Source organism: Nannospalax galili, unplaced genomic scaffold (assembly GCF_000622305.1).
Source record: "Nannospalax galili isolate Female #2095 unplaced genomic scaffold, S.galili_v1.0 scaffold1941, whole genome shotgun sequence".
NCBI lineage: Eukaryota > Metazoa > Chordata > Mammalia > Rodentia > Spalacidae > Nannospalax > Nannospalax galili.
In genome coordinates, this window is record NW_008344179.1 from 626,765 (window position 1) to 697,460 (window position 70,696).

The 70,696-nt window shown below is 43.9% G+C and overlaps 3 protein-coding genes across 4 annotated transcripts in view; all 3 read left to right on the plus strand.

The window, feature by feature from the left end:
• The window catches only part of Ttl (tubulin tyrosine ligase), a 34,199-nt gene extending 18,920 nt beyond the window's left edge, over window positions 1–15,279 (plus strand). Inside the window, exons 5-7 of the mRNA XM_008840363.3 lie at window positions 452–721; window positions 8,634–8,777; window positions 11,939–15,279. Of these exons, the coding sequence (XP_008838585.1) occupies window positions 452–721; window positions 8,634–8,777; window positions 11,939–12,050 (526 nt within the window). The 3' untranslated portion in view covers window positions 12,051–15,279. The remainder of the gene's footprint in view (window positions 1–451; window positions 722–8,633; window positions 8,778–11,938) is intronic.
• A 5,091-nt stretch (window positions 15,280–20,370) lies between these two features.
• Window positions 20,371–58,955, plus strand: Polr1b (RNA polymerase I subunit B). Its single transcript, XM_008840365.3, has 15 exons — window positions 20,371–20,616; window positions 22,081–22,248; window positions 23,111–23,257; window positions 25,367–25,499; window positions 27,759–27,895; window positions 28,611–28,834; window positions 29,725–29,896; window positions 44,363–44,534; window positions 45,165–45,446; window positions 47,197–47,330; window positions 49,793–49,963; window positions 51,054–51,210; window positions 55,204–55,400; window positions 56,041–56,294; window positions 57,965–58,955. Exons 1-15 carry the CDS (start codon window positions 20,440–20,442, stop codon window positions 58,845–58,847), a joined length of 3,408 nt encoding a protein of 1,135 aa, XP_008838587.1. The 5' UTR covers window positions 20,371–20,439; the 3' UTR covers window positions 58,848–58,955.
• An 8,151-nt stretch (window positions 58,956–67,106) lies between these two features.
• Chchd5 (coiled-coil-helix-coiled-coil-helix domain containing 5) overlaps window positions 67,107–70,696 on the plus strand; it is a 3,909-nt gene continuing 319 nt past the window's right edge. Inside the window, exons 1-3 of one of the 2 annotated variants that reach the window (XM_017799941.2) lie at window positions 67,107–67,252; window positions 67,452–68,599; window positions 68,678–68,843. In XM_017799941.2, the coding sequence (XP_017655430.1) occupies window positions 68,571–68,599; window positions 68,678–68,843 (195 nt within the window). In that variant the 5' untranslated portion in view covers window positions 67,107–67,252; window positions 67,452–68,570. Of the gene's footprint in view, window positions 67,398–67,451; window positions 68,600–68,677; window positions 68,844–70,696 lie in introns of both variants that reach the window. The other variant, XM_008840366.3, reaches the window with a different exon arrangement.

The window sequence follows — 70,696 nt, forward strand, 5'->3', positions numbered from 1 at the left end:
TTTTAGAAATATTATTTTTATTTTTTATGTGTATGAGTATTATGCATGTATGCAGGTAGATGCACCTGTCTCATGCAGTGCCTGCAGAGGTCAAAGAGGGCGTCATTTCCCCTGGAACTGGAGTTAAAGATGGTTGTTAGCCACCATGTGGATGCTGGGAACCCCGGGTCCTCTGCAAAAGCAGCCAGTGCTCTTAACTGCTGAGCCATCTCTCCAGCCTCAATTATATATTTCTTAAAGGAATTCAAGTCCCTCATTATTTATGGTGAAATATTTTGTTTGCCTCATGATGGTGCTAATCCACTATTTTGGCTAACTTATTATTTGCCTTATATATCTTTAGAGTCTTCCCCTGTTTTCCTCCTTCTCCATTCCAACAAAAATTCTAGGTATAAGGATTATATGTAAGAAACTTGGGATGATCTGAATAAAACTGTTTGTTGAGTTGCAGAAGCTGGGTTCTGGTTGACCATCAGTATAACATCTACCTCTATAAAGAAGGTGTGCTTCGAACTGCTTCAGAACCATATCATGCTGATAATTTCCGAGACAAGACGTGCCATTTGACCAATCACTGCATTCAAAAGGAGTACTCAAAAAACTATGGGAAATATGAAGAAGGGAATGAAATGTTCTTTGAGGAGTTCAATCAGTACCTGACAAGTGCTTTGAACATTACCTTGGAAAGTAGTATCTTACTACAAATCAAACATATAATAAGGTAACTCAGTTGTAACTTGTTTTGTATATTTCTTCTTTTTTTAATTTAATTTAATTTAATTTTTGGTCTTTTTGAGACAGGGTCTTGCTGTAGCCCCAGCTGCCCTGAACTCACTATGTAGGTCAGGCTGCCCTCGAATTCACAAAGATCTGCCTGCCTCTCAAGTGCTGGGGTTACAGGCATGTGCCACCATGCCTGGCCCTTTCTAAAATATTTTATTTATTTTAATTTTATGTGTACAAGTGTATTGCTTGCATGTGTGTGAGTGCACCCCTGTCATACAGAGCCCGCAGAGGTCAGAAGAGAGCATTGGATTCTTCTGGAACTGGAGTTGCATAGAGACAGATGTTAGCCACCATGTGGGTACCCTTCACCACTGAGCCATCTCTCCAGGCCTGTATGTTTCTTCTTGAAATAACTTTGGTATTTATGCCTTTTAAGGAATTGTTACACTTCATTTGCCCAATTTATGGGCAAAAATTATTTATAATGTTTATTTTCATTTTAATATCTATAGGATCTGTAATGATGTCACTCTGTTCTAGTTATTAATAATTTCTATCTCATTTATATAGACAGATTGACTAAAGTATTATTTTTCTCATTCTTTTTTTTTTTTTTTGGTGTTTTTTGGTGTTTTTGAGACAGGGTCTCCCTGTAGCCCCAGCTGTCCTGGAATTCACTATGTAGAGCAGGCTGGCCTTGAACTCACAGAGATCTGCCTGTCTCTGCCTCCCGAGTGCTGGGATTAAAGGCATGCGCCACCATGCCCAGCTTATTTTTCTCATTCTTTTAAAACTCAACTTGTGGCTTTTAAAACATGTTTTCTGTGTCTTTGATTTTTTCTTTGTTTGTTATTTTTTCCCTTCTCTTTGTTTTTTTGTTTTTTTTTTCCTTTATTAGTTACTTACGGTAAGGGTTAAATAATTGATTTGAGAAATTTCCTTTTAAAAAGACAAACAACAATAACAATTCAATGCCTCAGTTTTCCTGCTGCATTGCACAAATTACATGGGGCTGAATTTTTACTTTGGGCATATCAAAATGGTTTTTTTATTTTAATTTTTTATTTTTATGTGTATGAGAGTTTTGCCTGCATGTATGTAAGTGCATCTGTGTTGTGTAATGCCCATGAAGGTCAGAGGAGGGTGTTAGATCTCCTGGAACTGGAATTACAGATGGTGTTAACCACCATGTGAGTGTTGGAAACCGAACCTGGGTCCTCTGTAAGAGCAGTCAGTGCTCTTAACCACTGAGCCATTTCTCCAGCCCCTAAAAATTAAAATCATTTAAACTCCCTAATGATTTCATCCTTGACTCACATGTAATATAAAATTTCTTGCTTAATACTCATACTTGTGGATTTCCCAGTAATTCCACTATGATCATAGTGGTGGTATATGGTTTCATTTTTGTTTTATTTATTCATTTTTATTTTTTACATGTGTAGGTATGTGTGGCGTGTGTATGTGTTCACATGTGTGTGAGCTCGTGTATGAGCAACGGTGTGTGCACATGCAGGCCAGAGGTTGATGTTGGGTGTCTTCCTCCATTGCTCTACACCTTATATATTGTAACAGGGTCTCTCAGTTGAACCCAGAGCTCACTGATTCAGCTAGTCTAGCTAGGCGCCAGAGAGCTCCATCTCTATCTCTTGAAGGCTGGGATTACAGGCAGGCTGCCATACCCACTCAGTACTTACATGGGCTGGAGATCCAAACTCTAGTCCTCAAGCATGCATGGCAAGCATTTTGCCCACTGAGCCATTTCCACAGTTTTCATTTTTAAAAGGTTTGTTAGATTTTGTTTTGACCCAGGATGTAGTCTTAGTGAGTAGGTGAAAGGACATGGAGCTGGTCAGAATGTCCTGTAGATGTTGATTAGGTCAAGGCAATAATGTCATTTTTGTCTTTAATATTCTTGATGAGTTTCTGCTCCACTTGTTCTGTTCAGCATTGAGGAAGAGCATTGAAATCTCCAAGAATAATCACAGATGCATCTATATCTCCTTTCAATTTGTTACCTTTTTTCTCTATGCAGTCTGAGGATCTGTTGCTAGGTGTATATACATTTAGGATTATTTTCTCTTAGGGAATTGACTGGGGTTTAAGAATGTATCTATTTTTAGTTTATGTGTATGAGTATATTACCTGCATGTAGGTAAGTGCACCTGTGTTTTGCAGTCACTGTCAGAAGAGGACAAAAGAGAACATTGGATCCCCTGGAACTGGAGTTATGAACAGTTGTGAGCCACCATGTGGGTGCTGGGAAATGAACCTGGGTCCTCTGCAAGAGCAACCAGTGCTCTTAACCTCTGAGCCATCTCTCCAGCTCTCGAATTGACTGTCAGTGTGCAGTTTGTCTTTGTCTCAGTAGCATTTTTTTAATTTTGTAGTTGATGTAATCTGATTTTAATATAGCCATTCCAGCTTTCCTTTGATAAATGGCTTTTTTTATTTTTAAAAATATTGTATTTATTATTTTTATTTTATGTGTATGAGTGTATCACCTGCATGTATGTGAGTGCACCCGTGTCGTGCAATGCTGTGGAGGTCAGAAGAGGGCTTCAGATTCCCCTGGAACTGGAGTTAAGGATGATTCATAGCTGCCATGTGAGTGCTGGGAATTGAACCCGGGTCCTCTGCAAGAGCAGTCTGTTCTCTTAACCGCTGAGCCATCTCTTCAGCCCTTTAATTTTTTTTTTTTTATGTGTATGAGTGTTGTGCTTGCGTGTATGTGAGTGTACCTGTGTCATGCAGTACCCACAGAAGCCAGAAAGGGCGTCGATCTCCTAATTATAAACTCTTGTGAGCCACCATGTAGGTGCTGGGAACCAAACCTGGGTCCTCTGCAAGAGCAGCCAGTGCTGTTAACCACTGAGCCATCTCTCCAGCCCTTTACAAGCTTCTTAGAATGAATATTTTCCCACTCCAAATAAAGTGCCCAAACCTTCAGGAACCTACCTCTGTGCTATTGTTGTCCTGTGTGCTGCATCTGCACACATTGACAGCTGTGCCTCGTGATTAGCTTTGCTATCAGTGGCTCTGTTTCCATATGTATGATAGATTATCTGGTTGGATATAAAGATACCTAAGACTAAAGTATATACACTTGGGGCTGGAGAGATGGCTCAGCGGTTAAGAACACTGATTATTCTTGCCAGAAGACCTAGGTTCGAATCCCAGCACCCACGTGGCAGCTAACAACTGTCCGTAACTCCAGTCCCAGAAGATCCGACAGCCTCTTCTGACCTCCGTGGGCACTGCACGACATGGGTGCACTTACCTACATGCAGGCAATACACTCATACACATAAAATAATAAATAAAATTTTTTTAAAAGGTTAAAGAAACTATATACACTCCCTGAGAAACTTACTTTAAAAATAAAAGGAGAAAAACGTTATTCACCATTTCTTTTTCTTATCCTTTAATTCTGAAATTTTTCTGAGTTTTTCTGGTATCATTTCTAGTCATATTTTTGCAGCATTTTAAGAGCAATTTTGCTGCTGATAAATTTTCTTAAGTGTTTCTGTCATCTGAGGATATTTATTTTACTGTTCCTGAAGGCTATTTTAATTAATTAATTAATTAGTTTAGAGACAGGGTCTCCCTGTAGCCCCAGCTGTCCTGGAACTCACTATGTAGACCAGGCTGGTCTTGATCTCACAGAGATTGGCCTGCCTCTGCTTCCCAAGTGCTGGGATTAAAGGTGTGTGCCACCACAGCAGGCTTGGTGCTTGTCCAACATGTACACTGCCCTGGACTTGGTCTCAGATATAAGAAAAAAAAGCTCACCTGTTCTTGGCATAGTTTTGTTTCTATTGTCTTTTTTTTTTTCTCTCTCTCTCTCGATACATTTCTTAATATGCCTGGAAATAGTTTTTTAATGGTAGTATTCATTTATCATGGATTACTAAATCTAGCTATTTTTAAAAATTAAATACAACATTCAAAAAATATACAGTTTAAAGCCAGGCATGTTGGCACACACCCTTAATACCAGTGCTCAGGAGGCAGAAGCAGGTAGGTGTCTGTGAGGTTGAGGCCAGCCTGGTTTATATAGCAAGTTCTAGGTCACCTGGGGAAACAAGGAAATCCTGTCTCAAATACCCAAAACAAACAAACAAAAAACTAAGAAGTATACAGTTTAGTGAATTTTTAAATTTTTACTTTTTTTTATTGTGCACGCCTGCACACACACACACACACACACACACACACACACGCATGCACACACGCGCACAGGTCACTGCATGCAAAGGTCCGAGGTCATCTTTGAGGAGTCAGGAGTCAGTTCTTTTCTACCATGTGGGTCCAAGGGATCAAACTCAGGTCATCGGTCTTGGAGGCAAGCATCTTTACCCTGCTAGCCATTTCATCAGTACAATTTAGCTAATTTTAAGTTATACATGTACAAGTGAAGATATAAAATATTTATAGCTGGCACACTCTTGTCATTTAGAGTTTAACCCTTGGTAGTTCACAACATCTAGGTTTTAGTCTGTAGATTTTATTTTTGTTCATCTTTTTCTTATTTCTTATATTTTAGACCTATAATTTGCCTAGAATTATCATATTTCAAGTCCCATGGTTTTTACAAGGATATCTTGTTGATCTAAGGCCCTCCTGGAACTGTGAGCCTTCTCTGTGAGCTGGGTGTCATTGGCCGGAGGCTATGTTCTGGGATCCCTGTTCTCTCCAGTATTTCTGCCACCCTGACACTGTGACTCTTTCCTTAATGTATTCTCACATAAAGTCTAGCAGAATAATTGAGTACTTGGACTCATGGGTTGTAGATGGTAAGAATGTCTGCACTGGGGGTATAAAATTCCCCCAGAAGGAATTCTGACTTTAAGCAAAGGTTTATCTGACTCTTCCTCTCCCTCTGCTGGTCACTCCATGCAGTGCAGGGGGTTCTGCCCCTTCCACACCAACAGTTCCCCAAGCCGGCCTCCCGCTAACTCCAACCAGTCAAAAAAAGATGTGGTGCCTGCAGCCTCCAGTGAAGAAGAATTCCTCACTATGGACTATTCATCTTGTGCTTCCAGCAGATGGAAACATTAATGCTCACTTTTGTCAGAACAATGTTGCTTGAATCTCTCTCTCTTCTCTCTCTCATCAAACTTCTAAACTTTTTTGATTATAATATTCTAAATTATTTTAATCAAAACATGCTTAAAGATACTCTCTCATAGAGGGAATGCTTAAAAATTTTAATACAGCACTTTTTTTCTTTTCCCCATTCCCGTCCCTGTTTCTGTTTTTTTTTTTTAATTTTTAATGTTTTATTTTTATTTTATGTGTGTGAGTGTTTTGCCTGCATGTGTGTAAGTGCACCCCTGCATGCAGTGCCCATGGACTCCAGAACAGAACATCGGAGCCCCTGGAACTGGGGCTACAGACAATTGTTAGCTGCTCTGTGGGTACTGAGAACCGAATCTGGGTCCTCTGCAAGAGCAGCCAGTGCTCTTAACCTCTGAGCCATCTCTCCACCTCTTGTTTGTTTTTTAAGATTTATTTTTGAAATATTTATATGTACATGTGTGTCTGTGAGTGTTGCCACGTTTGTGAAGGTGCCAGTGGAGGTCAGAAAAGAGCATCAAATTCCATGGAGCTGGAGTTACAGGTGGTTGTGAGCTGCCCAATGTGGGTGCTGGGAATTGAACTCAGGTCCTTTGGAAGAGCAGCAAGTGCTCTTAACTGCTGAGCCATTTCTCCAGTCCCTTGTTTATTTCTGAGATGAAATTTACGTACTCTAGAGTGTTCTCAAATTCAAGATCCTTCTACCTCCACCTCCTGAGTGCTGGGATTAGCCTGTGTCATTACATCTTGTATATTAGTGGGTATTGATAGTACAAAATGATAGATTTTATAGTGGCATTTTCGTGCAAATAACAGAATTTGGTTATAACTCAACCCTTGCCCATTATTCCCTCTTACAGTCCTCCGGAATTTTGTTTCGTTTTTTGAAACAAGGTCTCACTGTGTTGCCCCAGGTCAACTTGGACCACACTGTGTAGCCAGGCTGACCTCACACTCACTATCCTCTCGCTTGGCCTCCCCAGTGCTTGGTTTACAGGCATGTGCCCAGCTTCCCTCAGTTCTTTTTCGAAGTCACAAGCCAAAGCCTGCCTGTGAGGATGCGTCTGAGTCAGCTGGATTTCAGCTCCCTGAATCATGTTCCTTCTAGTGTATACCTCAGCCCCAGAACCAGCAGACACCATGAGACAAAGATGCTTCCCAGCATTCAGTTGAGGAAAAGCTCAGGAAAGAGCTTTATAAAACAGAAATGGCTTTGGTTTTCTGGGTGCTTCAGCTAGATGACAGTTACTATTCATAAGTAAGAGATTTGTGATTATTAGTATTAATGATGAATTAAAGACATGCTTATTTAGAAGAGTAACATTTCTCCTAGGTACTACTACTAGGTATCAGGAGTTATGTTGATATATCTTATGTAATTATCTCAGTGAACAGTCTCAAGGGAACGAACAGGTACCACTTTTAGCCCCAATGTTATAGATAAGGAAATTGAAGTTTGGCTTAGGGCTACAGAGCAAGATCCTGTCGTAAAATAACAACAAAAACAACCATGTCTGAGATTCTGGTACATTCTTAGATGGAATTGGGCAGGATCAGGGTGGTGTGGTCGTGGACCTGGCTTGTGTTTAGACATGTTTCTGAGACTCAATTTTAAACTTCTTTCTGTGTTATTGAAATATCCCTCTTTTGTTTTTGTTATTGAGACAGGGTCTCCCTGTCACTCCAGCTGACTCCTAGAACTATGTTGATCAGGCTGGCCTTGATCTCACAAAGATTTGCCTACCTCTGCTTCCAAGTGCTGGGATTAAAGGTGTGGGCTGACACACCGAGAAAAATCTTCCAATTTTTAAAAAAGATAATAGCACTACTGATAATTCTGTGATATGTTTCAATTTTGAATTTGAATAGGTGTTGCTCTTTTATGTTCCCTTGCAATAACTGGCAGGAGGGCAGAGCTGGTGAGAGAGAATACTGCTGACATTCTCCCTGCCATTTCTGATCTTTACAAGCTATTTTTCACAAGGCAAAAATACACAGAAGTGGTCTGGGGAGATGGCTCAGTAAAGTGCTTGAGTTTGATCCCTAGCACTCATGTTAAAAAGCTTGGCGTGGTACAAGCTGATACTTGTAATCCCAGCACTGAGGAGGTGGCTGCAGGCAAATCCCTAGCCTAACTCTTTCTTTTCTTTTTTCTGAGCCAAGGTCTCCTTGTGGTCTCCCAGCTGGCTTGTAGACCATATTGGCCTTGATCCCATAGAGATCTGCTTTCCTCTGCCTCCTGAGTGCTGGGTTTAAAGGCCTGCCCACCACACCTAGTGCTAGCCTAATTCTTATAAACAGCTGTGGTAGAATCTGGTGGAGATGGCAGTGACTAGACATCATCTACCTGTGGGGTCTGCGCCAGCAGCTTTGGTGGAAGAACAGGAAGGGTTGCCTGTGTTCCTAACAAGCTGTTTGATAAGTTGCCTTCTCTTGAGTAATCTGTTAGTGATAAATGTTTAAGAAGAGAATTAAGTTGATGGGACTGGAGAGATGACTCAGTGGTTAAGAGCACTAGCTGCTCTTGGAGACGACCTGGGTTTGAATTCCAGCACCCACATGGCAGCTAACAACCATCTATAACTCCAGTTTCAGGGGACCCGACACCCTCTTCTGACACTGTAGGACACAGGTGCACTTACATACATGCAGGCAATACACTCGTATACAAATAATAAAAATAATAAAGAAAAAAAATTTTAAAGAAGAGAATTAAGTTGAAACTGATTTTTATGCATGTTTGGTATAAAGTCTTCCAGACGTAGCCTGTGTGTGCCTTCAGTTTCCGCTGCCCCATTCTCAGGGCGCTCTCTCCCTTACCCCCACAGGAGCTGCCTCACGAGTGTGGAGCCGGCCATCAGCACCAGACACCTCCCTTACCAGAGCTTCCAGCTCTTTGGCTTCGACTTCATGGTGGATGAGGAGCTGAAGGTCTGGCTCATTGAGGTCAACGGCGCCCCTGCTTGTGCTCAGTAAGCCTGTACTTTCTTGTGTTAAACAATGAGAAGTTGGTTGCCACTTTGGGTAGTGTGACTGTCACATTCAAGCATAGACCCTTTGGTTTTGTCAGGAAGGAGGTTGCAGTAAAAGAAGTTCTTTGGAAGACCCTGGTTGGTATGGGGCTTAGCGGAGCCATTTCCCCATATGTTGATGAGGGTTTCAAACAAAACTAATGCAAAGCTGGGTGTGGTGGATCAACCTGTAATCCCAGCACTCTGGAGGCTAAGGTAGGAGGATCATTATGGGTTTGAGGCCAGCCTGGGTGACAGAGTGAGATTCTATCTCCAAATAACAACAATAAAAACCTGAACTAATAACTGTTAGAGAAATCTTGTGATGGTCATGTTCATGTGCAAGTTGAGTGAGCTGGATCCTGTAAGGTCTCCCCAGGAAAGGGCCACAATGGAGCCTGAGCTTGAGTGTGAGGCAATAGTACTCAGCTGTACCAGAGGCAGTGGGGAGAGCATTCAGATGGGCACGAGGACCTTGGTCTGTGCTGGGTTTTATGGAAGCTGATGCTCAGCTGAGGAGAACCTGCCCTTGGCAGGGATGTGGAGGGCTTATCTCCTTCCTGTTAAAGGTGTTGGTATGTAGAGAATGATGAAGGACAAGGGTAGTCAGATGATCTGGAACTTTGTGTGGAAGTCTTTGCTGTAAGGGTAAGCCTTATGGGTATAATCCTCCCATGATGTTTGCTTTTCCAAACATGCACTTCTGTCACATCAGGACCCTTCCCTGGTCCCATGCCTACCTCTTGGAGAAACTGAGGTGATTCTGTGGGTTATACATAGTAGGCCAGGCCTTTGCCACTGGCTTGAGGGTTGTGATAGATGCGATCCCCTTGCATTTGTCAGTCCCAGTAGCCAATGTGTGCCTATTCAGTAGAGCCTAACCTGCCAGGTACCACACCAGGCATGGATTCTGGGTACTGAGTGGCCTTGCCCTTGGGGAAAGACTGTGGGCAAGAGAAAAGACAAAATAAGTTTGGTTACAAACTGAGAAAGCTCTTTAACAGAGAAGAAAAGATGTTAAAGGGGACATAACTTAGCAAAAGGCCCCCTTGGAGGTGATGGCTGGAGCAGAGATCTAGAGGAGTGGTGGCATGGGAGGCTGAGGGTGGAGGCGTGCTCCAAAGCGACAGCTGTGTGTCCAGAGTTTCCTGCCCCGTCTGTCAAAGACCTACTCCTCCAGAGTGCCCCTCCCTCCCACTGTCTTCCCACCGTCCTCATTTTCCGTGCCAGCTTGCTCCCTCATGGCTGCATGACTCCCATCACCACATGCCTGCACACATGTTCCCAGCTGTTTACCAATTCTACTCCACTGAGTACCCCCCTCCTTGCCCTCTTCATGGTCCTCTAGATGGTGCCACCTACAGGAGCTGCCTTCTTTTCCTCCAGGAAACCTTTCTTAAAAAGTCCCTGGCTGAGCCCGGCAGCCTTTTCTGTCCTCCCCTCCCTGGCCCTATGGCAGGACTGGATGTGGCTGCCTTCCTTGTGCTGAGTCGTCCTCTGTGGTTTCAGGTCCCTGTGTACTGGGTGGGGATGACTAAGGGACTGTAGGCAAGCTGGATTTCCTCATCAAGGGTCTCAGGTCTTAGCTCTGGATGGCCTACAGCTCTCTGCTCCACTCTCTCTGTATGTGATCTCTTTACACTTCATGGCAAAGCTCACCAAATGCAGCTCTGGAGTTGTAGACCTGTGTCTGTATGGCCTTCCCCAGGATGTCTGTGGGTCTGATAGCACCTGCCCCGTTGCCTTCTTCTCTAGACTTACCCATGCCGGGGGGGGCTGGAGAGGTCACCGTTCCCCACCCTCAGTTCTGTCCACAGACTTCGTGGGCCCTGCCTCTGGCCTCCTCAGTCCTCTGTCCTTTGTACTCTTCCACTGCTGTTTGTGCAGACCACCTTCAGTCACTGGGGAAGTATTGCAAAGAGCCTCCTCACTGGAATCTGTGCTTCTGTGCTGCTCCCGGAAGTCCATCCTCCCCAGAGCAGAATGAGAAAACAGGAACCATACTCCTTCTGCCTGTGAGACTGTTGCCTCCCTTGCCTCTCAGCTCAAGGATATCACTTCCTGTGACTGCTCTTGCCTGCTTTTTTTAAAAGAGGCTTTCCCTGAATGACCTCTGATTTCCTTCACTACACTAGTTGCTATTAAATGAATAGTTTTTGTTTTATTTCTAGAATATACACACCATATATGTGAAGGTCAGAGGACAGCTTTGTGGAATCAGTTCTCTCCTTCAACCTTTACATTGATCCTGGTGATCAAACTTAGGTCATCAGGCCAAGATACTAGCTCTATTGCTGAAGCAAGTGATGCCCTGGAGCCCATTGCCCTGAATTCTGCCCTGTTGGTACAGGCCGCTCTTCCCTCCACACTGCCCCTTTTCTCACGTCCAACATGCCCACATAGACGAACCCCTTTCTCTTCCCCCTCCCCCACCTTCTGTCTTTTGCTGCTCTCCTTCCTGTTTTTCTAAGGCCATTCATTCTTTGTCTGACTGCTCTCTATTTCCTGAGTCCCAGCTTATCTGTCAATCCCATGGTGTCTTCACCAGTGTCTTCTCCACCAAAGAAGTGGTTTTTCCCTGAGTGGTGCCCACCCTTCCATGTACACCCTCATAGACAGGCAAGATGGTGCTTATGTCTTCCCTGTCAGTCAGACCAGAAATTAATTTTGCTCACAGTAAGGCCATTCTTAAATACTTAAATAGTTCCTTTAAATGTTTTATCTGTGTGCAGTGCCTCCTGTATTTATTTCTACAGAGGAGATTTTTTATTTTATTTTATTTTATGTGTATGAGTGTATTGCCTGCATGTGTGTAAGTGTACCCATGTTGTACAGTGCCCATGGAGGTCAGAAGAGGGTGTCAGATCCCATAGAACTAGAGTCGCAGGTGATTGTTAGCTACCATGTGGGTGCTGGGATTCGTAAGAGCAGCCAGTGATCTTAACCGTTGAGCCATCTCTCCAGCCCCCTACCGAGGAGATTTTTATAAGGGTATTCACATGATGGAATTTCCAGGGAAGATCTTGGTTGAACACCCCCCCCCCAAAAAAAAATAAACTTTAGAATTTTTCGCCTGTACTTTGATGAATACCCTTAGTGACATATTTAAAAACGCATTTCAGGAAGCTCTATGCAGAACTGTGCCAGGGCATCGTGGACATAGCCATATCCAGTGTCTTCCCACCCCCAGATGTGGAGCAGGTGCCACAGCCGGCTGCATTCATCAAGCTGTGACAGACCGGAAGGCACAGAGCTGCCTTGGGAAATGGACAGTGTCCTGCTTCAGAGGAACGTGAAGTGACTGGACTGCTCCTTATTGGGTCATGACAGGGAACAGAATGCAGGGAGAGAACGCGAGAAAAGGAGGCAACTGCCAGAGAGCAGGTGGCAGTGTCAGCAGTGCTGTGGAGACCTCAGGAAACTGAAGACAGTCCCTCAGAGGAGAGAGCCGAACATTCTTCTAAGGGGATACAACCGGGGATTTGGGTACAGTGTGATCTCATCCTTTGAACATTCTGACTCAGGTGGCCCTGGGAGCAGAGCCCCTCCTCCAGAGGATGGCAGCCCAGGGACCTCTGAGTGTTGTCTCCACCTGCTGCAGCCTTAGTGCCTTAGCTCTGCCTGATGCAGCCCCACTGTTCGGGACACGGATGGGACCTTAGAGCGTTCTGGAGGTTGCCGTGTGTTCCCTGTGCATCACCTCTGAGACACTGCCCCACTAAACTGGACAAACTTGTACCACAGCCTCTGGTTTCATGCTGTGAGCTAGCCCCTCAGTGAAGGCTTGCTTACCACCTTCCTGATGGCCTGTGGGTGAGCACCTGCCAAGGGTCCTGTGGATTGAGCACCAAACAGCATATGCTGTTCTCTGCATGTTCTAGAAACAAAAGCAGCAGGTCTGACGAATCCATAAGCATCAAATAAGCATGTGAGAGAAAAAAAAAAAATCATGGTATCTTACTTTACTTAATGGGTTGGGTGGGTAGGTGTCTCTGAAATATCTGTTATCTGAAATGTCTCTGAAATGATTCTCAATTATCTTTGGTTTAATCAGAATTCTAAATGCAATTTTGCAAGTTCTCTTTTCCTTTACTTTTTCCCTCTTTTGAGCCTTTGTAAAAGTCCTCTCTGGGAGTTAGGAAAGGTAGAATGCCGCTCCCCATCCTCCTTAGCTGAAAGCTGTGGCCAGACACGGGTGGCTCTCCCCATTTCTGACCTCCTTGTGCTCCAAGGACTTTCTGCAGGAGCTGGAGGACCAGGTTCCATTCCAGGACAGATTTTGTCTGCTTTTGCCTGTAGGTGACAAGAGAGGTGCCCTTTGAATGAGGCTGAGTGACAAAAACGTGGCTTTAAGTTCTGCACAGCTTCTGAGAGTCAACAAAAGTGTTTCACGAGATGTGCTTTCCATGTCATGGACCCACTCATTTTGTAGGCGTCTCAGGAGACGTCTTCATTAGCAGTGGGAAGGTGTCACTGTGTTCCGTGTGAGCTGAGTAAACAGGCTTTTCTTCCAGAGTAGCCCAGAAATCACAACAGACAACAAAAGCTACACTTCATCCCAGAGTGTAGCATGTTTTTTCCTGGTATCCATGTGTGTGCTGCTTTATTTGTATTTATCTGGTATGTTCTACAGTCAAGTGAGACTTTTACAAAAGAGAAAGAAAAGCATTTCTTCCTCAGATAGGATGAGATGTGGGAGCTTATGGTGGGAAACAGAATGACGAGATTGGTTATTAGCACATGCAGCAGTGGGTGACAGAATGTGAAGGTGTACATTGAGGTTAGGTGAAGAAAGCCCCAACTGATGGGAATTTGGAATTATAGGATAAAAGGCCTATGTTTATCTAGAATATGGATCACAAAGTTTGCACCCAGAGCAAAATAAAGCAGTCAGTGGTAAGTCCTTGAGGCCCAGCACAGCTGAGGGGTTGGTGTTTGGAAACTTCTGAAAAGGCAGTGAGATCCATCACATCTTGGGAACATGCACACCCATTTAGAAAGTGGAGGGTGCTGGGTTCTTGGCTATTTTGGGTGGTCTGGTGACTGGGAAAGCGTGGAGGACCCAACTCATAGGGACTTCAGGAGTTTCTGCTGTTACAGCGACTAAGAATTCAGTTATTAGTAAGTCTGTGAATCCTGACAGATTTTGTAAGAAACCTGAATGAAATCATACTGTCTATGTAAGGGAAGTAAGGTATTAAACAAGGTAAAGGGTTGAACTCATTCCTTACATGGCTTCAACTATTTTATGTATTTACTTCCCACCAGGTAGGATTGGCTCTGGACTGTTCCATACTGTTCCATGGTGTCCTTGGCACAGATGGTCGTGTCTGGCTCTCTAGTCAGTTTTCATAGTTAGTCTGTGTAAAGTGCTGCCAGTTGCTGGGGGAGGAGGCGCTATTTGTTTGGAGATGTTGATTTCACTCGTGGCTCTGTCCTTTAATTGCCGTGTCAGACGAGCCGAGTAACCTCCCTGTGCCTTAGTTTCTTATCTCATGGAGGAGAAGTTGCCTGACCCAGGGACTACCTCAAGGACTTTTCGCGAGAACAGGAGAGAGGAGTAAGACTCAAGGGCCTTTAGCACCAAGGTTCTCATGCCAACTATATGCTATAATCGCCTGTGAAATAAAAAAGTTCATGCCCCCTTCTACCTGTAGCTAATTTAGTCAGAACCTCAGGCAGTAATATGTCTTATGCCTTGAGCCATTACTTGGGAAAGCAAGACAAATGAATTATTACCTTGGAAGAACCATTTAAGGCTTTAAATACTCTTTGGAAGGAAGCAATTCTTTAAGAACAACTAAATGTTGACATATAAGCATAGTACAAGAGTCGGAGCAGGTTCTCTGTTTCTCCTCACAACATCTGGAAAATCAAGCATGCTTTCATTTACATAAGCAGTTTATAGTCTTGATAGCAATTGCAAACACAAGTTTATAGATCTAATATAATATCTATATATATATTAGAGTTATTAATTATGGGAGAAAAGCCCCTTTCCTCACACTTCATTCCTATGGCAATTATAAAGTCCATTTGCCAAGAATATTTAAGTGCCTCGGTGTTTGTAAGATACAGTGGAGGGGATGCTGGTGCACGAAGCACTGACGGCATGTTTTGCTAGCTTCTCAGGGTGATGCTCACATGTGTGGGGCACCTGAAAGCACGAAAAATGGGCTGGGATCCACAGAACTAACCAGTGTCAGTGAAGTTACCAAGTATTTTCATGAACAGTTTTTGTGTTGACGGGTGGATTCAGCCCTGTTGTGGGTGTAGCAGACAAAGATGAGGTGCCAAAGTGTGTTGCATGTAGCATGTTGATACTGTCATGAGAATTCAGTGGTATTATGCCTCTGATCACGGACATAGAATCTGTACCTAAGAGGAAATGATTTCTAAAACAAGGTGATTTTATGAATGTCTAAAATGCCTGGAGCATTAAAGTAATGATATTTCAAGTGTTTTTCCGCTCGGTGTCTCTGTCGTCTTACTGTGGGTGTTGACTCTCCTTGGCCATCACTGGTTATTTTAATCTATGATACCACCTAGAGGCAGGCAGACTTTTCCTTTAAGCAGCAAGACAATAAATTGTTTTTCCCTCAACTCTTAAAATGTATGAAAACTATTACAAGCACACATACAACACAAAACAAGCCAGATCTGACCACAGTTTGCAGATCCTAGGATGTTATTCATTACAGAAGGCAACAGATTGTCCTGCAAACATTGAAACAATGTCAGCTGCCAAAATCTGGTCCATCCCTTCTCCCTTGTGCACTGTCTGAATCATGGTGCAAATGGTCGAGTGAGACCCATGATTGTGAAGGAGACTTATGTGTGCTGCCAATATAGGGCAGTGTTGAAAAGAGCTTCTGAAATGAAGAAGCAGACATGGTCACAGGCTGGGAGGTACTTAGCAGCTTGAGAGTGGGAAGGTTCGATGGCATTAGAGGACTTGACTTACAGGCTAGGACCATTTGCTATCAGTAGCTTTCTCTTAAAGAACTTGAGGTCCATGGTGGACATGGTAGTACACAACTATAATCCCAGCACTGAAGGCAGAGGCGGGATCACTGCAAGTTTGAGGCCAGCTTAATCGACATAGTTTTAGGCCAGTCAGAGCTATGTAGTGAGACTCTTAAAAAAACAAAATATGGGGCTGGAGAGATGGCTCAGCAGTTAAGAGCACTGACTGCTCTTGTAGAGAGCATCTGGGTTTGGTTCTAGCACCCACATGGTGGTCTGTAGGTCTAGTTCTAGGGGATCCGACACCCTCTTCTGACTTCCATGGGTATACTTACATACCTGCAAGCAAAATACTCATACACATAAAATAAGAAAAATAAATTTTAAAAACCATGAAAAACAAAATAAAAACCCTGAAGTTCTCTCATGGCCCCTAGACTGAATTTCCCTAGAGGCTGGAGAAATGAGCCTCCATCTTCTGGGATGCCTAATGGCACAACTTTAAGATGGTTGTAAACAAAACCATTTTTTTAAAAAAGAATTCCTGAGAAGACATTGTGTTCTCTGGGAATAGCAGAGTAAGAAACTCTGAAAACCGAATAGTTGTCCTCTGACCTCCACATGCTCCACACTAGTGCCTGTACACACACACACACACACACACACACACACACACACACACACAGTAAATAAGTTTTTAAATGCCTTCAAGGCCAGCCTGGGGTACATAGTGATAACCTGTCTCCAAAGAAGGAAGGAGAAGAGAGAAACAGTGAAGGAATAAGGGGTGAATCTAGAGTGTTTAGTTTCCAAAGTTGTTCCATTATGTTAAGAAATCTAAATTTTGGGGGCTAGAGAATCGCTCAGCAGTTAAGAGCACTGGCTGCTCTTCCAGAGAACGGGTTTGGTTCCCAGCACCCACATGGTAGCTAGCAACCATCTGTAACTCCAGTTCTTTATTTAAAATTTTTTTGGGGGGTCTTTTTGAAATAGGGTGTCTGTAGCCCCAGCTGGCCTGGAACTCACTGTATAGACCAGGCTGGCCTTGAACCTACAGAGATCCACCTGCCTCTGCCTCCCAAGTACTGAGACTAAAGGTGTGTGCCACGACACCCAGCTAAAAAAATTTTATTTTTTATATGTATTAGTGTATTTGCCTGCATGTAAGTGAACCTATGTCGTGCAATGCCCATGGAGGTCAGAAGGCATTGGATTCACCTGGCACTGGAGTTACAGATGGTTGTTAGCCACCATGTGGGTGCTGGGAATTGAACCCAGGTCCTCTGCAAAGATAAAAAGGTAGGAGGGAGGCTGGAAAGATGGCTCAGCAGTTAAGAGCACTGAGTGTTCTTTCTGAGGACTTGGGTTCAGTTCCCAGCACCCATGTGGTGGCTAACAACTGTCAGTAACTTCAGTTCCAGGCAATCTGGTGCCCTCTTCTGGCCTCTGTGGACATTGCATGTGTGGGTGCACTTACATGCATGCAGGCAAACACTCATGTATCTAAAATAAAAAGCCAAAAAATTTTTAAAAAGACATGGCACATAAATGGGGAAAAGGGTACAAAACAGTAGCATGCATCATGCAGTCTGATGAAAGGGAAAAAAGTGTTTCAGAGACCTGTCAGATACGATCAAGCATGTCAGCATACACATATAGAAGTCTATGAAGAGAGAAACAAGGCACACAACACCAAGAGCAAAAAGGCAGATAAATCCTACTTTTAGAGTTATTTCATTGAATGTGAATCGATCAAACTCTCAAATCAAAAGGCAAAGATTGGCAAAATGAATTATAAAGAAAAACAAGACCTAACTATGCAGTATTATAAGACACATTTTATATTAAAAGCACAAATAAGTTGATAATATAAAATGTAAAAAGGGCCAGGCGTGGTGGCACACGCCTTTAGTCCCAGCACTTGGGAGGCAGAGGCAGGTCGATCTCTGTGAGTTCAAGGCCAACCTGGTCTACATAGTGATTTCCAGGCCAGCTGGGGCTACAGGGAGGCCCTGTCTCAAAAAGAGCAAAAATAAATTAAAATGTAAAAGGGAGCTGGAGAGCTGGCACAGCTGTTAAAGCCTTATAACCAAAAAGACAAAAATGTAAAAAGGTAGACCATATAGGCAGTAGCTCAAATATAGCTGGAGTGGCTGTACTAATATTAGACAAAACAGATTTAGCAAAAAAAAGAAAAAAAAAAAGGTTGCTACAAAGACATTTTATCACTGTGAAAAGATCAGCTCCTCAGGAAGATAGAACAGTGATAAACATACGATCCTGGCAAGGCAGCCCAAAATACATGAAACAAAAACCTGGCAGAATTGAGTGAAGAAATAGTCAATTCAACAATAATATTGGAACCTTTGATTCTCCACTTACAGTAGTGGATGGAACAGCAGTACAGTAGATCAAGGAAATAGAAAACATTGAAAACCAACAAATGTCTACCGTACGCTTCACCCACAGCAGCATACACATTCTTCAAAGTATACATGGAACATTCTCTGCTATAGGTCATATGCCAGGTTATCAGACAAGCCTCAGTAAGTGTAAGGAGGTCAAAATACATGTGTTCTCTGATCACAAAGGAATAAAGTTGGAAACCAATACCAAGTGTGTTAATTCTTATATCAATAAAGAGGTACTAGGGCTAACATGATGGCTTAGCCAGTAAAAACACTTTCTGTGCACACTTCATGGCCTGAGTTTGATCCATGGAACCCATAAAAGGCCAGGTGAGATGACTTGAATCTGTAATTCCAGATGGGAGGTAGAGACAGGAGAATTACCTGGAAGCTCATGGGTAAGGTAACCTGGAGTATGAAGAGTGACAGAAACAAAAAGAGACCCTTCCCCCACCGGGTGGAAGGTGAGAACTGACTTCCCAAAGTGTCCTTTGACCTCACATACACCATGGTAAATGCATGCCCTCAACCAAACACATCACATACATAAATCAATAAATGTTATGAAAAATTTCAGAAGTGTTTTAAAGGTAGCCTAGATGTGGTGGTATATGCCTGTAATCCTAGAATTTGGGAGGATGAAACATGATGAGCCATGTCTCCTAAAAAAAGAGAAGTACACTAAAGGTTCTTGACAGAGCAGTTAGACAAAGGAAGAAAGGACATCCAGATTGGAGGTTCTAAAAGAACTTCCAGCTAAGCCGGGCATGGTGACACATGCCTTTAATCCCAGCACTCGGGGACGCAGAGGCAGGCGATCTCTGTGAGTTTGAGGCTAGCCTGGTGTACATAGCAAGTTCCAGGCCAGTTGGAGCTAGGAGACACTGTCTCAAAAAGAAAAAACAACCCACAAAACTTCCAGCTAGTTTGTATGATGATGGAAAGATTATTACAATAACTGTCTGCCTTCCAGGAGTCCTTGAACAGGAGGGAGGGAGGGAAGGAAAGCTTTTTTGCTCAGAAGGAGTAGAGATACAATATGTCAAAGGAAGGCGGTAGAACCTAAGTTACAGCTGCACCTGCCTTGTTGGGAGTTGGTGATTTCAAGAAGAAGATACAGAAGATAAAGTCTTTAAAAGTGTTGCTGTGAACAAAAACTGCCAGCTGAGCTAGGAAAAGGTGAAGTTGGTGGGAGTGGGGGATTCCCGAGGGGCGGGATTAGCTATCTTAATTTTGGTGCTGGTTTCATGGGTATACAAGGTTCAAAACTTATTGCACAAACTTTAAATGTGTTTAGTGGATTATATGCCAGTTATACCACAGTAGAGGTGTGAATGCACAATGGAGCTGAAAGACAGCAGGAGGCAATGATTCACACACTTAATCGATATTATTAAGGCTGTAAATTCACATGGAGCTCCCTCCCCGATTTGAGACCATCCAACCATTTACCACTCTCACAAACAACAAAAATTGTGCAGACAGACAGGGCACACACTTTTAATTCCAGTACTCTGGAGGCAGGCAGGCGGATATTTATGAGTTCGAGGCCAGCCTGGTCTACATAGTGAGTTCCAGGCCAGCCGGAGCTACATAGTGATTTCTATACAGAGCTGGTTTTGTTTGTTTTTGTTTTTGCGGGGGTCGTAGCATAGCCTTATTCCTGCTGGCAGTCCCAATGATGAGCTTTCATGCATTATGAGTTAGGTGGCTCAACGACATCTGCCTTTTCGTCGAAGCCAAGATTTGGGTCGAGTGTCTCCTAGAGTCAGCAGCAGAATATGATCGAAGTGGAACCTTTGAAGGCAGCCCTTCTCTGCGGTCCTAATTAAGTGAATAAGGGCCATAGCGGTCGCACGCTAAAGCAGAGCGGGTTTCGGTGTGGTTTGCAGAATAAAAAGTAAGGCAGGGGAGAGGAGAAGGTCCCTCCTGCTCTGTCTGTACATTTTTTTAAAGGGGGTTGGTGTCTCAGTATGTAGCTCCGGCTGGCCTGGAACTCAGAAATATCCGCTTGCCTCAGCCTTGCGAGTGCTGGGATTAAAGACGTGCGCCACCACGCCCCTGTCTGCACACTTTTGATAGGCCCATTCACGCCATGGTTTTGGTTTCCCAACGACCTCATAAAACGAAAGAACCTGGGCGGGCGGAACAAGAGGAACTACATTTCCCAGCAGGCCGCGGTTGCTGAGGCTCCGGCCATTCCTGCCTGCGCGAGTGGACTCGGCTCCAGTCCGGGTGTGGGTAGACGCATGGATTCCGAGGGCCGGTGGCGGAACCTGCCCAGCGGGCCCAGCCTAAAGCACTTGACCGACCCCTCGTACGGGATTCCTTCGGAGCAGCAAAAGGCGGCGTTGCAGGACCTGACGCGGGCGCATGTGGACTCCTTCAACTATGCTGTGCGCGAGGGGCTGAGCCACGCGGTGCAGGTGAGCGCCTGGCCGCTTCCCGGCTTCCCGCAGCTCTGCGTCCGCTGCAACCCTAGCTGCAGCACAAGCGGAGAACCAGGTCCCGCCGGGTGTGGAGGGCCAGCAGTGGGAGAGGAGCGGGGTGAGGGAAGCACACGGCCCGAGAGAGGAAATGCGGAGCGGGGACCGCAGCTCCCGGTTCCACAGGTGCTGTGGTCGTTCATCTAGGGTGCTGGAGAGAAAGGTGGACTCGGGGCTTGGCGCCGTATACTTGTAGCATGGTTTAGGGAAAGATGTATGTATTTGTGATTTCTGGGTTTCTGTGTGATTACGAGCCGTAGTTTTATGCAGACAGTTTCAGGGTCTTGTGAGATGAGAGTGCGGAAATGGTCCCTTTGGGTGTTTATTTTCCCACCATTCACAACACACACACCGTATCACTTGAAGTCTTAAATTCGAAAACTACCTCAGAAGGTTTTGAAGTGATTCAGATAGACTGTCATGTGCAAGATTATCCTTCAGTTTCTCGCTCTTAGAGCATTAAAGAAAAAAAACAAAACAAAACACCCACTCCTTACCTGTTCTGAATTAGACCGGTCTTGAGGAAGACAGAGAGGAATCCGAGGGATCAGTCTCTCAGTGGCAGCAGAGTTCGGGAAACGACAATGGGGGAAGATGGGGCAAGGTCTCTTAGCATCCTTAGAGTCTTCAGGCACTAGGCTCTGGGAGTAAGAGCAAGGCAGCTCATGTGTTTGGGTGCTCCTCCTGTGTTTTAGTTGTTTAGGGGTAGCAGACACCTGAAAGCAGTCGATGCCAATGCTGCTCTGCCAAGAGGTTGTATAGTCTGCCGATTCAGGAGCACAGGAGGGGCATGGCTAATCCAGGTGTTTCAGAAGCTCAGCATTAGATAAGGTCAAGGGAAGAGGACAGTACATTCCCTTACAGACAGGTGGTGCAGAGAGAGCCACATTTGTGATGGACAGTACTCTGGTTTTGTTGGGTGAGATTGGGGGGTGGGGCGCAGAGAGAGACAGAGAGACTGAGACTGCTGGAGAGCTTTGATTGTCAGTCTGATACTCTCAAATGTGGGAGCCATTTAGAATTCTTTCAATTGCCAGGCTGAAGTCAGGAAGTAAAAAAAGGTGAAGAATCAGGACATTTCCTTTTCTTGCCCTACAGTTCCTTTTATCTTGCTGTGCTGAGGAAGAAGACACATGGCTCAGGTTCAGAGAACAGCTCTTTTGTATACCTAGAGTCTGCTGCAGAGTGTGACACAGTGCACCATCAAAAAAGTTCTTAGTGAATACATTATAATTCTGAGTAGTTGGTAAAGTTAGGAGTTAGATGTAGCTTTAGCTGTTCTTTTTAGGTGCATCACATCGGCATTGTAGGCATGAGTGAGTGTAGAACTCATGAGATTTGGAAGTTTAGAGAAAAAGTGCCTTGGAAATGCAAGTTAATTTAACAACGTGAATTGTATTTCAGGCCATACCTCCTTTTGAGTTTGCTTTCAAAGATGAGCGTATCTCTCTTACCATCGTGGATGCTGTCATTAGTCCACCCTCGGTGCCCAAAGGGACCATCTGCAAAGAGCTCAACATTTATCCAGCAGAGTGCAGGGGCCGAAGGAGCACCTACCGTGGGAAGTTGACGGTGAGTATTAGTGACAGCATGTGGCTCTCACTGTACAATTTTGAGAATGGAGTTGGTCCCTCATCAGGTTATATGAAAGGTCTGTTTTCTTAGTTTTGCCATCCAAGAGGTTACATCTCTGAATCTAAAACATGAAATCATTTCATTATGGTTCTTGTTATAGTTAGTGTTGGCTGACAACATGACACAAACCCTAGTCATTTGGGAAGACGGAACCTCAATTGAGGAATTATCTTCATCAGATTGGCCTGTGTCCTTGTTTGTGAGGCATTTTCTTGGTTGCTGATTGATATAGGACGACACAGTGCACTGTGGGTAGTGCTTTCCCTAGGTAGGGCCTGGCTATATAAGAAAGCTGAGCAAGCCAGTAAGTAGAGTCTGTCCTCTGTGGTTTGTGCCTTTAGCTCCTGCCGTGGCTTCCCTCAATGACATACTATAACCTGTAAGGTGAAATAAACCCTTTCCTCCCTCAACTTGCTTTTGGTCATGTTTTTTTGTTTTTTTATTTTAATTTTATTAATATTCTATTATTTTTATTTTATGTGTATGAGTGTATTGCCTGCATGTATGTGAGTGCACCTGTGTTGCACAGTGCCACAGAGGTCAGAAGAGGGCTTCAGATTCCCCTGGAACTGGAGTAAAGGACAGTTCATAGCCTCCTTGTGGGTGCTGGGCATTGAACCCGGGTCCTCTGCAAGAGCAGTCAGTGCTCTTAACAGCTGAGCCATCTCTCCAGCCCCCTTGGTCGTGTTTATGTATCATAGTAACAGAAAGCAAACTAGGTCTTCCTCATTCTTTTAAAATACTCCTTTGTTCTGGCAGGTCCAGGTATTTTAACTTTTTTTCTTTTGTTTTCATATAGGCTGATATTAGCTGGGCAGTGAATGGAATCTCAAAAGGAGTCATTAAACAGTCTCTTGGCTATGTTCCCATCATGGTAAAGTCCAAGCTTTGCAACTTATACACTCTTCCTCCGCAGGCCCTCATTGAGCACCATGAGGAGGCAGAGGTAAGCACAGGGGTCCGGGCTGTGGGGCAGTTGTGATGGCCAGGATTGGGAGTGAGGCTTCAGGAAGCTTGCCAGTGAGAGCCAGTTTTCTGTGTCTGCTTCAATCCTGGACAGGTAAAATGGGGCTTTAAAACTGTATATGATGCTTCATGACACTCAGCTTGAAGCAGAATGAGAAGCAGCTATTCATTAGAGAATATTATTGTTTTGGAGTACTAGTAGGTTTTTCCCTGATAACCTTTTTCTTCTCCCCTTTTAACCTTCCTCTCTCTCTCCCTCCTTCCCCTTTCCTCCTCCTGCCATCTGGGACTGAACTCGGGGCCTTGCACATGTGAAGCCTAACTCTGCCATCAACCTACACTTTTAACCCTAATTTTCTTCTTTCCCACTTTTTTTTTTAAACAGAGGGTCTCCCTAGGTCTTATTTACTTTTTAAAAAAATATATTTTATTATTTTTATTTTATGTTTATTAGCATATTGCCTGCGTGTATGTGAGTGCACCCGTGTTGTGCAATGCCTCGGAGGTCAGAAGAGGGCTTTGGATTCCCTTGGAACTGGAGTTAAGGATGGTCTGTAGCTGCCATGTGGGTGCTGGGAATCGAACCTGGGTCCAATGCAAGAGCAGTCAGTGCTCTTAACTGCTGAGCCATCTCTCCAGCCCCTCTCACTTCTTTTTTTATTAAACCTTTCTTTTTTGTTTTTGAGAGAGTCTCTCACTATGTAGCCCTTGCAAGCCTGGAACTCACTGTGTAGACCAGGCTGTAGATCTACCTCCTGAATGCCTCTCTGCCTCCTGAATGCTGGGATTAAAGGCATGCACCACCATGACCAACGGTTTCTTTAATATGTGCATATCAGGACAGTTCATGGGAGTTGATTCTCTTCTTCCACCATGTAGACCGCAGGGATTGAACTCAGGTCTTCAAGCTTGGCAGCAAGCACTTTATCTACTGAGCCATCTTGCCAGCCCTAATTTTCTGAATTATACATATCCAGAGACATACTTCAAGAATTTTAAAAAGCTGCCTTAATCCACAAAAGTATTGTCAGAAATGCCTGTTTTATTCACAATGAAATTCTGCTAGCTTACTGAATGGTCCATATTCCTTCCCCATCATTCCTTTCAGCTGTGTTAGGTGGCTCTGGAATGTTGAAGTAATGAAGTAATGAAGATGTGCAGGCTCTGTTTGTTTTTAGCACATCCAGCAGGATGTGTCTGTTTCATAGCAGGCAGTTAGTAAATACTCTTTGTTATTGAACATGTTTTCTTGTGTGTAGCTAATAGAGATTTCTAGTTTGTAAAGCTTTCATATAGCAAACATTTTAAAAAAATTTATTTTATGCTGGGTGTGGTGGCGCACACCTTTAATCCCAGCACTTGGGAGGCAGAGGGAGGTGGATCTCTGTGAGTTCAAGGCCAGCCTGATCTACATAGTGGGTTCCAGGTCAGCTGGGGCTATAGCAAGACCCTGTCTCAAAAAGACCAAAAAAAAAAAAAAAAAAGTATATGTATGAGTGCTTTACCTGCATATATGTAAGAGCACCTGTGTTGTGCAATGCCCATGGAGGCCAAAAGAGGGCATTGCATCCCTTGGCACTGGAGTTAAGGATGGTTATTAGCCGCCATATGGGTGCTACTAACTGAACTCAGGTCCTCTGGAAGAGCAGCCAGTGCTCCCAACCACTAAGCCATCTCTCTAGCCCTGAGTCAATTTTTGTTTTTTTTAAACTTACTTGGGGAACCCATGTGGAAGCAAAACAGCTGCAATTTTTTAACTTTAGTCTTTTCTTTGGAGTAAGTTTTTTGTTGGCATTATCGTTTTCTTTAAATGCTACTTGAAAATTGAAATCATTTGGGACAGAAAGACAAGTTTGATTGAGCCTGTCTGGTTGGGAGGGATTTCCCTGTTTTCCTTCCATACTTTAGCCCCTGTCCCTAGGAGCCCACTAATAGGTTTGATAAGACTTGGTTCACACGTCTGTCAGGTCATCCCTTTGCCTGTGTGCACCTCTTCTGTGGAGTCTGCATGTCATTGGCTAGAAATTGACTCATGTTTCTTTAGTCGTATTCTTTTGTTTAACAGAAACAAAATCTGTCTCTTTGGTAGGAAATGGGAGGTTATTTTATAATCAATGGCATAGAAAAAGTCATCCGAATGTTGATTATGCCTCGAAGAAATTTCCCCATTGCAATGGTAAGACCAAAATGGAAAAGCAGAGGGCCTGGCTATACGCAATTTGGTAAGTTTTCATGACCATTGGAATGTTGTTTAGACAACTTGAAAACATTTTTTTAGAGAGTTTAATATTTTTCTTTTACATAATTTTTGCTTGTTTTTCTATATTTCTATGTTAAGATTCATGGTGGAGGTGGGGAGAGGTATTGATTAAAGAGTACAGACTCTCAGTTACAGGATAAAAACAGGGGTTGGGGAGATGGCTTGTGGGTAAAGTGCTTTCTACGTAATGAGGAATTCAGTTGGGATCCTGGGTATGGCAGTGCCCTTCTGTAACCTTAGCACAGGGGAGGGAAGATATGCAGATTCCAGGGGCTTACTGGCCGGTCAAGTTAGCCAAAATGGTGAGTTCTAGGTTCAGTGAGAGACCTTGTCTGAAACAGTTAAGATGGAAAAGCAGTTGAGGAAGACATCCAGATGTTCTCTGGCCTTCACGTACACATGAATGGACGAGTGTACCTGTACATACGTACATAAAAATAAATATAGTTTGGTGCTAATGTACAACATGGCTATAGTTAAATGATACTGTATTAATTATTTGACATTTGATAATAGAGTGAATTTTTTTTAAGTGTCTTGACCCCATATGCATACACATAATACATGGTAACTAACTATGCATGGTAATTGTTTTTTTTTTTTAATCAGTTTGGTTGTGGTTATTGTTATACAATATATAAATGTTTCTCAACTAATAGGGTTCTGTCCTAATCTATAATAAATTGAAAATATTATGCATCACATGTGTACAAGTGCACTTAGAGCTGGTGTGGTGGTACACACCTTTAACTCTAGCACTAGGTGGGTCTTTGAGTTCTATGGCAGTCTGGTCTACATAGCAAGTTCTAGGCCAGCCAGGGTTATATAGTGAGACTGTCTCAAAAAACAAGAAAACAAAACAAAGCAAAAAAAAAAGTGCACTTAGAGGCAGAGAATAGTTTAGTGGTGGAGTGCTAGTCTAACATGCACAAGTCCCTGGATTCAATGCCTACCACCACACATGTATAAATGCACTGAATATATTAACCCGCAAACATTGTAGCTTGCTTACCTAAACATGCTAAGAATACTTTTTAATACATTAGCATACAGTTTGGCAAAGTCATCTAAAACAAAGCCTGTTTTATAATCAAGTGTGGATTATCTCATATGCTCACACAGATTGGCTTTTTGTACTTACGATGAGCTTTGAAAACACAATATCTAAAAACATTGGCATCCTAGGACACTGTAGATTATCAGTTGTTTTCCTTTTTGATCTCCTGGTTGCCTAGGAGCTGTAGCTCACTATTTCTGTTCAACATCCCGAGAAAATACAAAGCATTGCTAGCCTAGGAAAAGATCACAGTTCAAAAGGCCAAAAAGAATTTCTATGGAATGGATATGGCTTTTGTAACATGGTGAAGAAAAAAATCACAGGTCCATCATGGTTAAGTTGGGACCATCTGTATATGTATATCAAATTATTTCACTATTGTCTTTATTAATTTTAAAAACTTAAAACATATCTAAAAAGCGATTTCATAGTGAAAAGCCTTTGTATATCTTCAATCTGAAAGACTGAAATACTACATGTATTTATGTTTTTGTTTATGAAGGTGAAGGCTGGCTTGACTTAGCACATGTGTTCAAAGGCCTCAGAGGCCTTGCTGCCTTGACACACCCTCAAGGGACTGGCCTTTGATCTAACGCTGTCTCTGACAGTGCCTGGCTTCATAGGACTGCACATAAGACATTCTATACCAATCTCTATGTTTAAATAATGTATCATTATGATTGAAATAGAAGTTGGCCTTTAATTGTCGTAATAGAGAAAACACCCAGAAAACAGCATCTCAGAAGTTGAAATGTGTAGTCATTGATTCTTTTGCATCATTGATGTGGTGTCTGTAAAAAACCTGGTCTGAGTTCTGCTGTTCTCCTTTGGGATGTTTGATGAAACCATCATCTCTTGACCAGATCCACAGGGTGGTGGGGATAGGAAGTGCTGGGGGATCCTGCTTTGCAGGGTGACTGTAGCATCAAGTACTATAGGACCTGGGCCCCAGCTGATGAAAAACTTGGAAGTTTGGTTAAATGTATGGTTTCAGTTACTTTACATTGCACCCAGAAGGCATTCATCAAGGTCTTCAACATTTTTTATTGCTGGCCTTGGCTAATCTTAATGATTTGGCTTTGTGTCTAGTAGAATAAAATAATTCAGAAGAAAGATAATGATTGGAGCAGTTAGCTTATGATTTCTCACTATTTGTTTCAATAGGAGTTTCAGTGCACTGCGTGAGGGAAGAACATTCTGCCGTCAACATGAACCTTCACTATCTGGAAAATGGCACAGTTATGTTGAATTTTATTTACCAAAAAGAACTATTTTTCCTCCCCTTGGGATTTGCACTTAAGGTAAGATGTCATGACTATCTTCTGTTAATGAATAGAATCATTGAAGGCTGTGTCCTGCACATGTGGGATGGTTTCTCTTTGTTAAGTACATATGCATTCCTGTAACCCAAGCTTTCTAGGAGTCTGAGGCTGGAGGGTTGCAAGTTCAAGGCTGGCTTAGGGCAACATACCTAGACCCTGCCCCTCTAAAAAATAAAGCACATGCTGTACCAGTTACCTACTGCTCCGCAACAAATCCCCAAAATCAGTAGCCTGAAATCAGTAAAACATCTCTCAGTTTCTGTGGATGAAGAATTGGGGAGTGCCTTGATTAGGAGTGACTTGTGGGTTGCAGAAGGTCACAGTGGGGTGCTAGGAGGTGCTATTAGGCTGGTGAAATGGCTCAGTAAGTAAAAGCATTTCTCTACAAGTCTGGCTTGAGTTTGACCCCCAGAATCCATGGTAGAAGGAAAGAACTCACTCCTGAAAGTTGTCCTTTGACCTCCACACATTTGTGTACATGCACACAAAGTAATAAATAAAAAAGTGAAAAAAATTGAGGTGCTGCATCACTGGGCAGACTTGACCGGCCTGGAGGGTCTACTTCCAAGGTGGCTGTCCCACTGGCTGACCATTGGTGGGAGGTCTTGGTTTTCTCTGCTGTCTCCTAGAGAGTTAGCCGAGAGCATGATATAGAAGGAATAAAGTCCAAGCTTTTTTTCTTCTTCTGTTCCAGGCACTTGTCAGCTTTTCCGATTATCAGATTTTCCAAGAGCTCATCAAAGGAAAAGAGGACGACTCTTTCTTTAGGAACTCTGTTTCTCAGATGTTAAGGATTGTAGTGGAAGAGGGTTGTTCCACACAGAAGCAAGTCCTTAACTATCTAGGTGAATGCTTCAGAGTCAAGCTCAGTCTTCCCGACTGGTACCCTAATGAACAAGCTGCTGAGTTCCTGTTTAAGTATGTGCGCTGGGCCTGTGTTTGTGGGCGGTGAGGGAGGCTGTCAGTGGTCCTTTGCAAAGATGGCAGTTTGTGATGTTAAATGAGTCTAGGTAGGATTCTGTGCCTGGCCGCTAGGGCTTTGCTTCTGGCTGTCCCTACCTTTTCTCTTATAGTTTCTTTACACTTCATTGGACTTCTTTTTTTTCTGAAATAATTTCAAATTTTCAACATGTCTAAATAAGACATTGGACACTTGCAGTCACTAATGTTCACACTTTATTATTTACTTTGCTTACCTTGACTGTAGGTGGCATGCTCTTTCTGTGTTAGCTGAAAGTTGCAGGCAGTGTGCGGCTTTATTTCTCTGTAGCTGTGGCTTTGTCTTTTACAACTGTATAGTTTTTAAAGGAGCTTGGATTCAAACCATCAAGACACATGCTGAGCACTTGAGATGTGGCCAGTGCAGTCTTAATTTTGTTTCATTTTAATTAGATTGAAATAGCCACACTTGGTTACTTGCTGCTGTATTGGCTAGCACGGCTCCAGACTTGGTGAGAGTACTCTACAAATATTGCCACTGAAATTGAAAAGCAATTTTGGGAGTAAGGAAGTTTTTTAAAAATTATGTGTATATGTGTGTGGGTATGTTCCATGTGAGTGCAGGTGCCCATGAAAGCCAGAGGTGTCAGATCCCTCAAGAACTGGAGTTACAGGTGTTGTGAGCCACTAACATGGTTGTTGGGGATTGAGCTTGGGTCCTCTGGAAGAGCAGCATGCACTCTTAACCACTGAGCCATCTCTTTAGCCTGGAGTAAGGAATTTTAGTAAACATGAAATAGGGATCTTGATCACTAGGACATTGCATAGGATAGAGATTGCTTTAAGGTGTTTTGTTTTGTGTTTTATAGTCAGTGCATCTGTATCCACTTGAAATCCAACACTGAAAAATTTTACCTGCTTTGTCTCATGACGCGAAAGCTCTTCGCTTTAGCCAGAGGAGAGTGCATGGAGGACAACCCTGATAGCTTAGTGAATCAAGAAGTCCTCACACCCGGTCACTTCTTCCTGATGTTTCTGAAGGTGAGTGCATGCTGGTGAAGTTATTTTCTGCATGTTTGTAATTTCTAGCTCTGGCATTTTATATCCTCTGGTTTTTTTTTGTTTGTTTGTTTTTTTTGTTTTGGCAGAGTCTTACTCTGTAGCCCTGGCTGATCTTGCTGTTGTAGACCAGGCATGCTTGGAATTACAGAGATCCACCTACCTATGCCTCCTGAGTGCTGGGACTAAAGGTCTTCACCGCCAAGCCTAGCAGTCTCTCTTTTTGTTTAGCCATAAGGGACTTAAAACACCTAGCTTACATGCTGGTGCAGTCCTTTAATCCCAGCACATGGAGGGCAAAAGCAGGCAAATCTGTGAGTTCCAAGTCAACCTACTCTACATAGTGAGTGGCAGGCCAGTCAGGGCTACATAGTGAGGCCCTGTCTAAAGAAAACAAAAAACAAAAAATCAAAATAAATAAAAACTGAGTCTGGCTTATGTGCTTAATATAATTACCTTTTTTGAACCCATTTTCCTACAAATGTCATAACTTCATTTTTTTAGATTTATTTATTTATTTGAAAAAAATTTTGGCCAGGCATGGTAGTACATGCCTTTAATCCCAGCACTCAGGAGGCAGAGGCAGGCCAATCTCTGTGAGTTCAAGGCCAGGCTGGTTATCTACATAGTGCGTTTCAGGTCAGCTGGGGCTACTGGGAGACCCTGTCTCAAAAAGACCAAAAAAAAAAACCAAGCAAACAAAAATTTTAATTATGTGTATGCATATGTGTCTTCTGTTCAATGTTTTTATATAGTCTAAAGGCAACATCAAATCTTGGTTATACCGATCAAGTATAGTCTACATTTCTTTATATAGTTACTCTTCAATGTTCAGTGTTAACGAAGCAATACCACCATGCCCCACTCAACAAGAGGTTTTATGTATTGATCAGATGACAAAAATGTTATGACCAGAGACTGTTGGGATTGAGTCTGTGTGTTTCCTTGGAAGCAGTGGTTTGGTGTTTGCTAACTCAGTGTTTACTGTGTGGGGTACATAGGTACTGTGATGACTGAAATTTGACTGTGTATTTGTGTGTGTGTAATTATAGTAAGAGAGAGCTGGCATGGCACAAATAGGATTTCATAGGAAAGAAGAGTTGATTTTTACTGAAAAGAATAATTTTTTGATTCTGTCTGTTCTGTCCATAAAATTAGATTAGAAACTTTCAGCAGGCTGGGATTTCCCTAGTAAACACTGAAGTCAGGTAACAGAAGCTTGCTGATGGTGGTGACCTTCAGTTCTAACAGGGGGCCCACCCTGTTAGAAACCGTCTTCTGAAGCCAGCGGCTGCTAAGGTCGCCTGTGTCAGCAACCAGACAAAGAACTTGGTCATTTTTCAGGGGATCTCTTACGTAGGAGAATCTCTTTTTACCCGCTGTATTTAAGTTTCTAAACCTCTGAATTTGAGGCTCAGAAACAGTCTTTAGAAGATACGCTGCAGTGACGTAAGATGGATCTCAGACTTCAGTCACCTCTGAGAGTATTGGCAGAGATTGGGGTGTGCTGTGGGAGCATGTGATTGGCTCAGGGTTCTGCTTCACAAGGGGAGGGGGGTCATGGCTAGCTGCCCTTTCTGCACCTCATCTCTCTGCTGTGGCCATTTCGGCTCACCTCAGATTACCACAGCTTTGGGCGCTCGCACCTCTTACCAGAAAGGCTGGTGAACCCCACAGGCAGCTACCAGAAGGCTTTGCTTACTTCAGCTGCTTGTACTATGTGTGCAGGCCGTCCCTATAGCTCTCCACCTCAGAAAATGCTACAACAACCACCAAAAAGAGTTGGCAGCAAAACCTGACCTGAGCTACAGGAGACTGTATCTAACCTGTATTCTACTCAGCATGACTATTTGGGTATTTTACTAGCAGTATATTGATTACAAGGCAGGCAGTGCCTCAGTGCTAGGTACTGTGGGTATTAGGCAATGCATAGCTCATGCACCTGTTTACTTTCTGAGGTCAGTAAAGTGTTTTTAGTTTTTAAAACTTTTTGTGTATGTCTGCGCATGTGTATGTCACAAGTGTGAGTACCTGCAGAGACCAGGAGAGGGTGTCAGATATTCTGAAACAGGAGTTACAGGCAGATGTAACCTGCCCTGTATGGGTGCTGGGAACCAAACTTTGGTCTTTTGGAGGGCAGAAAGTGCTCTTAACTGCTGAACTATCTCTCCACCCAGTAAAATTATTTATTGTTTGATTTTTTGAGACAGAGTCTCACTATATAGTCTTGGCTGGCCTGGAATTCACAGAGATCTGCCTACCTCTGGGATTAAAGGTGTGTGCCACCATGCCTGGCCCCAATAAAATTCATGTTTTATTTTTAATTTTTATCTGTATGAGTGTATTGCCCGCATGTATGTAAGTGCACCTGTGTCATGCAATGCCCTCGGAGGTCAGGAGAGCATTGACTCCCCTGGAACTGGAGTTAAGGATGGTTGTTAGCCACCATGTGGGTGCTGGGAATTGAACCCCAGTCCTCTGCAAGAGTAGCCAGTGTGCTCTTAACCACAGAGTTACCTCCCCAGCCCCCTAGGACAATTCTTAATGCTGAAATACATTTGGCTGAAGGTTTTCCAGCAGTCCTCATGCAGCACTTCTGGACTAGGACTACTAGTGCAGCTTGACTTACCATACAAAGTGCCAGTTTATAGTATGACTGATAAATGCTAGCTTCTTAGCAAATAAATGAGAACAAGGCCCTGGTGGTTAAGGTGATGGATGTGCTGATTGCTCAGAGGCGATCATTACACAGTTTGTATACGTTTGGATATCACCTGTTTTCCACAAATTTATCCAGTTATTATATATTTTTAATATTTAACAAAAGACAATAGACAAGCTCTAAAAGAGGGGAGTTAAGTTACTTATTCCTCCAGCCTCCTCCTGCCTCAGCTGCAGAACTTTTGCCCCTGTCTCTGTTCTTTTTTTTTGTCTTTTTAACACAGGGTCTCCCTGTAGCCCCAGCTGGCCTGAAAATCACTATGTAGACTAGGCTAGGCTGGCCTCAAACTCACAGAAATCCCCCTGCCTCTGCCTCCCAAGTGCCACCATGCCCGGCCCCTGTCTCTGTTCTTAGCTCTGGCTTTCTTTCCTCTTCTGCCTGTTTTCCACTGTTTTATGTTTCACATTTTAAAGAAGCATTAAACTTTACAAGTTTATCGATTGTTCTGGTTTTTGGATGTGATTTGCAGGCTTGGAGCTCTTCCTGGTTGTTTTTATTCTTGAGAGAGTGAGAATTGCTGCTTAGGTCTCAAAGTCCTATAGTTGTTTGCTTCTGGATTGAAGTGGTCCCAATTGCTTCAATGGTCCCAAATTAAGGCCAAAGCAAATATGTTTGATTCCTTCCATTAATTAGTGTGGGTAATCTAAGAGTGGTTCTGTTTGCCCTCCACCCCCATACACTGAAGAGTTTTGGTTGTCACAACTGACTTGTGTTAGATTGAAAGGTGTCAGGGGTCAGCGCTGAGAAACAGAAGCAAAGAGGATTCTGGCAAAACAAGAGTTTAATTAGGTTTGGCAGGGGGTGTGAGGAAGAACCAGAAGCCTAAGGGCTGCAGAGGGGTAGCTTATAAAGGGAAAGAAAGGGGGAAAAGGGAGTGTTTTTCTGCTGTTTGGGACTGTTTTGGGGGCTGTTTGCTCAATGGAGGGCATGGGGTCTGTACCTGGTGAAGCATATTGGGGAAAACAGCTACTGTAAAATATGTTTTTCTACAATTACAGAGTTCCAAGGAATTAACTGCAGCCAAGGGCTTGGGAAACCTGTTTGTCAGCCTGTGGGGCATGCTCTGGTGATCACAGTACATTGGTCATTAATTTCCCAGGGGCTGCTTTTGTTAACAGGTGGCTGGGAGTTGGTTGACTCAGCTTCTCTGAGGAGCCTCATGGTTTCTGGGTCTGGGGTCGCCTAGATCTGAGCCTATCATTCCAGCCTTTTATTCGTATAGGATTGGGGACAGCGTTTCTCATCTGGCTCCTTCTTGCTGGGTAAGGTTTGTTTGACAACAAAAAGGGAAGGGGGTTTGATGAGGCCGGATCTGGAAGGGCTTCTCTCAGGTTGTCATTTCCTGGTATCAGTTGGTGTTAGAGCATTCTCCCTCCATCATGCTTGGCAGTTTTTTATATGTGGCTGGGGGAAGAGTAAGCAAAAGTTGGTTAAAGCTGGTGTGAGTTAATTGGTGGATACGATCCTGAAGGCAGCGGATGAGGCATGGGGCCACTGTCAAAATGAGGCCAATAGTGACTTAGGGGTCCTATTAAAGGATAGAGCGAGCCATGGGAGCACTCCCTAAAAAACTCCCCATGATGACTGCTGCTGGTCTCGGGTATATCTTTGGGAAAGATCTTGTGACACCTTGTGGAGGCATTGGAGATTGTATTCTATTTTACCCAACTGATTGACATCATAGCGTATTCCTCTCCCAAGAAAAGGCAAGTTCCTCCATTTTCTGCAGTTAGGAGGTCAAGTGCCCTTCTATTTTGGAGGGCAACTTCTGCCAGGGAGGAGAGTTGTTGTAGAGTCTGAATAGATTGGGCAGTGGCCTCAATAGCTGAGGAGAGTTGGTCACTCAGTCTCTGATCTCCTGGGAAAGTTGTTGGGTTGCTATGAGGGTTTTTCCGAGGCTCCCAGCAATGAGACCTGCTTAGGCCATGGCAGTAACCAGGCTAATTCCCACCAGAACTGCCAGGGTAGCTGATCTTCTCTCCTGTGGTCATAGTCCATCCAAGGAATTCGAGCCAATGTTTATACTAGGCAGAAGACTCTGGACTTCTCCTGAAGTGAAAAGAGTTAGTCTGAGCAACAGAGTGACTGGGGTGCATGGACCCCGGGTATGAGGGGACACACAAGTGTATACCCATGATGAGCAGAGGAAGAGTAGCCCTGGGGCTAAAGAGGTATTTTCCTGGATGGTTATATTTTGTAGTGAGGAATCGGGGAACTGTGTGATGTTGACAGCCCAGCATTCAGACTGGTTGAAGTAGGCTGGAATAGTGGGGTTGAGGGACACTGGGAAGAGGATTGATTTGTAACATTGTGTATTGGAAGGAGGAGAAGTGAACCCTGGAGTGGAGTGCACAAGAAGCAGGTGGAGGCATTAAGGTCAGAAAAATTCTTTAAGAGTGATAGGGAAAGAGAGAGAACGGTGTCCCATGAGAACCTGGTAGAAGTGTTTAAGTGGTGAAGCTGTTGTATTATTTGTTGTCTGGTGATGTTAAGGTTTTGTATTGCTTGTTGAATCTCAGAGCTTTGAATGGTTTTCTTAAATTTGAGTTGCATTCTGGTGGAGCAGCTAGCCCAGCCGTGATGTACTTCTGCTGCAACAGTTCTGTCTCCCAGCCAGTCAGCTGGGTTAGGGATGGTGAACTTCACCTGGGGGCCTTCATATCCTTTTTTTCCCACAAGGCTGAGCTGTATTGGTCTAATTCCTTCTATATGTGGCATCCTTCAAGAAGGTGCCCAGTGGTATCTGCAGTTCCAAGATGGGCATCCCTCCCATCCTCCTGGATCCTTGCAGTCCTGGTTAGTTTGGTCTTCTATAAAGCAAAGGAACCTTGGGTCACTGGGGTTTCCGGGGAGCGTTAAAAGAGGTCGATGGATGGGCAGTTAGGGGTTAAACATTGGGAGGCATTTAGGAGGTTAATTTCTTTATTCTTACCAATTTCCCAAACCTCAAAGGTGAACTTACAGGGAGGAGTTGAGCAGGGGGAGGCAAAAATAGTGAGCAGTGGTAGAAGAAGAGGAAGAAGGAGAAGAAGAATGCCCTTCGTTCTTCAATGGCAGTCAGGTAGGGGACTTTGGAGATTTTTAGTTTTAGGGGTCCTGTAAAAACTGCCTGGTACTTGCTACGTTCCTAAGCAGGCTTGAGCTTACAGAGGTGGATCCAGCCTGGTTGTCCTAGGAGTTTGGCTGCTCTTGGAGTAGACAGGATCACGAGGTGGGGTCCAGTCCAATGTGGCTGGAGGGTTCCTTTTAGTCCCTTGTGTTGATCAGTAGACCGGAGGTAGGTGTAGTCTCCTGACTGACAGGGACGGAGGGTCTGGTCTTTGGATGCCTGTGGGATAATCCGGTCAGCATGCTCCCTGAGGAGTTTCCATAGAAGAGTGAAAGCAGGTATGTAGTCATGGAGGGGAGAGGATTGTTGGAGTGGCAGATTGCTCAGGAGGAAAGGCCTGCCATAGGTAAGCTCAAAAGTACTTAAAAAAGAAGGAGCTCGTGGGATGGCTCATAACCTGGTTAGAGCTGGGGGAAGGAGAGTGACCCATGATTGATGTAATTCCAAGGAGAGTTTAGTAAGGTGATCCTTGAGAAGTGAATTAGCTCGTTCCACCTTGCCTGATGACTGGGGATGGTAGGGAATGTGTAGTTTCCAGGTTACTCCCAGGGAATGAGACACTGTCTGTGTTACTTTAGAGATGAAGGCCAGGCTATTGTCTGATTGGAGGGTAAGGGGGAGGCCAAAGCTGGGCAGGATGTTTTGGATTAGACAGTTAGCTACTATATCTGCTGTTTCCCTTGTAGTGGGAAAAGCCTCTGTCCATCCTGAGAAGGTATCTACCAAGACTAGTAGGTATCTGAACTCTTTGCAGGCTGGCATATGAGTAAAGTCTAGTTACCAGTCAACACTGGGGAGGGCTCCTCTATGTTGGTGGGGTTTAAAGCAGGGAAGTGGGCAGCCCCCACCCTGAGGGGAAACAGCAGCACAGATGGGACAGGAGCAGGTGAATTCTGTGAGAAGGGGAAGGAGTTTAGGGTGAAAATGAGGGGTTCAAGAAATTTATAAAGTGGGCGAGCCCCAATATGAAAGATGTTATGTAGATGGGTCAGGATGGACGAGACCTAGTCTTCTGGTAGTCAGTACCTGTCCCCAAGAATCATCCATCCTCTGCGGTTGAGGTTGCCCCCTTATCTGAAAGAGATTTATGTTTTTGAGGGGTGTAGGAAGGCACAAACCCTGATGGAGCTAAGAAAGACAGGTTAGCAGCATGATATTGGCGTTTGCTGGCCTCCCTAGTTGCTTGGTCAGCTAGGTCATTGCCTCTGGCAGTAGGATCAGTGAGAGGTTGGTGCCCCCTACAATGGACTACAGCTACCTTGGCAGGAAGATAAAATGCTTCCAATAATTTAAGGATTAATGGACCATTAATAATGGGGGTCCCCTTTGTGGTAAGTAGACCTCTTTCTTTCCAGATAGATGCATGATGATGAAGTATATGGAAGACATGTTTAGAACCTGTGAAAATACTGATTTTTAGATTTTTGGCCAATGTTAAGGCTCTAGTGAATGCTATGAGTTCTGCCCTCTGTGAGGTGGTGCCAGGAGGTAGAGGTCCAGACTCAATAATGCCTTTGAGAGAAATGATAGCATATCCTGCCCTGTGGGATCCAGGTAGGAGCTGCCATCCACAAACCAGGTTAGATCTGAATCAGGTAGGGGCTGGAGAGAAACCAAGGGGTCCCGATAGGTGAGTTCCTGGAGGGTCTCTAGACATGAATGAGTGAGAGGTGTGGCAGAAGGGAGGAGCGAGGCAGGGTTAAGGGGAGGCCAGGAGTCTAAAGTAACTGAGGGATTTTCAAGAAAGGTGACATGAAAGAGTTGAAGCTTAGATGGAGTGAGTACTGAGAGAGGAGTGGGTGAGGAGGTTCTTAAGACAGTGGGGGAAAGAACAGAAATAGGCTGACCCAGGGTGAGTTTAAGAGCTTCTTGAGCTCAGAGGGCTGCAGCTGCCAGGGCGTGGGGACAAGGCTGCCATCCCTTGATGGTGGTATCTAGTTGTTTTGAGAGATAGGCCACAGGGGCAAAGGTGGGTCCCTTCATTTGTCTGAGGACCCCCAGAGCCAGTCCCTTATTTTCAGTGACATATAAGAGAAGTGGGGAATCCTAGGTTAGGGAGGGCTAAAGCCGGTGCCTCTAGGAGGGCCTTCCTGATGGCATGGAACACTGCTGTGACTGGTCCCAGGGACCCTATAGGTTCAGAAGGGTCTCCTTTTGATGCCTTGTAGAGGGGCTTTGCTAAGAGGGCAAAATTTGGGATCCAAGTTCGTAGATATCCTGCTATGCCCAAGAAGGATAAGATTTCTTCCTTAGTAGTGGGGGGTTTTAAGGATCGGAGGTGGTTTGTTCTATCTATAGTCAGGTGATGAGATGTGGGAGTAAGGAGAAAGCCTAGATATTTAACTTGTGGGAGAGAGAGTTGGGCCTTGGGGGGAGATACCCTGCACCCCTTATTACCTAGAAAGTTGAGAAGTTTGATGGTGTGCGCCTGAGATAGTGAAAGGGACAGAGAACAAAGGAGAAGGTCATCCACATATTGTAGGACTATAGAAGGGCTGAGGTCTAAGGTGGCCAGGTCACGGGCTAGGGCCTGTCCAAACAGGTGGGGGCTGTCCCGGAATCCCTGAGGTAAGACAGTCCAGGTCAGTTGGGAAGCTGTTCTGGAATTGGGGTCCTCCCAGGTGAATGCAAAGAGATCATAGGAGTCAGGGTGTAAAGGGAGAGAGAAAAAGGCGTCCTTCAGGTCCAGGACTGTACAATGAGTGGTGGAGGAGGGGATATGTGAGAGTAGGGTGTAGGGGTTAGGGAACACTGGGTGAATGGGGACTATGGCTACATTTATGAGCCAGAGGTCCTGAACTGAATGATAAGATCCGTCTGGTTTGAGGACAGGTAGGATGAGGGTATTGTAGGGGGAGTGGGTTGGTTTGAGGAGGTGAGCCTTGAGGAGTCTCTGGATGATAGGTTTGAGTCCTTGATGGTGTTTGAGGGAAATAAGATACTGAGTCCTACAACAATACATAGAGGAATCTTTGAGGGTGATGTGGATGGGAGTGTGATGAGAGGCCAGGCCTGGAGTTGAGGTGTCCCAAATTAACTTCAGTTGCTGGAAGTGGCCAGATTTTGTTCTGAGTGGAAGGAGCTATAGAGGAGAGAATGAAGACCAGGGAGGGAAGAAGAGAGAGAGAGAGAGAGAGAGAGAGAGAGAGAGAGAGAGAGAGAGAGAATCTCTGTCTCTCTGCTCTGAGTTAAGGGAGTTTTCCAAAATACACAAGATAAGGGTCCTGTTGTTTTAGGGAAATGAAGTCTTCCATCTACCCCCACCACAGAGATCTGTGAGGGAAAAACCCTACTGGAGTAGGAGGGGAGAACAGACCATGACGCCCCCATGTCTTTAATAAAGGAAATAGACTTACCAGCTACTGTAGCCATTACGCTGGGCTCCTCCATATTGATGGTTATAGATGAGGTAGGGGCTGAGGAACCAGGGCCCTATCAGTCTTCGGCTGCCAGGCCCAGAAGATCGGTGATGGACTCCTGCAAAGTGGATGGGGTCAGGGAGGAGACTGGCCTACCTTGACATGGCAAAGAAGGACAGTTGATCCTCCAGTGACCTCTCTGTCCACATTGAGGGCAGGGTCTTGGTGGTGGTCGTGGGTTGGGGCATTTTCTGGCCCAGTGTCCAGTCTGTCCACATCTGAAGCAGGGTCCTGGCGGCTGACGTTCTGTCGCAGTAGAGCCGGAGATTTTCTTCTTTGGAGGAGCCCTTAGAGCTCTGGCCAGCAGCTGGTATTTTTGTTTAGACAAGGCAAATTTGTCCTAGCTTGTTCCTCCTGGTTATTAAAGACTTTAAATGCCATTTCTAACAGATCTCCCTGGGGTTGTCTGGGCCCCTTTCTAGCCTTCTAAGTTTTCTTCTAATATCAGGTGCAGATTGTGAGATGAAATGATGGTTAAGGAAGTGGGCTAGTGATGCTTTTGTTTTATAACAAAAGCCTAGGATTACAGCTCCAGCCCATACTGGGGGGTTAAGCATAAACCTGCTATTTCTAGAATCTGGATCATATCTGGTGTACTGCCTCAGGGCCTCAGTAAGTCTAGCCAGAAACTATGCTGGGTTTTCAGAGGGGTTTTGGGTTACTTCCTTTAGCTTATCAAAATTGACAATCTTATGGGAGGTTTTTTCCTAATCCTGTAAGAAGACAAGCAATCATAAATTCACGAGCCTTTTTCCCATCTCTTCCATCCTGATAGTTCCATCCTGGGTCCTGGCTGGGGACAGCGAGTCCCAGCAGGAGAATCGCCATCAGTTACATGAAGTTCATTGGCGTACTTTTGGGCCACTGTCCAAACCCATTTTTCTCAGCAGAGGTCAGGGTAGATTGGAGGATGGCAAAGATGTAATGCCAGGTCAAGTCATAACTGAGGGTTAAATATTTGAATTCTTTAATGAAGCGGGCTGGGTCTGTAGAGAAGGATCCTAATCTTTTTTCTATTTGGGACATATCATTAAGAGAGAAAGGGACATGAACTCTGACAATTCCCTCCACCCCAGCTATCTCACAGAGATGGTAGAGACCCATGGGGTTAGGGGGTTGAGGTCGTGAGCGAGTGCAGTGAGAGATGGGGAGCGGTGAAGGAGGGGACAGAGGAGTTGACTTTTCATTAGTTGAAGGATGTGGGGAAGCTGCCTAGGCAACTGAAGAAGCAAGGTGTTCAGTAGAGTCCAGTAAGTGTTTCAGGAATGTCATATGAGGCGAATGAGGTGTGGGGGATGGAGTGGAGGGGGGTGCAGCAGGAAAGCAGGTTGCAGCATCCCCAGTGGTGGAGGCAGCAGCTGCAGTAGGAGAATTGGAGGGGTAGTGGGGAAGGGGAGCAGAGGAGGAAGGGGATGATGAAGAGGGTATTGGCTGTCGAGGGGGCCTGTTCATAGGCCAGGTCAGGATCAAAGGCAGATTGAGGAAGTAAGGAGGAGGAGGGGCAGAAGGGTTGCTGTCAGTAGGAGGGATCCTTGCCAAGAGGACCTGGTGTGTCTGACAGGGAGTACAGAGGGAGGGTCAGGCACGAAGAACAAAGAAAGCTTGGACATAGGGGAGTTTGGACCATTTGCTGGCATAGGGGAGTGCCAACATAGGGGAGTTTGGACGTTGGCAGAAGTTATTTAAATCTCTTTAAAATATTGAAATCTAAGGTTCCTGTCTCTGGCCAGACAGAACAATTGTCTAGCTTATACTGTGGCCAGGCGGTGGTGCAGAGACATTTGAGGCACTTAGGTCTGACAGTGTCCAGAAGATCTAAAGTTTTTAAAGAATTTAAGAGGCAAGGGGGGGGGGTGAGTCCAGTAGGTTTAGAATTGAGGTTTCCCATTTTAATTAAAGTGATGAGGAAGAGAATGAAAAGGACAGTGAGTGTGAGGAGATGAGAGATAAAGAGGGGAAAGGGGGAGGCTTATGGGCGTCTCCAGGGAAAGAGGAGGTTGGGAGTGAGGCTGACTAGGAAGACAAGTACCAGAAGGAGGAGAAAGACTGAGAGGATGAGAACAAGAGAGGAAAGAGGCATAAGAGAATAGGTGTGCCAAATTGTCATGCGAGACTGACATCCAGGGAGGTGTCCCTCTGTGGAGAGGGTCCTGAAAATGAGAGTGTCAAAAGGTCCCTAGAAACAGCATCCCGTGACTAGGGAGGGGAAAACGTGGGATCTCCTGACGTACCAGTACAATTTAATGAGGAACAGGAGATCCAGGGACTGTATGGCACAAAGAAGAAAGGGGGGGGGAGGCCAGGAGAGGGATTTGGGAGCATTGGACAGATGGGTCTATCCATCAGGTGGGCTTAGGCAGACACAGCAACCGTGCCGGACACTCAATGGTCACCAAGGCCCATGCTGCCCAGTAGCTGAAGTTCTGAGCCTGGGAATGACTGATGGTCATGATGAGGAGAGTGCCAAATGGTAGAGAGATGGAGGGTGGCAGCAGGATATGAGGCAGCAGAGAGAGAGAGAGGGAGAGGGAGAGGGAGAGAGGAGGGACAGGGAAGGGGAGTGAGTACCCAGTGGCTGAATCGGTGGTGAGTGCAGAGCTGGTATCTGGCGGAGTCCTCACCGCCAGACCCTAATAGAATCTAGTGACCCGAGTCACGGCACCATCTGTTAGCTTGAAAGGTGGCAGGGGTTGGGATCCCCATGAAACAGAAGCAAAGAGGACTCTGGCAAAGCAAGAGTTTAATTAGGTTTGGCGGGGCTGGTCCTCAACTCAGGTGTGAGGAAGAACCAGCAGCCTAAGGGCTGCAGAGAGGTAGCTTATAAAGGGAAAGAACGAGGAAAAGGGGAGTGTTTTTCTGCTGTTTGGGACTGTTTTGGGGGCTGCTTCCTCAATGGAGGGCGTGGGGTCTGTACCTGGTGAAGCATATTGGGGAATACAGCTACTGTAAAACATGTTTGTTTTTTTTTTTTACAATTACAAGAGTTCCAGGAATTAACTGCAGCTAAGGATTTGGGAAACCTGTTTGTCAGCCTGTGGGGCATGCTCTGGTGATCACAATACATTGGTCATTAATTTCCCAGGGGCTGCTTTTGTTAACAGGTGGCTGGGAGTTGGTTGACTCAGCTTCTCTGAGGAGCCTCATGGTTTCTGGGTCTGGGGTCACCTAGATCTGAGCCCTATCAACTTGCAGGGTTAGAGACCAGGAATGCTGCTATACATCCTGCAGAGGACAGAATAATCCCCTGTCCCCCAAAGAACTCTCTAACCATAACAGTCAGAGTGCTAAGAAACACTGATCTAGACTACTTTTTTTTAAAATTATTTATTTAATAACCACATACTTAGAAGAAGCATTTCGGTCACCTAGATCTGAGCCCTATCAACTTGCAGGGTTAGAGACCAGGAATGCTGCTATACATCCTGCAGAGGACAGAATAATCCCCTGTCCCCCAAAGAACTCTCTAACCATAACAGTCAGAGTGCTAAGAAACACTGATCTAGACTACTTTTTTTTAAAATTATTTATTTAATAACCACATACTTAGAAGAAGCATTTCATTACATCAGCACTGACATATTCAATAACAATTTTCTGAGCTAATATGCATCTCTTACAAAATTGGCTATACGTTTTTAGGTTTATGGTTGAATTATTACAGTTATACAATATTGTACTCAGTATAAACAGTATTTTAAACAAACATTCACAGTTTCATTTTCATTGACCATAAAAGATGCTAGCCCTGGATTATAATCTCAAATTTCTGAACAAGGTTTTCCAACCATGGTACTACTGACACTGGGGTCAAATCTTGTGTTCAGGGACTGTCTTGTGTAGTCCGTGGTGTTTGGCAACATGTCTGGCTTGTACACAGTAGATGCTAATTGGGCCAGTCTCCCAAATCATGACAATTACAGAAAGCTGCAGACATTGGCAAAGGTTTCCCTTGGGCACAAAATCATCCTTAGCTGAGAACTTCCTAGGAGGAAGAATGACATCTAGGAATTCCTTTATGCCTTGACTGAAATTTTTATAGGAATTTCTTTTTTTTTTATATTACTTTTTTTTTAATTAAAAGAAGCATTTCATTACAACAGCATTAACCTATTCAATAACATTTTTCTGAGCTAGGGTACATCTCTTTCAAAATTGGCTGTACATTTCTAGGTTTACAGATGAATTATTACGCTTATATAATCTTTTACTCATTATAAACTCTATAAGACATAAAATTAAATGAGGTTCCAACGTTTAAAAAAGATCTCCACTTCGTTGTCAAAACACACAGTTTCATACAGAAAAATTCATTCCAGGGCTCTTGACATTGAGACGTTTTCACATGCATTTCTAATCTCTATATACATGACTATCACTGGTCATAGTCACCCACCTTCTGAGCTCCTCGGCATCTGAGCATGAATACAAACTCGTCAGGTAGACAGCCTTCCTCTCCCACTAGAGCCTCCATACTCTGCTATCCCTGCCACTGTCCACTGTGCTGTCAGCACCCCCATCCATTCCCCCCTATAGACTACTTTTTAAAAAAATATATTTTATTATTTTTATTTTTTAATGTGTATGAGTGTATTGCCTATATGTATGTAAATGCACCCATCTCATGCAGTGCCTGTGGAGGTCAGAAGAGGGCTTCAGATCCCCTGGAACTGGAGTTACAGACGGTTGTTAGCCACCATGTGGGTGCTAGGAATCAAACCCAGGCCCTCTGCAAGAGCAGCCAGTGCTCTTAATCACTGAGCCATCTCTTCAGCCTCTAGACTGCTTTAAAAAACAATAGTTTATTTTATTTTTAATTGTGTATATGTGTCTGTGTCTATGTGTGGATATGTATGCATGAGTGTAGATACCCTCAGAGGCCAGAAAAGGGCATTGGATCCCCTGCAGCTGGAGTTTCATGGGTTATGGGAATTAATCTCCAGTCATCTGCAAGAGCACAATGTGCTCTTCATCACTGGGCCATCTCTCCAGCCCCCAATCTGAGTTCTTGTATCTGTCTTCAGAAATGCCTCACCTGCATTTGTATGCTGAAAAGCTACCTTTCAGACTTGTGCTATAGATGTGTCGCACATCACGTGTACAAACAGTGGGCTTTTATTTTGGATTATATAGATTATGTGGTAGGAAATACAAAATTTGAAATCTTTAAAGCATGTAACTTTAACATTTTCTTCTTTCAGGAAAAAATGGAAAATTGGCTAATGTCTATTAAAATAGCTTTAGATAAAAGGGCTCAGAAGACCAATGTGTCCATAAATAATGAAAATTTGATGAAGATTTTTAGTATGGGAACAGAGGTAACAAGGCCATTTGAATATCTTCTTGCTACTGGGAATCTGCGTTCGAAAACAGGTAAAATTAGGCCTTATTTTATTTATTTTTCAAATTATCTACATAATGTAAAAACATGCTGCCAGGGCTTTAAGAGCAAACTCACCTTCACTGATGTTAGATTTCATGTTAGGGTAAATTTTAACAAATTTCTGCCAACAAAGTGTCTTGTTTACTTAAATTCAGTTCCAGTGACCAAATTTCCTTGCTAAAGACCACTTAGTGTTGGAAGAAGTCGGTTTGAAGTCTGGAAAGGTTGTATATGTTTCCCTCCCTGAACCGGTTGCATTGAAATGAATCAGGAAACTTAAAAACAGGAATTGGGGTCCAGAAATCTGTTTTTCTAACAGAGACTGCTGATACAGATTCCTTTGTTAGCACTCCAGCAAGTACTTGTGTAATTTCCTAGCACTCTCACTTAGCAGAACTAACACAGTATATGCTAATGCATGCTACAATAACCCACTTTTTCTTTATTTTTTGGTAATACTGGGGATTAAACCCATGGTAGGCAAACTCTCTTAACACTGAGCTACATCTCCAGCCCTGAAGCTTTGTGATTTTTTTCAACACCTCAAAAGCAGATAGTTTTGGGGTTTTGTTGTTGTTTTAAGTTTGGCCTATTTTTGAGTGACGTTGTTTTGTTAAAAGGTCTCGGCTTCCTGCAAAATTCTGGCCTGTGTGTTGTGGCTGACAAGCTGAACTTCATTCGGTACCTCTCCCATTTCCGCTGTGTGCACAGAGGGGCTGACTTTGCCAAGATGAGGACTACCACAGTGCGCAGGCTGCTGCCGGAGTCCTGGGGCTTCCTCTGCCCTGTGCACACTCCAGACGGGGCACCGTGTGGGCTGCTGAACCACCTAACCGCCATTTGCGAAGTCGTCACACAGTTTGTGTATACAGCATCTATTCCAGCCTTGCTCTGCAGCCTGGGTATGAGCAACCAGCAGTCTTGCATTCTATCATGCATTCTTGGAAATGAACTTAATAAGAAATTAAGTGTTATCAGTGTTTTCTTCTTTCTGCAAAGTGAAAAGTGGGAAGATTTGAAATAGGCCAATAGCTGGTATCAAAGTACAGACCCAACTGTGACTTTCTGAGTTGCTCTCCTTACCTCTGATGTGAGCCTTTGCAGTTCTAAGTAGAAAACAATGTCGATTGGCAGGGATTCAGTTAAAAAGGAGCATGTCCATTATACCTAATGTCACCAGATAGATGACGTCTGCTCCTGGGAGTGTTGCAGCTGCTACTTTGGCCAGAAAGCTGGCTCAGGCTATTCTTCCAGGTCGGATACCTGAATGGAGTTTACCTTCAGGCATTCTACAGCCTTCTAGTCCTGGAATTCTCCAGTTTGATGTGAAAACCAGAGTGTGTTTTGGATAGTCTATGGGTGGGGTTTCCAGTGGATTAAGGTTTATAGTACAACTTCCAGTTCATAGAGTTCATATGGTGCATGCTTTGAGTCACGGGTCAGGAAATGACTGTGTAAAGTACTTACCCCAATTGGAGAATAACCATTGAGAAAAGAACTTTAGAGAAAGTAATCAGGAAATGGTCAAGAGTCAGACAGTATAATCAGTGTAATTTGTCCATTTGCTATCTGCAAGGAAAAGAATAATTTTGTTTTCTAACAGTGATTAAAAAATGTCAAAGTAAGCCTGGGCTACTCCCCACCCTGCCCCCCCCCCAAAAAAAGTCCAGAAGGAAGAAAGGACAAAAGGTAGAAGTAGAGAGGTACATCCTGCTGTAGAGGAGTTGGGAAGGGCTCTTTGCTGTGGCACTGGGGAGGAAGAATAGTAGAGGCAGAATTTGGATGGGCCAGTCTGGGTGACAGTTGAAACACTGAGTGGGTAACCTGTGACACTTAAGAAAACACTTGCTGTTTTCCCAAGGCACTTATGTGTGGAAATTCTTTTTCACTTAATTATAGTTGATTATGTCTTTTGTGGTCCTTGTGCTCTATTACACGTACTGCCAACGCTGAGCTAGCCCATATGAGCCATTGCTCCTAGGGGAGCTGTGAGGCTCAGTTATCATGAGTCTAACATTGAACACTCAGCCAACAGACTCCTAACTATAAGCCTCTCTAACTAACACACATTCTCTGTAAGGCCTGTCACAGCCTTACACTTAGGAACACTGGGCTGCATTACAGCATTATACTTGAAGGTCATTCCACATATCACCACCAACAAACAAAAATTCAAAGTATGTAGCATTGAGCAAACATTGAAAGCACACGTTTCCAGTGGGAGAGCTGAGATAGGAGGGCAGAGTGTATGCATCAAGCAACTCAACTTTTGCTGCATGACCTCAGAAGTGTCCATAGTATCAGTTTTGTGGCTACAAATAAAATGTAGCAAGCAGACGAAATTCCAAATGTGGAATCTGCAGATAATGAGGATCAATACTAATCAGATTTTGGGGGGAAAAAGTAATGCATTATGCAACTCAGGAATCAGAATGTGAAAAGGTACACTGTGCAAAGCCTCCCTTATGCTCTGTGCCCACCAGTCTAATCACAGGAAGGCAGTTACTAGTTTCTTATGTGTCCTTGGTGGTAATCGACACATATGCACGCGTGTCATTCAGATAGCCTAAACTGAAGGCGCAGTCATTGAGCCCACCATAGGACTTGCACATGTCGATGAAGTCTGATGGGTCCCTTTGCTTCCTTTGCCAGGGGTCACTCCTGTTGATGGAGCACCTCGTCGATCATACAGTGAGTGCTACCCTGTCCTACTGGATGGCGTCATGGTAGGCTGGGTGGATAAGGAGCTTGCTCCCAGCCTTGCAGATGGTCTCCGTCGTTTTAAGGTGATTTTGAATTTTTTGCAGCTTGTGTTACTTTATCTCTTGATGTTTGGTTTTCAGTCCTTTCCTAATTGATGAGGTATCCCAGGGCATTCTGGGGTGGTCAAGCAGTCAGGGTCAAAGCTAATTCCAGAAATGCCTGGACATTTCTCTGGTAGTAGCTTTGTCTTGTCCTGACCTTACTGGTTGGGTCAGTGACAGACACCTGATCCATATGCATTTGTTGGTAGTTTCATTGAGGCCCCTGTGTGCTTATCCAACCAGTTCCAGTTTGACTTCCTAGGGGAAGCACCAGTTAGGTGACTCCTCAGTTGAGGTTTTTGTGTAACTTCATTATAAGATTCTGAACCTGTTGTTGCTTTGTCCTGGGGAGGTGCTACCTTTAATCTCTTCGGTTATTCAGTGGGTCCTTACATTACTATTTTCCTCTAGGGATAATTTGTGGAGAGATAGTTGAAAGCTATGCAAAGGCCCCTTTCCCATCTAACTTTTACCCACTAACTGATAAATTTTTTGCTGAATTATTACTGATGCATTGGTGATTCTTTGCTGAGTTAATTATGACTGTAGTGGTTGCTAAATACAGATTCCTAATTCTAACACTGGTTCTGTTATTGCTTGCTAGCCTGGGAGAACACTTGTTTTTTCTGTATTTATTGTCCATGTATTTCGTTTCTTCTGTATTTCATTTGTTAAATCGACATAGACTTGTTTTATTTCATGAGTGTTCTGTTAGTTTCATTTATTTTGAAGCTCAGATAGTATCAGATTGGGTCAATGGGAACTTCTCTGGACTGGTCTTTGTGCAATTTTTTTTTTGTCTTGGTAAATATACATAACAAAATATATCACTTTAACCATTCTAAGTCCATGGTTCATATGTTAAGCTAGTGCTCTACTGTTGAGCTATATCCCTAGCTTTTTATTTTGAGACAGTCTCACTAAAGTAGCCAGGTTGATCTTGAACTCACTCTGTAGCCCACCTGGGCCTTGGATTTCCCATCCTTTTGCATCAGCTTCCCAAGTAGCTAGGAATATAGGCCTGTGCCCCCAGCTTGACCAAAATTCTTTTTTTCTTCTCTAATTTTTATTTGTACAAGTGTTTTGATGGCTAGTAGGCGTACTGATATGTGTATAGTGCCCGTGAAGGCTGGACGAGGACGACAGAGCTGCCATGTGGGTCCTCTGGAAGAACAGCAAGTGCTCTTAACCCTGAGCCGTCTTCTCCAGACCAAAATTTTTTTTTCTTTTTTTTTTGGTTTTTCAAGACAGGGTCTTCCTGTTGAACTTGATTTGGAGACCAGAATGGTCTTGATCTCACAGAGATCTGCCTGCCTCTGCCTCCTGGGTGCTGGGATTAAAGGTGTGCTTCACCATCCCTGCCTCTGACTGAAATTTTTTTGTTCTGGTAAGGAAATTCATCTTCCTAAACTTACTGCCTCTGTTTTGGTGAGCTCAATATTTTCCATTTCATTTTGGTTTCATGGATCGATGATATTTAAAAATGTGTTTCTGTACTTTCTTTTATCTATTCTTTTTTAGCATTTGGATTAAGATTTCAGTTTGGGGGCTGGAAAGATGGCTCAGTGGGTCTTCCTTCAGACCTGCTGACCTGAGTTTGATCCCTAGATTCTACAAGGTAGCAAGAGAGAACTCCCAAGAGTTGTCCTCTGTTTCACAAGTTCTGTGGCACATGTGTACACACACACACACACACACACACACACACACACACACAAGGATAGTAGATAAAATATTTTAAAAAAGTTTAATTTGGGCCAGATATGGTGGCTTATAACTTAAGAATCCAAGACAGGAGGATCATCGTGAGTAAGAATTCAGTTTGATCTTCATTCATTTTCTCCTTTTGGGGGAGTTTTTATGGTGTGTGTGTGTGTTACCCACATAACAGATTGCAAGTATATGACACAGCATTGTTAATTGAGGTTAAATAAATGTTGTACGTCTGATCTCAGAACTTTGTACCTTTTGACCAACATCTGCTAGTTCCCCTCTCCCCAGTGTCCTTTCATCTTTACTGATATTGTATTTAGCTGTGAATCCCCTTAAGTGTTTATGAGTTCTATAATCTTTTTAAAATTTCTCTTTAAAAATTTCCAAGTGGAAGGCTCTTTTTGTGTAATAGGTTTTAATGTAAAACCAGTAGTCCACATTTCAGATGTCAGAATAAGCTTGTTTCTTCTCCAGTCTCGTTACTGGCTGACTGATTGTGGGTCTGAGCCCTTAATGAAATGTAGAGCTTTTACCACTTCTGTGTGGGGTGAGTGGCCTCGTATGAGGGGATGAGACTGGGGTGGACTCCACGGCTGTGGAGTGGTGTTTATTGCTAGTATGATATAATTACTTGGATACTTTTCCTATTCTACCTGTCTCTTGGTGTCAGGGAGGTAAGGGTGGCATAAAACATATCATTTCATCTTCATCAACCTCTTTTGTTAACATAGGTGTTGAGAGAAAAAAGAATTCCTCCCTGGCTGGAGGTGGCTCTCATCCCCATGACAGGAAAACCAAGTCTGTACCCAGGCTTGTTCCTTTTTACCACTCCCTGCAGACTGGTACGGCCTGTGCAGAACCTGGAATTGGGCAGAGAAGAACTCATTGGAACCATGGAGCAGGTACTGACAGTGTGTGATGTGCGACTCTTTGTGCCTGTATAGAATACAGCTTTCAAAGGCATGGCTATTGCTTCGCAAAGCATTTTTAATTTTTTTCTAATTCTTTTTAAAATTAAAATTTTTATGCATATGAGTGTTATGCCTGCATGTACATGTGCACCTGTGTCATGCAATGCCAGAAGAGGGCATCAATCCCCTGGAACTGGAGTACTGATGGTTATTAGCTTCCATGTGGGTGCTAGGATTCAAACCTGGGTCTTCTGCAAGTGCTCCTAACCACTGAGCCATCTCTCCAGCCCCTTATTTTTGTTTTATGTGTATCAGTGTACTGCCTGCATACACATATGAATAGATATGTGAACCTATGTCCTGCAATGCCCAGGGATGTCAGAAGAGGGTGTCAAATTCTCCTGGAACTGGAGTTACAGATGGTTGTTAGCCACCATGCAGGTGCTGGGAGCTGAACCTGGGTCCTCTGCAAGAGCAGCCAGTGCTCTTAACTGCTGGGCCTTCTCTCCAGCCCCATCACCTACGTCTTTAATAATTGCCACTTTGTGCTACTATAAGAATTTATTTTTCAGTTGGGCATGGTGGCACACACCTTTAATTCCAGCACTCAGGAGGCAGAGGCAGGCAAATGGATCTCTGTGAGTTCAAGGCCAGCCTGGTCTATGTAGTAAGTTCCAAGACAGCTGGGGCTACAGAGAGACCCTGTCTCAAAAAGAAAAGAAAAAAAAGAGAATTTATTTTCCTTCCTCTTCCCCTTCACAATTGAACAAGGTAGATTTAGAATGAAATATGTAAAGGAAAAGCATTGGGGAGGTAGCTTGGTGGTAGAGCACTTGCCTAGTATGCACAGGCCTTGGGTTCTAACCCTGGCATCACCACAACAGCAGCAAAAAGAAAATGTAAGGCGAGTGATGATACTTCTACACAGGCGCTGCCCCATGCTTCCCCACAGATCCATTCAGCATTCATGATGTGGGTAGGGAAGGTGATCTTTGTAGACTTGAGGGCTAACCTCTGGGAAATAGTGAGGCAGTCATGGTTATTTTGTGCCCTGACCTTCTTTGTGCTTCCTGTCCTCCAGCTCTTCATGAACATTGCTATCTTTGAGGATGAAGTTTTTGCTGGAGTTTCCACACACCAGGAACTCTTCCCTCACAGCCTGCTGAGTGTGATTGCCAACTTCATCCCCTTCTCTGATCACAACCAGAGTCCAAGAAACATGTACCAGTGCCAGATGGGTAAGGTGGGTGGGTGGAGGTGGTGGTTGACTCATGTACGTGCCTGCATGCACAGACACACACACACACACACACACACACACACACACACACACACACACACACACACACAGAGTGCATGTGATTTAATTTGGAGTAATTTCAAACTCAAGAGTTTCAAGAATTCAAGAACTCTCTTCAGTCTGTCATGTATTCTGTTAACACTGTACTTTTTCATTCGAAGGTAAATTGCAGACATAATTCCCCGTTTCTCCTAAATACTTCAGTGTTTATCACCAACCACAAGGATCTTTGTAACCAGGGATGCTAATCAAAATCAATCTAGAAGTTTAACATTGACATTATTATCATTATATTTTGGTCTTTATCTAATTTGTGGGGAGGGGGCACCAAACACCCAGCCTAGGATCACATACTGTGTTCAGCTGTTGCATAGATTTGTTTTCTTTAATGCAGAACAGCCTTTATTTAGTGTGTTTTTTTTTTCCCTCGATATTATCATTTTCAAAGAAAAAGGTACTTTATGATGTAGACTGTCCATTGTTTTTCTGAGATCTTGTGGTTTGAGTTTTGAGTCCTCACGGCCACCCACATGATTGCCACTTCAGTGATCCTTGTTTCCATCTGAAATTTAGGCTTTTATCATTTGTAAATTCCCTTTTACCCCTAAACCTTTCCTGAGCTTGCGCTGGCCTGGAATTTGATTGTGCAGCATCTACCTCCTGCGTACTGGGATTCCAGCAATGCTCCACCATGCCTGAGCCTCAGCATGTTTATATTGCAGGTTGTCGACCAGATTCTCCTTTTTCATTTTTCTGAACATTCTATTTCAGCATCATTAAGGAAGTTGCACTTTCCACATAGTTCTGAGTGGACAGGTCTCTTGTTGCAGGACATTAAAGTTGCTGCACTGTCTCGTTTTGGTCTCTGTTATTTCTGATTAGAAGGCTGCAGTTATAAAGTGCTTCTCCCTGTGGGTAATGTGCTGTTTTCCCTGTCTTTAAGGCTTACTTTTAATTTTGGTTTTAGGAGAGTGGCTGCTGCGGAGATATGATTTCCTTTGTATTTATCCTAATTATGGTCTACTGGTCTTCATGAGAGAAAAAAAATTCGATCAACTTTGGAGCATTTTCCATTGCTTCAGAATTGTTGCTTCTGCCTCTACTTCTTCTCTGCCATGCATCATTTATGTCACACCTTTGACACTGTCTCAGAAGCTTTTTTTTTCTATGTATATATGTATATGCATGTTTATGTATTCATTTTGTGTGTATATGTGTGTCAGTGCGGTGTATTTGTGTATGGTATATGTACATGTGGATGTGTGTGGAGGCCAGAGGAGGACGTCTGGTGGCTGCTCTATCACGTTCCACCTTACTCCCTGAGACAGGGCCTCTCACTGAACCTGGAGCAGACCACTGGCAGGCAAGCCCAGGACCCTCCTGTCTCCACCCCCAGCAGTGCCACTTGTCCTTTTTTCTTGTTTCTTGGTTTTTTCTTGTCTTTTTTCCTCCATCCCTTCTTCATGAGTTCATTTTTTGATTGTTGTTTGTTGACTTCATTCCTACTGACATCTAATGAAGTTTTGTTTCAGGTAGTCTGTTTTGGTCTAGAACTTGCCTTTTTTAAAAAAAAAAAAATTTATTATTTTTATTTTTTCATGTGTACCCATATATGCCTGCATGTAGGTAAGTGCACCTGTGTCGTGCAATGCCCGAGGAGGACAGAAGAGGCTGTCGGATCCCCTGGAACTGGAGTTACAGACATTTGTTAGTGGCCATGTGGGTGCTGGGATTTGAACCTGGGTCTTCTGCAAGAACAGTCAGTGTTCTTAACCACTGCGCTCTCACTCCAGCCCCTAGAACTTGCCTTTTATTGTTGTTACCAGTTTAATTTTTTTTTTTTTTTCACTATGTGGCTGTGTCTGACTGGTCTAGAACTTACTGTAGCCTAGTCTGGCCTCGAACTCACAGAGATCCTCCATCTCTTATCTCCTGAATGCTGAGATTAAAGACTTGTGCCACCTTTTCTGAGTTTTTTTCTGTCTTCATTCATTGTGGGCATATTTTCCCGTATGTTTCAAGCTTTATCTAATGGGTGATGTAAGGAACCGTTGGCCAGTTGCAGAATTTGGGTCATCTCAGGGTTGCTCTCCCTTGTTTGGTTTTCCTTAAAAGCAGGTTATGCTTTGCTCTTTGTTTATATCTGCAGTCACGATTGTATGATAGATGTTATGAGGTTGTGCTTGAAAGTTATGGATCCTGTTAGGATTTTTCTGGAGATGATTGGTTGGTCTTCATTTTTAATTGGTAGTTAACTTAGCTGAACACAGCAGTTGACACACCTTTTAGTCTCTGGGCTGCTTGGCTCACTTCCATGAGTGCACAGCTCAGGCATCCACCAAAAACTTGGACTCAGTGTAAATGTAGACTTTAAGGCTCATCTTCTGTAATCCACTCATTACTTTGTCCTCTACTTTATAGAGGACTTTATTCATTTCCCTGTGATGCTCTTAAACTCTGTTCCTTGATTCTTCAAAACAGTAGGCTGTGGCTTTCTAAGTTGTAGCTTAGCATTGACTGACCATGAGGCAAAAAAAAAAGAAAAATGGAAAAAAAAGTTGGTCACTAAGGGTGGTTCCTTCTGTCCGAATATAAATTCCTCTCAGTTTCTGACTATTGGCAAATCTCCAGTCCTTTAGGTAGTAGGCATGTGCACACAATTGGGATGTTTTTTCTTTCCTTTCTGAATCTTAGAGTTAAGTGTTGAGGGTGGTCTTGTAGGAGGGCCCCTCTCCTCTAAAACCTTAGCTCCTTAGAGACCCACATTCCCCGTATTACTGCTTTACTCTACCGTTGTCCTGAACCTTAAAAACTTTTGTTGTCCTAACAAATGCCATGTGGGTGGTGGGATTCAAACCCTGGTCTTCTGCAAGAACAACCAGTGTTCTTAACTGCTGAGCCATCTCTCCAGCCCCTCTGTTATGTATTGTATTAGCTGTTGTCTCATTGCTGGGACAGAATACCTGACAGAAGCAGCTTAATGGTGGAAGGGTTTATTTTAGCCTACAGTACCCAGGGATACAGTTCACATGGGGAAAGGCAGGGTGGCAGGTGCAGGAGGCCTCTGTCATGTTATATCTGCATTCAGCAAGCAGAGACTGAGGAATGTTTGTATAGCTTGCTTTTTCTTTGCTATTCAGTCCAGGTCCCAAGCCCACATTTAGCTTGTTTCTTTCCATGTCAGTTAACCTGATCTAGATAGTCTCTCACAAACAGCCCAAATGGGGAGTCTATAGCCCATCAAGTTAACGATCCAGATTAATCCACACAATTTTCATTTGTGTATGTGTGTATTTTCTTTTAGTTTTAGAATAATTTTGTTCTGAAAAGATTCTGTGTACTGAGAATGATACAAAGAATAGTCTACTTCCCTGTACCCCTATATTCTATTACCCAGAATTTACAAATGCTGGCATTTTTGTTTGTGTGCCCCGGAGTGTCTTACAGATCCTTTGTATCCCTTGTAGTGTTTCCATCATGGACAGTCATAAATGATAGAACTGTTTGCTGTATGTTATACATATCTACATATAGCATCATTAATGTACTTCTGTACTTGTTCCTACCCAGCATTGTTTCTGAATCTGGGCATGTTGATCAGATACTTCATTCTTAAAGCTTGTATTAGTCTGTAGTAAGCATGGTCACCATGACTGTGTTATTCATTTCCCTGTGATGTATATTTGATTGTTTCCAGTTTTATATAGCACATTGATAATTGAGGATCAAAAACAAAATGCAGCCAGGTGTGGTAGCACACACTTTTACTCTCAGAAGAGGCAGAGGTAGGTGCATTTCTGAGTTCAAGGCCAGCCTGATCTACATACTGAGACCCTACCTAAAACAAAACAAAACAAATCCCCCGCTGCCCCGCCCCGCCCCCCCCCAAAAAAAACAACAACAAATTGCAGAGACTTTGTCTTTTCTGTAGGTAAGCAGACCATGGGCTTTCCGCTTCTCACTTATCAAGACCGATCAGATAATAAGCTCTATCGTCTTCAGACACCACAAAGTCCTCTAGTAAGACCATGCATGTATGATTACTATGACATGGACAACTATCCAATTGGGACAAATGCTATCGTTGCTGTGATTTCCTACACTGGCTATGATATGGAAGATGCCATGGTAAGTTTTTAGTTTCTAATCGTACTACTTTTTTTTTTTGGTCTTTTTGAGACAGGGTCTCCCTGTAGCCTGAGCTATCCTGGAACTCACTATGTAGACCAGGCTGGTCTTGAACTCACAGAGATCTGCCTGCCTCTGCCTCCCAAGTGCTGGGACTACAGGCGTGCGCCACCATGCCCAGATAATCGTACTACTTTTTAACTGTCTTATTTACTGTGAGATCACAGAAGGAATGTTTATTGCAACTTCAAGTGCCTAGTATTAGACTCATGTTTGTTCTATTAAATGGTTAATTCCTGGTCTAAGAAAAAAGAGGCAAACCTTGATATTCAATGTCTGAATATTCAGGTATGCAAGTATTGTCCACATTTGATTGCATAGGATGAGTAAATATTGGTGTGTGGTCTTGAATATTTACAGTTCATATTTATCTTTGATTGGGTTGTAAGTCATTTATAAGTCTGTGTTTTATAGTAATTGTTGTTTAGTAATAGTAATTGTTGGTTTAGAAATGTAGAGGGAGTTTTAGAATCAAATGCTGGTTATCCTAAATCAAGTATTAATACAGTCCTAACACTGTATTTTGAAAATCCTCATTTGCCTTCAGGCTCTTAAATGAACGATTCTTTGATCCCCCCAGATTGTGAATAAGGCTTCGTGGGAACGCGGCTTTGCTCATGGAAGTGTCTACAAGACTGAGTTCATAGACCTCTCTGAAAAGATTAAGCAAGGAGATGATAGTCTGGTGTTTGGGGTCAAACCTGGTGACCCCCGAGTTATGCAGAAGTTGGATGATGATGGCTTGCCATTCATAGGAGCCAAGCTGCAATTTGGGGATCCCTACTACAGCTACCTAAATCTTAATACTGGGGAAAGCTTTGTGGTTTTCTATAAGTAAGTTTGGGGATCACTGTTGGACTCTGTTTTTGAGAAAAGGTGTGACTAGGTCTCCCAGGCTGGCTTGGAACTTATTATGTATTTCATTATATAGACCATCCTGGCCTTGACCTAATGGGTTATTTTCTGCCTGCTGTGCTGGGATTATAGGCCTGTGCTACCACATCTGGCTCTTGTGCTGGTTTTTATAGGCTGTTTCTTACTGGTATTGCTGGAGGTCAATGAAAAGCTGTCTTTTAACAAGAGAATATTTTGGAAAAAATATAAGTAAAATTTAGTTAGTTACTCTTTTAAATCTCTGCTTCTCTAACAAAATAGCTAAGGCTGGGTAATAAAAAAAATAGAAATTTGGGGTCTAGAGAGGTAGCTAGGTGGTTAAGAGTACTTGCTGCTCTTGCAGAGGACCTGTTCAGTACCTAGCACCCACATGATGCACATATATACAAGCGTGCAAAACATAAACATAAAACACATAAAATAAAAATAAATCTAGTTGGTAGTACATGCCTTTAATCTGAGCACTCTGGAGGCAGAGGCAGGCAGATCTCTCTACATAGCGAGTTCCAGGCTAGCTGGGGCTACAGGAAGATCTTGTCTCAAAAAAACAAAAATCTTTATAAAAAAAAAACAACCAGAAATGTATGTCTCACTCTTCTTGGGGGTGGGGCCATCCAAGATAGGGGCACTGGTAGACTCCTTCCTTGTGGAGGTACTGCCTGGATGTCCGGACATGGTGGAAGGTGGAAGGTAGAAAGAGCTCCTCAGACCTCTTCTCTAAGGTCAGTGTCTCCTGATGAGGCTCCGTCTTCAGAACTTAGTCACCTAAAGGCCTGGCTCTTAATAACACCACAATAGAGGTTCAGTTTCCACATGAACCTTGGAGAGAATATATTCAGGTGATGTCGTTTAGAGTCAGTGCTTAAACAAGACATTATACAATCTGTTGCATTGCATTTATTTTTCTACTTTTTTTGTAGTCCCAGTTTATGATAGCTATTTATGATTTATTTTAAAACTCTGTTATTTGAGCTTTCTTTTCTCTTTCATAGTGTTAGGGATGTTTCCTAGCCAAAATAGAGTTCAGTATGCCTCTTATTAAAAATGAGTTAATATTTTCGCTGCCTTTGCAACAATGTAAATGACTTTAGAAGGCTTTCATAGCTTTTCAGTTGCTAATCTCTTAGATAAACATAATCAGTTGTCGTAATAAATGCTTTTAGAAGTATTAGCTCTATTTGTATTAGTGAATAGACAAAACAACAAGTTATATACAGATCCTTTATGACACACTATGTCAACCAAGCCTAAGGGGTTTTGTTTTGTTTTGTTTTGTTTTGGTGTTTTTGAGACCGGGTCTCCCTGTAGCCCCAGCTGTCCTGGAACTCACTATGTAGACCAGGCTGGCCTTGAACTCACAGAGATCCACCTGCCTCTGCCTTCCAAGTGCTGGGATTAAAGGCGTGCGCCACCACGTCAAGCTTAAGTATTTTTAAGTTTAAAATAAAAGCTTGGCTGGGTCGTGGCACACATCTGTAACCCAGCATTTGGGAAGCAGAGGCAGGAGGTAGTAACTCTAAGTTCAAGGCCAGCCTGACCTACAGAGTAGGTTCTGGGCCAGCCAGAAAACCAAATAGCTTGACTTTTTACATGGTTTATTTTTTTCCTAGGAGCAAAGAAAACTGCATTGTAGATAACATCAAAGTGTGTAGTAATGACACAGGCAGTAGAAAGTTCAAGTGTATTTGTATCACAATGCGAGTCCCTCGGAATCCAACTATTGGAGATAAATTTGCCAGTCGTCATGGGCAGAAGGGCATTTTGAGCAGACTGTGGCCAGCTGAGGACATGCCTTTTACCGAGAGTGGGATGGTGCCAGACATTCTGTTCAACCCTCATGGATTTCCCTCCCGCATGACCATCGGTATGTTGATTGAGAGCATGGCCGGGAAGTCTGCAGCTTTGCATGGTCTCTGCCACGATGCTACACCCTTCATCTTCTCCGAGGAGAACTCAGCCTTGGGATACTTTGGTGAGATGTTAAAGGCTGCTGGCTACAACTTCTATGGCACCGAGAGGTTGTACAGCGGGATCAGCGGGGTAGAGCTGGAAGCAGACATTTTCATTGGTGTGGTTTATTACCAACGCTTACGCCACATGGTGTCAGACAAGTTTCAGGTTAGAACAACTGGAGCCAGGGACAAAGTCACCAACCAGCCTATTGGAGGAAGAAATGTCCAGGGAGGCATCCGCTTTGGAGAGATGGAGCGGGATGCTCTTTTGGCTCATGGTACGTCTTTTCTCCTTCATGACCGTCTCTTCAACTGCTCTGACCGCTCGGTCGCCCACGTGTGTGTGAAGTGTGGCAGTTTACTCTCTCCATTGCTGGAGAAGCCACCTCCTTCTTGGTCTGCCATGCGTAACAGAAAATACAATTGCACTGTTTGTGACCGCAGTGACACTATCGATACCATCTCTGTGCCTTATGTTTTTCGGTATTTTGTAGCTGAACTGGCAGCTATGAACATCAAAGTGAAGCTGGATATCATTTAACTAGAAACTGGCCTTCTGAGTTTGGAGATTAAAATGAAAGGTAACTTTAATACAGTGAAGAGACTACGAATTCACTCTTGGTTTTTACAAGGGTGTTTACACTTTAAATCAAGACCAGATCACCAAGAATTCAAGATTTCTGAGTCTCTGGTCTGAAAACTACTGAAGCCGAGTTTGGTATATTTGTTCAAAGATTGCATATGTGCCTTCTTAAAAAAATGATTTATTGGGGCTGGAGAGATGGCTCAGTGGTTAAGAGAACTGACTGCTCACGCAGAGGACCTGGGATCAGTTCCCAGCACCCACATGGTGGCTAAGAACTATTTGTATCTGTAATTCCAGGGACTTCAACATCCTTTTCTGGCCTCTGCAGGCATTACATGCACAAGTACTTAAATACATGTATACAAACACACAAAATCAAAATTAAATAAAAACAATTTTAAAAATGATTTATTGATAAATATAGGATCGTAAAGGGACGTTTCCTTATATTACCTTTTGCAGGTTCACTATTCCATTTTTAAAAAAATATTTATTTTTATTTTATGTGTACGAGTGTATGGCCTGCATGTATGTGAGTGCACTCGTGTCATGCAATGCCGCGAGGTCAGAAGAGGGCTTCGGATTCCCCTGGAATTGGAGTTAAGGACGGTTCGCAGTTGCCATGTGGGTGCTGGGAATCAAACCCGGGTCCTCTGCAAGAGCAGTCAGTGTTATTAACTGCTGAGCCATCTCTCCAGCCCCCACTGTTCCCTGTTTTGAGTGGGCAGAGGTCACATCTGTTTGTCCATCTAGAGCAGAGGTGTATGATAATAAAATGCAAGCCATGTGTGTAATTGCCACGTAAACTAAAACTAGGAGAAATATTTCCAACAACTATTGAAATATAATTGTTATGCAAAAACTATGCTATTTCATGTATGTAATTTGATGGGTTTGGACATACGCATAATCTGTGATGTCATCACAGTCAAAGAAAATAATATATCTGCCATCTTCATAGAGATCCATCCTCTTCACAAAGTTTCAAAAGTGCAGCACAGTTGTTAACTGCAGGATTTCTGCAGCATGCATAACTGAAAGTTTACCTACCTGTTGAATAACTCTCCTCCACTTCCCTGACCTCTGCCAACTTACTTTGTTTTTCTGAGTTTAACTATTTATTTTAGATAACTCATAGTAGGATTGTGCAGCATTTGTCCTTGAGTGAGCAGCTTATTTCTAGCATAATGTGGTCATGGTTCGGCCTTGTTGTTGAACATGGCAGGATTTCCTCCTTTAAGGACAAATGTATCTTATTTTAATGTAATCTAGCCAAAATGTCTTTTCAACATGTAAATAATATTAAAGCTTTATTGAAATACTCTTTCATAATATATTTCTAAAATCTAGTGGCTTTTTTTGGCCCTAATATCAGTCTGTAGAGTACATATATCTGTATTGTCCCCTGTGGGTGGGTGTTTGGATTCTTCCATTCTTTGGCTGTTACAAACCTTGTGTGCACTTGTGTAAGTATAAAACTGAGTCAGGCTTTAGAAAGTCTCACTAATAAGGCAGATAGGACTATACTGAGAAAAATCTGTTCATTAAAGATATACGCCGATTTTGCTTCAAGAAATGGAAGCGTATGGAAAACACCTTGAATGTATTGATTGATACTTTTCCTTGCCATTAATAGAATCTCAGTTATAGATGTATAGTGAAGTATATTGAATAATGAAGTTGCATGTGCTTCATTTATTTAGTTTACCCACCCCATCTGTCTACCTCACAATCCCGTAGCGGAGGTGTACTTTTCAAGTCTCAAGTGTCAAAAACAGTTGTATTTTGTTTCTGTTCTTAACGTTTGTTGAGGGTGGCATTTGTCACATGGCCTAGATCTTCCTGCCTTAGCCTCCAGAGTGTCAGAATTATCAGGAATACCCTGCTTTAAAAAAATATATATATGTATATATTTCTTTTTAATTAATATTTTAGGGGCTGGAGAGATGGCTCAATAGTTAAGAGCACTGCCTGCTTTTGCAGAGGACCCGGGTTTGGTTCCCAGCACCCACATGGCATCTAACAACTATCTGTAACTGCAATTCCACGGGATCTGACCTCCACAGACACTGCACGATATGGGTGCATTTACATACTTGCAGGCAATACACTCATACACATTGAATAAAATATTTTCTAAAAATTAATGTTTTAGGGCTGGAGAGATGGCTCAGTGGTTAAGAACATTGGCTGTTCTTGCAGAAGACCCGGGTTCGAATCCCAGCAACTACATGACAGTTAACAACTGTCTAACTCTTCTGTTCTCTGCAGGCATTACACCACATGGATGTACTTACCCACATGCAGGCAATATACACATACACATAAAAATAGTAAGAGCTGGGCGTGGTGGTGCATGCCTTTAATCCCAGCACTTGGGAGGCAGAGGCAGGCAGATCTCTGAGTTCAAGGACAGCCTGGTCCACATAGTGAGTTCCAGGACAGCTGGGGCTACAGGGAGACCCTGTCTCAAAAAGACCAAAATAATAATAATAATAATAATAATATTTTTTAAAAAAAACAACAAACGTTTTAAATTGTAGATTCATGACCAAGAAACGCAGGAGCTTAATTCAGATTTGACCTTTTTTTTTTTTTTTTTTTGTCTTTTTGAGACAGGGTCTCCCTGTAGCCCCAGCTGTCCTGGAATTCACTATGTAGACCAGGCTGGCCTTGAACTCAGAGATCTGCCTGCCTCTGCCTCCCTGAGGGCTGGGATTAAAGGCGTGTGCCACCACGCCCGGCCTTTTTCTTAAATATTTTTATTTTATGTGTATGAGTGTATTGCCTGCTTGTATGTGAGTGCACTTGTGTCGTGAAATGCCAGAGAGGTCAGAAGAGGGCTTCGGATTCCCCTGGAACTGGAGTTAAGGACAGTTGTAGCCATCATGTGGGTTCTGGGAATCGAACCCGGGTCCTTTGCAAGAGCAGTCGGTGCTCTCAACCACTGAGCCATCTCTCCAGCCCCAGATTTGACCAATCTTATATGCACTTGTATGCTGCATGTGAACAGTTTTTTTTGTTTGTTTGTTTGTTTGTTTGTTTTGTCATTTTGAGTAGCCCCAGCTGTCCTGGAACTCACTATGTAAATCAGTCTGACCTTGAACTCATAGAGATCCACCTGCCTCTGCCTCCCAAGTGCTGGGACTAAAGGCGTGCGCCACCACACCCAGCAGTTGTGGGTAATTTTATCTTCTATGCCGATTAGTGTTACACATAGGACACATCATCACCACTGAGTTCCTTGTTATGCTTTCTATTAATTTCTCTAACCCTGCAACCTGTTCTCCAGCTCTGTAGTTTCAAGTATATACATATGTGTGTGTATATGTGTGTGTGTGTGTGTGTGTGTGTGTGTAAATAGAACAATAAAATGCGATATTTTAAGACTGACCATTGGCATGCCTTTAATCCCAGCACTTAGGAGGCAAAGGCAAGAGGATCTCTGAGGTCGAGGCCAGCCTGGTCTCCATAGAGAGTTCCAGGACAGTTGGGGCTACAGGGAGACCCTGTCTCAAAAGATCAAAAAAGAAGAAATTGACCTTTTTTACACAAAGAGTTCCTTTTAAATCCATCGAAGTTGTTGTATGTAATTGATTCATTTCTTTGTATTGCTACCTAGTACTCCAAAGTATGGATGGACAACAGTTTAACTTTATCTTGAAGAACATTTTGGATGTTTCTGGTTTGGGGCATTAACAGGTAAAGTTGCTCTGAACAATCACAGGCAAGTTTATATGTAGAAATAATTTTCATTTCTCGAGGACAGATATTCAAGAGTGCAATTGCTGAGTCATAAAGTAGTTGCATAGTTTTCTAAGAAATTGCCATAGGGCAGGGGAGATGGCTCAGTAGGTAAAGTGCTTTTTATACAAGCAGGAGAGCCTGAGTTGGGGTCCCCAGCACCCACATAAAAAGTTGGGTGTGGCGGGCCATCACTGTAATCCCAGTGCTGGGAGGTAGAGACAGGAGGCTCTCGGGCTCACTGGCCATCAGTCAAGCCGATTGGTGAACTCCCACAGACATGGCCACAGGCCAATCCAATGGAGGTAATTCCCCAGTTGAGGCTCCCTCTATCCAGGTGTGTCAAGTTGACAACTAAAGCTATCCAGCACAACTTCTGTGAATCCCAAGACTTCATTATATATATGTTCTAGAGACAAAAACCTTTGTCATACAACTGTTCTGCAGATCTTTTCTCCTGTTTTTGAGACAGGACCTTGCTACGTAGCCTAGGCTGGCCTGGAACTTACAGTCCTCCTGAGTGGCTGCTAGAACAGGCCTGCATCACCATACCCTTTCTGCCCAGCTTGACCATCTTTTTCAGAGATCTACACAGCAAAAGATTTTACTATCAATGAAACCCAATACATTGTTCTTTTGGTGGATCATGTGTTTAGTGTCCTAAGAACTTAACAAACCCACAGGCTTTTTTTTTAAGACTGTCTTTCTATGTAGCCCAGGTAGACTCAGAGCTCATTTTCTAGCCCAGGCTAGCCATTCCCTACCTCAGCCTCCTGGGTACCAGAATTAGGTATATGCTACCACATCTGGTTAAATCAATGTCCTATTCCGAGTTAATTTTTGTATAAGGTGTGAGGTAAGATGAAATATTCATATATTTTCTCTCTCCCACCTCTCTGCTCCAGCATCATTGTTTGAAGACTGGCCTTTTTTCATTTAATTTCACACTTTTTTCTAAAAATCAGTCATATTTTTATGGGGCTAAGTAATTTTTTATTATTTCATTTTCTCTGTTAACTTATTAACCCTAGTATCTTTTCACTTATGGTTGCTTTCCTTAAATTATTATTGAGATGGGGTCTCTCTCTCTGGTGCAGGCTGTTCACTAGTAAGGCAGCCCAGGCCAGCCTTACACTTAGTGATTAGCCTGCTTCAACCTCTCCAGTACTGAGGTTACAGGCATATGTCACCATTCCTGGTTTGGTTTTGTTTTTTTCCTAACTATGCAGTCCAGTTAGCCTGGAACTATTCTATATAGACAAGGCTGACCTCAAATTCAGAGTGGTAGGATTAAAGGCCTGTGGCACCATGCCCATTTCTTTAACATTTCTAGTATACATCTTGTCTTTTTTTTTTTTTTTTTTTTTTTTTTTTTTCCCCCAGAGCTGAGGACCGAACCCAGGGCCTTGCACTTGTTAGGCAAGCGCTCTACCACTGAGCTAAATCCCCAACCCCTTAGTATACGTCTTTAGACTGATCATATACACACATCCCCATCTCTTGTCTCTTCCTGTCATTTTTGTCATGCACTTCTACATGTTATGAACCCTGTGGTATGTTACTTACTAGCTTTGCTTTGAGCAACTAATTACCTTTCAAAGAGTATTTATTTATTTATTTATTTATTTATTGGTCTTTTTGAGACAGGTCTCCCTGTAGCCCCAGCTGTCCTGGAACTCACTATGTAGACCAGGCTGGCCTTGAACTCACAGAGATCTGCCTGCCCTTGCCTCCCGAGTGCTGGGATTAAAGGCATGCGCCACTATGCCTGGCTACTCAGAGTCTTATTAAACATTTAGCACCATCATTACCATATCTTGGGATTTTATTTTATATGCCAAATCTCCATATCATCTTCCTTCAATACTTTTGGTTTTTCTAAACTTTCTTAGATGAGACCAGAGCAGCCTTTACAGCTAATTTGCCCACCACAGAGGCAGTGTCTGAATACTACCCAATGTGCAGTGAAGTCCTCCACTAAGTTGGGTAGGGAAACTGGCAATTGGACTCTTGAGGGATTTTTCTGCTGCCTTCTTGGCCTCAGTCCACATTTGTAAGGTGTTTGGATTACCTGTGTTCTGACTTGCAACAAAATAACATCAGGTAGCAGTGGTCACTAGTTCATTCCTTTTGAGGACAAAAGAAATCTGAGTCTTGTCATCCAATGCACTGTCCTACAGAATGAAAAATATGTTTAAGGGGAAACCTGGAGGTCTCCAGTGTATTGTTTTCTCCCAGAAATTAGAAAAAATAATCTTATTGGGGCTGGAGAGATGGTTCAGCAGTTTAGAGCACTTCCTGCCATCCCAGAGGGCCTGTTTGGTTCCCAGCATCCAGGTTAGGTGGCTAACAACTGCCTGTAACTCTAGCTACAGGAGACACAGTGTCCTCTGTGGCCTTTCTGGGAATGCCCTCCACCCCCAGCACACACACACACAAATGAAAAATCTTTAAAATATTTTTGTGTGTGTGCATATGTGCTGTGATGTGCTTGTAGGTGGTCAGAGGACAGCCTTGTAGAGTTGTTTCTCTCCTTCCACCTTTTGTTTTTTTCTTTGAATCAGGGTCTCACTTTGTAGCATTAGCTGGACTAGAACTCACTATGTAGACCAGACTGGCCTCCATCTCACAGAGATCTGCCTGCTTTTGCCTCCTGATTCACCTTGAGATTTGCCAAGTTGAGGGGAGAAATGATTCCCTTAATGACTTCATGTACTTCTTCCCAGAGGCCCTCCCTTGGCGTAGTCGCTTGCAGAGCTATCAAGTTCAGTGTGGCCTACCTGTGTTGAGTTACTCAGGAAAGTGTAACTTTTCCTGTTATTTCTTCTTTTTCTTTTGGATGTTGGCCAAAGCCTGGGCATGCTTTCCTGGCTTTCTCCCTTTTTCTCTGAAGCTACCCACCACATCCCACTGTACCATGGGGCTGCTTGACTGCCATGTGGCTGCTTATAAACCACATGGCCATTTCTTTCCCTCCTTTCCCTCTCCCAGCAGCTGCTGAGCTTTGCAGCTTGCCTGCCCTGATGTTTTCTCTTAAAACTCTGAATAAAAATGTCCTTAAGCTTCCTACCCTGTCAATTTTAAAAATTATTAAGAACCAGTTTCCTCGGTAACAGAAACACCTGAGATCTTCAAACTGATTTGCTTCATGCCAGACCTTATGGTTATTTGGGTGTCTCTTGCATTTCTTGGTCCTGTTCCTAAGCTACCAGAGCCACTAGCCAAAAGGCAACTAGAAATGTGGACATCTAGGTGTCTTGCTCCCCAAGAATGAAAGTCTTTCAGTGGGGTGGCTCCAGTCCTACACCTGTCATATCAACTGTCCACCTGGGTACTCATGATCACTGCTTCCTGTAACATCTGTTCTATCCAGAACTGGAAGGAACTCCCTTCCCCTGCACTATGTCCTGTGTGAAGGAAGCCACCGTCATCACATCCATCTTACAGATGCATATTGAGACTTCAGATGGTTGGTTATTAATTGCTCATTTTGCCTTGAGTCTTAGAAGACCTCTTCATACTAGGTGACCAGACCTACTCAGTTCTTGGACAAAGGGATATCTAGCCCTATGAACAGAAATAAATTTCCAGGCTTGTCTAGTTTGCTTTCTATTGATGTGATGAAACACCATGACCAAAACCAACTTGGGGAGGAAAGGGTTTATCTCAGCTTACAGTAAAGTCCTCATTGAGGGAAACCAGGGCAGGAGCTGAAACAGACCATATGGGATCACTGCTTACTGGCTTGCCCCTTTGGCCTGTGCTCAGCTGCTTTCTTATACCACCTGCTAGGGTGGCATTGCCCACAATGGGCTGGGTCCTCCCACATCAACCAGCAATTAAGAAAATGCCTCACCCAGGCAGGTTCTTGTGAGAGTGAAGCTGGCCTGGTCTACATAGTGAGGCCAGGTGAGGCTACAGGGAGACCTTGTCTCAAAAAGACACAAAAAAACCCCTCAAAGACCAAGCCAATGGGGGAAATACCTTAGTTGAGGTTCACTCTTCCCAGGTGTGTCAAGTTGACAGTTGAAACTGTCCAACACACCAGGTCTACCCTAAGGCATGTATGGTGATGGAAACGTTGCCGGACCAGGGGAAATTACAAAATAACGTGTCTATGATCGCAAAGAGCGAGCAATGAAGTTCACATTCGTCCTGGCTTTACCGCCTGTGCTATGAGGTAGGTAAGCAGGTGGGGGGGGGCTTGCGGTTATTAGGGTGATTCCCTCTCGGGGTTCCATGCACTCTCCATAAAGTCAGTGTCAGGAGGGCGGTGCTCCTGGGTTAGGTAAGGTTAGGACGTTGCCAGATCTCCGGCTGGCGGACTCGGGTCCCGGCCAGCCGCGAACCGCAGCACGTGAAGGGAAGGCCACAGGGCGTCCTATGGCCACCAACGGGGGGTGGGGGTGGGGCGGCGGCTGCAGCACCAGCGACATGCACTCACGTTGGGACCGAGAAGCCGCAGTACTTCCGATTCCTTACTTCCGGGAGCATAGCCCGCGTAAAGCGGAAGTGAAAAGGAACTAAATTAGCCGGCGGATCGGAAGTAGTTGCACCCGGCGCCGCCAGGACAGGCAGTTGGCCGGAAGGTGGGGTTGGGGCCCCGCCATGACCCGGTGAGACTTAAAGGAAGGATTCCGGTGCTCTCGGCAACCGGAGGAGCGAGGCCGGGAGGCTGGGCTGGGCGCCGCCATGACAGCCTGATACCGGAAAAGGCGGGTCTCCTCTCTGACTGCTCCACGCCTGCACCTGCCTGGAGATGTGAGTAGCTGGAACGCCTGCCTTGAGCTTGCTGTTGTCCTTTCTTTTCCCCAGTGACCCGGACCTAGACCAGGACCTCAAGAAGAAGGAATGGACTCCCTTGGATACGCGACCCTCAGGATCCAGTGCCTTCTCTCCCTCGCCCCCCCGAGGATTTAGCTTCCTCTCCACTAACTCGTGGTGACCCAGGATTTGGGGGTCTATTCTGTTATCCAAGCTCTGCTTCCAGGACCCCTGCCCCTGCCCCTGATACTGTGACCCTTGGACTCTAAACTTATCAAATGATTGTTAGGTCCGTAATTCGTGGCCTTAGAGCGCCAGGCTTCTCTCCTTGCCCAACCAAACCTTATCTATGAATTTTCCAAGTTTGTATATGACCCAAGGTAACAAGTATATAGGGCCCACGGACTTGTTCCTACATCCCTCTGACCGTGCTCTGAATTCCTATATACTTTGTCTCCCAAAACTTTAAGACCTTATTTGTAGGAGTCTAGACCCACTCCAGAGTCCCAAACTCATTCAGGGCTTCCAGATATGCCTCTAGGATCCTGAGTTCCCAGCTTGGAAACCCCAAATCCACCACAGGACCTTTGGTCTCCTGTCTTATGGCCCCATCTCTGAAACCTGGCCAGGAGACCTTTACCCAAGACGTAAGATGCTACCTCCTGGACTTCCAAAAACCTCATTTTAAAGACTTTGGAGCCCATTTAACTCAACCAGGCTCTCTCCCTAGATATCTTGTCAGGCCCCAAGTCTTATCTACATGATGCCCAGCCCCACTGGGGAATGCCTGGACTCCAAAGCTGTTGGAAGATATTCCAGGCCTGCCTCACAAAACCTATACTTTGTTTTAGGACCTCCACTATCTCCCCAGAAACTCCCATCCTGTTCTACAACCCTCAGGGCTCAAGCCTTCTGCCCCTCACTCCCCATCACAGGATCATTATGATTCCCAGATATCCCAAGAACCCTCAGTTCAATCACAGACCCAGATCAGAACTATCAGAACTGCCTTTCTTGCCTGCTGTCTGAAATTATCTTCAGCCTACCCGGTCCCACAGGCAGGCAGCCCTGGAGGTCACTGCTCGATACTGCAGCCGGGAGCTAGATCAGTATGGCCAGTGTGTGGCAGCCAAGCCTGAGTCATGGCAGCGGGACTGTCACCACCTTAAGATGAGCATTGCTCGGTGCACATCATCCCAGTGAGTGTGAAACTGGGTTGAGGGTGCTGGGCGGTGGAGTGTGAGTATTGCAAGGTCTGAAATGCCCTACCCCCACAGCCCCATCATCCGCCAGATCCGCCAGGCCTGTGCTGAACCTTTTGAAGCCTTTGAGGAGTGTCTTCGTAGAAATGAGGCAGCAGTTGGCAACTGTGCTGAACATGTGCGCCGCTTCCTGCAGTGTGCTGAGCAGGTGCAGCCACCGGGTTCACCCACAACTGGAGAGGTAAAGGAGGGTCACCAAATCAGCATCTGTTTTCCCCTTGACACTTCCATTTTGTAGTTCAAAGTAAAGATCTTTAAGTCCTCAGTCTCACCAATTCCCACACATGCCTTGGCTGAACATCTAAAACATGGTTATCTCTCCCCCACTCACAACCTCTACTTTAGTCCAACCATCTCCTCTGCGAGGATACCTGCCCCAGCCTTCTCCACGGTTTTCCTGACCCTGTTAGCTTCTATATGGTGGCCCGAAATCTTGCCACATTACACCTTTGCTTAAAACTCTCCAATGACTTCCTGCTGACACCAGGAACAAAGTCCCTGGTCCTTCCTGGACTCTGTGTGTTCTTCCTCAAGCTGCCCTCATCTCTTTCCTTGCCCACTTTCTCCCTGTCACTATTCTTCAGCTGTCCTGGCAGAGGGCAGTGGGTGGGATGAACATTCAAAGTGCTTTTACTGTATACAGTACACGAACACATATACAGTATATCTGAGATACTAAGTTTTATTGATGTGGCAATTAGAAAAAGTCTAAAAATGCACTGGGGTGGGCAATAATGGAAGAAAGTGAGAAACACTTCTTTCGACATTTCCTGCCTCTCCTGCTGACCACTCCAAAGGGAAAAGTCACACCTTTCTTCAGCCTCTTCTGCACACCTTTGGGGCCCTCCCTCTGTCACTGCTTTTTCTCTTACCACCTGACTACCACCCTCTCCTGGGCTGCTGTAGTCCATATTGTCCTTTTAGTTTTAATTTTATGTGTATGAGTGTTTTGGCTGTATATAGGTAGGTGCACCCCTGTGAACAATACCTGCAGTGGTCAAAAGAAGGCATTGGATCCCCTGGAACTCAAGTTCCAGATGGTTGTTAGCCGCTATGTGGGTGCTGGGAACCAAACCTGGGTCCTCAGAAGATCCAGTCTCTTCACTGCTGAGCCATCTCTCCAGCCCTGTATCTTGTCCCTTTTCAATCCTTTGTGATGGTCTCAGAATGATCTCAGAAGTCGTCTTAATGTTGGCTTCTACTTAGAAACTTCTTGATAGCTTCACTTCTACCAGACCAATTCTCAGCTCCAGCACAAACTGGATCCCTTATGACTCTGGGCTTTTCACTTCTAGTTCTATCCTCCATCCCTAGTGAAAAATACTGCAGTTACTTAAATGCATGTCTCTCCTGCTATTTCCAGCTATTTCTCTCTACTTGGACTGCCCTCCCCAGTTTATCTCCTAATTCTTATCCCAATTGCATAGTACTTCTATCAGAAAAACCTCCCCTGCTCCCCTCCTAAGGTCTACCAGCTCCCATGTGCGAGGAATAATTAACACCCAGTTGCTCCCACTGTCCTGATCCTGCCTGCTGATGGCATCCCAGCTGCAACTTTTCCTACTAATTGGGGGCAGCAAGATTTAGGCCTCCTCTGTTCTTTGGTCTACACAATAGCAGACATACAATGTTCTCATCCACAGCATGATATAAGGCCTTAGTGGAACATCTCATATTTGTGTAGCTGACAGTCTACAGGGCTCCATGTTCCTCGACACACAGCTTTGCTCTTTACCCTGGTACATGGACTTTCCTACCAGGTGACTTATTTTTGTTCATCTGTTGTCGCTCACATCCTTTTTGAATATAAGTTCCCTAGAGTAAGAAATTTTGCCTGCTGGGCAGTGCTGGCACATAGCTGGGTGTCATGGTCATGCCTCTAATCCCAGCACTTGGGAGGCTGAAGTAGGATTGCCATGAGTTCAAGCCATCCTGGGCTAGAGTAAAACCCTGTCTCAGAAATAAAACAAAAGACAAAAATACAGCCAAACAGTCCCTTCCCTGCTTCCAGTGTTAGCTTTCTATGGTGGACTT

Bases quoted from the DNA above. Each gene is read 5' to 3' on its own strand.
- Polr1b (XM_008840365.3), top strand. From the start codon at position 20,440: ATGGATTCCGAGGGCCGGTGGCGGAACCTGCCCAGCGGGCCCAGCCTA. The intron at 49,964-51,053 runs GTACTGACAGTG...CCTGTCCTCCAG, and splicing joins TCATTGGAACCATGGAGCAG to CTCTTCATGAACATTGCTAT. The intron at 56,295-57,964 runs GTAAGTTTGGGG...TTTTTTTCCTAG, and splicing joins AGCTTTGTGGTTTTCTATAA to GAGCAAAGAAAACTGCATTG.